The 60,948-nt window shown below is 32.1% G+C and overlaps 6 protein-coding genes, 1 long non-coding RNA gene and 1 pseudogene across 13 annotated transcripts; 6 read left to right on the top strand and 2 right to left on the bottom strand.

Moving 5' to 3' along the window:
* The first annotated feature begins 28,174 nt into the window (after nucleotides 1-28,174).
* LOC111301132 (wall-associated receptor kinase-like 20) lies at nucleotides 28,175-30,574 on the top strand. The gene is given in 4 exon segments (XM_022896602.2): nucleotides 28,175-28,798; nucleotides 28,800-28,950; nucleotides 29,123-29,185; nucleotides 29,412-30,574. Coding segments are annotated over 4 exon segments (2,001 nt in total).
* A 546-nt stretch (nucleotides 30,575-31,120) lies between these two features.
* On the bottom strand, nucleotides 31,121-32,754 carry LOC111301131 (uncharacterized). Its single transcript, XM_022896600.2, has 2 exons — nucleotides 32,377-32,754; nucleotides 31,121-31,659 (listed from the first exon to the last, which is right to left on the bottom strand). Exons 1-2 carry the CDS (start codon nucleotides 32,717-32,719, stop codon nucleotides 31,121-31,123), a joined length of 882 nt encoding a protein of 293 aa, XP_022752335.2. The 5' UTR covers nucleotides 32,720-32,754.
* Nucleotides 32,755-35,593: 2,839 nt separating this feature from the next.
* On the top strand, nucleotides 35,594-37,994 carry LOC111310629 (mannose-1-phosphate guanylyltransferase 1-like; annotated as a pseudogene). The gene is made up of 4 exons (XR_016342711.1): nucleotides 35,594-36,099; nucleotides 36,437-36,499; nucleotides 36,624-36,863; nucleotides 36,954-37,994. The product of XR_016342711.1 is annotated as a mannose-1-phosphate guanylyltransferase 1-like (transcript).
* A 739-nt stretch (nucleotides 37,995-38,733) lies between these two features.
* Nucleotides 38,734-41,850, bottom strand: LOC111311095 (CASP-like protein 5B2). Its single transcript, XM_022910469.2, has 3 exons — nucleotides 41,344-41,850; nucleotides 39,662-39,794; nucleotides 38,734-39,104 (listed from the first exon to the last, which is right to left on the bottom strand). Exons 1-3 carry the CDS (start codon nucleotides 41,472-41,474, stop codon nucleotides 38,904-38,906), a joined length of 465 nt encoding a protein of 154 aa, XP_022766204.2. The 5' UTR covers nucleotides 41,475-41,850; the 3' UTR covers nucleotides 38,734-38,903.
* Nucleotides 41,851-43,550: 1,700 nt separating this feature from the next.
* LOC111301135 (aldo-keto reductase family 4 member C8-like) lies at nucleotides 43,551-45,341 on the top strand. 6 transcript variants are annotated; one of them, XM_089761050.1, is made up of 8 exons: nucleotides 43,551-43,670; nucleotides 43,769-43,819; nucleotides 44,036-44,112; nucleotides 44,205-44,292; nucleotides 44,414-44,689; nucleotides 44,892-45,109; nucleotides 45,146-45,152; nucleotides 45,255-45,341. In XM_089761050.1, exons 1-8 carry the CDS (start codon nucleotides 43,551-43,553, stop codon nucleotides 45,339-45,341), a joined length of 924 nt encoding a protein of 307 aa, XP_089617176.1. The 6 variants fall into 6 exon arrangements, with proteins under 6 accessions (XP_089617176.1, XP_022752339.1, XP_089617113.1 ...); XM_022896604.1 differs by having other exon boundaries at nucleotides 44,892-45,160; nucleotides 45,269-45,341; XM_089760987.1 differs by lacking the exon at nucleotides 45,146-45,152 and having other exon boundaries at nucleotides 44,892-45,144; nucleotides 45,265-45,341.
* A 1,113-nt stretch (nucleotides 45,342-46,454) lies between these two features.
* Nucleotides 46,455-47,154, top strand: LOC111301134 (uncharacterized). Its single transcript, XR_016342721.1, has 3 exons — nucleotides 46,455-46,662; nucleotides 46,836-46,923; nucleotides 47,037-47,154. It is a non-coding gene; the product is annotated as an uncharacterized LOC111301134 (long non-coding RNA).
* A 4,438-nt stretch (nucleotides 47,155-51,592) lies between these two features.
* On the top strand, nucleotides 51,593-54,618 carry LOC111311973 (NADPH-dependent aldo-keto reductase, chloroplastic-like). Its single transcript, XM_089742563.1, has 5 exons — nucleotides 51,593-51,615; nucleotides 51,735-51,853; nucleotides 52,834-52,985; nucleotides 53,231-53,479; nucleotides 53,960-54,618. Exons 1-5 carry the CDS (start codon nucleotides 51,593-51,595, stop codon nucleotides 54,071-54,073), a joined length of 657 nt encoding a protein of 218 aa, XP_089598689.1. The 3' UTR covers nucleotides 54,074-54,618.
* Nucleotides 54,619-56,080: 1,462 nt separating this feature from the next.
* On the top strand, nucleotides 56,081-58,643 carry LOC111301133 (aldo-keto reductase family 4 member C8-like). Its single transcript, XM_022896603.2, has 7 exons — nucleotides 56,081-56,387; nucleotides 56,481-56,531; nucleotides 56,640-56,716; nucleotides 56,918-57,005; nucleotides 57,209-57,484; nucleotides 57,687-57,935; nucleotides 58,318-58,643. Exons 1-7 carry the CDS (start codon nucleotides 56,280-56,282, stop codon nucleotides 58,402-58,404), a joined length of 936 nt encoding a protein of 311 aa, XP_022752338.2. The 5' UTR covers nucleotides 56,081-56,279; the 3' UTR covers nucleotides 58,405-58,643.
* Nucleotides 58,644-60,948: the final 2,305 nt, after the last annotated feature.

Genomic DNA, 60,948 nt, shown 5'->3' on the forward strand with positions numbered 1-60,948 from the left:
CCAGAATCCGACAAAAATTCCACCGGTGTTCTTCAGCCTTTTTAGAGAGAAGGGAGAGGAAAAAAGAAGAAGAGAGAGAGAGGAGAAGAGCGTTCTGTCAAAAAATAGAAGGAAGTACTTTTTATACCATCTCAAAACGACGTCATTTTGGCCTTAAGTAACCCAGAGGATCCGTGCGTTTTGTCGAGATCCGACCCGACCCGAGCGTCGACCCGCTTCCTGACCTGCGCGTGCCTCCCCCCTCCGAGCCAAGCCGAGCCGAGCCGAGCTCCCAAGCCACTTCTCCGAGCCATTTTTCTTCCTTGAGTCGAGCCGAGCCGAGCCGCGATCCGAGCCGCTCCAGTTTTTTTTTTTTCTTTGAATTTTTTTCATTTCTTTGTTTAGTTGTTTTTTTTTTATTTATTAGATTAGGTTTATTTAATATTCTTTTTATCTTTATTTTATTTTTATTTTTTTTACTTTTCTTTATTTTTTTATTTTATTTTTATTTTATTTTTATTATTCTATTTTCTTTAAATAAAAATAAAAAATTCCAAAAAAAAATATTTTTAGGGAAAAATTGAAAGTATCAATTTTCCTTAAAAATAAATTTCAAAAAGGGTTTTTGAGAAAAAGTTGAAAGTATCAATTTTCCTTAAAAATCAAAATTTCCAAAAAATATTTTCGGGAAAAAGTTAAAAGTATCAATTTTCCTTAAAAATAAATTTTCAAAAAAAGGATTTTTGAGGAAAAGTTGAAAGTATCAATTTTCCTTGAAAATCGAAATTTTCAAAAAAATATTTTTTTTTGGAAAAAGTTGAAAGTATCAATTTTTTCTAAAAATAAATTTTCAAAAAAATATTTTTGGGGAAAAGTTGAAAGTATCAATTTTCCCTACACAAGAACAACCATCTCTCCTTCCTTTCTATTTTGATTTTGGTCTTGATTTTTTTTCTTTAACCAATCCGACGACGGAGCCTCTGCAAGTGAAACAGTAGTTTTTCTTGCATACTCTTGAGGTGAGAGAATTTTCTCAATTTTCTGCTAAAAGTATTAGAGTCAATTGAGAATAATTTTCAATAATTAATTACTTGGTAAAATTTTAAGGCTTTTTGGATAATATAAATTTAAGCTGGTACCATCTTTTGATGGGCGTTGTGAGGGTGCTATAACCTTCCTCACACGTAACCGAACTCTCGAACCCTGTTTTGGTTTGTAGACCTGAACCTATTTTTTTAGGAACCCTTAAACTTAGATGTTCCCTGAAAGGACAGATTCCTTAGGTGGCCAATCGCACCTAGATAAAAAAGATTGGTGACGACTCCTTTAAGTCAATGTCTAGCGATAGATCATTGGATCTAGACGTTATGACAGCTTGGGGGGTGCTGCGAGATCCCTGAATCTAGACGTTATGACAGCTTTTTCTTAAATCTACTAAAAATTTAAAGGCAATTATGGATACTACATCTACTATTATCCCTACTACTGTTATGGATTTGAAATCAAGCATGAAGGTTCATTTTTAAAATCAAGATGTAATCAGACTTGATCATTTTAATGGATCAAACTATACTAGGTGGAAGGACAAAATGGTTTTTCTATTGACAGCATTGAAGATGTTTTATGTACTTGATCTAAATTTGCAACCAATTTCAAAATCAATTCGTGAAGATTCTGATACTATTAAAGCAACAAAAAGCAAATGTGAAAAAAATGAACTAGTCTATCGAGGTTATATTCTGAATTCATTATCTGACCGTCTATATAACCTATACAGAAATATGAAAACATCAAAAGAGATATGAACTGCTTTTGAACACAAATACATGAATGAAAAGAAAGGTACGAATAAATTTTTTGCTTTGAAATACTTTGAATTTTCAATAACTGATGATAAACCAATCATTGACCAAGTGCACGAGTTGCAAATTCTGGTCTCTAAGTTAAGTGAGTTGAAAATTAAGGTTCCTGATTCACTTCAAGTTGGAAAAATTTTGTCAAAACTTCCTCTTTCATGAAATAAATATAGGAAGAAAGTTCTGCATTTAATAGATACTTTCACTATTGAAAAATTTCAAACTCACATACAGATTGAAGCAAAAAATCATGCAAGAGATGCACTCTTCCTTAGAGGTTCCAATGTGAATTACATGAGTGGACAAAATTCTAAAAAAAATCACAAGTCTTTTGGTAGATTTCAAAACAATTTTAAAGTCAAGAAGAATGGATTTAAGAAGTCTAAATTTAACAAGAACAAAATGTGTTTCCATTGTGGAAAGAAAGGACATTTGATTAAAGATTACAGATTTAAAAATGCTGAAATTAAGATTGGTTCTAGTTCTGAAAGCAAGGCAAATTTGGTTGAGCAAAAAATTAAAAAACTTGTTGCAATGGTGACTAACATGCAAATTGGAATGATCACTGAAGTTCATATGGCTACTACAAATAAGTCATCTGATTGGTGGCTAGATTTTGGTTCAACAATTCATGTTTGCAACAACAAAAAGCAATTCAAGACTTATGAAAAATGCAAGAAACCAAAAAACATCCTTATGGGAAATCATGTTCCTGCCAAAGTGATTGAAAAAGGAACGGTTGAATTGAAATTCACCTTAGGGCAGAAACTAACTCTAATTAATGTTTTTCATGTTCCTGAGATTAGAAAAAATCTTGTATCTGTAAATCTATTATGTAAAAAAGGCTTTAAAATTGTACTAGAGTCTGATAAAGTTATAGTCTCCAAAAATGGTGTATTCATTGGAAAAAGATATTCTAATGATGGTATGTTTAAACTAAGCATTGATGAAATAAATAATGTTTCTGCTTATATTGTTGAGCATTCTTCTTCTTTATGGCATGCTAGATTAGGACATTTAAATTATCATTATATGAATCATATGACTAAGCATGGTTATATAACATACCAGAAAAATCATGACATTAAATGTAAAATCTGTGTCAAAGCAAAAATGACTAAGAAACCTTTTCCTAAAGCTGAAAGAAATACAGAATTATTAGAACTTATACATTATGATATTTGTGAGCTAAATGGTTTATTAACAAGGGGAGGAAAAAGGTATTTTATAACATTTATAGATGATAGTTCTCATTATACTTTTATGTATCTAATGAAAACAAAAGATGAAGCATTTGATAAATTCAAAGAATATAAATCAGTTGTTGAAAATCAAAAGGAGAAGAAAATTAAAATTCTTCGAACAGATAAGGGTGACGAATATTTTTCAGATTCATTTTCTCTTTTTTATGAACATAATGGAATTATTCATCAAAGGATAGCCCCTTATGCATCCCAACAAAATGGTTTAGCCGAAAGAAAAAATAGAACCTTGGTTGATATGGTAAATAATATGTTGTTAAATGCTAAATTACCTCTAAATCTTTGGGGAGAGGCACTTTTAACAGCATGCCACATACATAATAGAATTCTTTCAAAGAAATTCTTAAAGACACCATATGAACTTTGGAATCATGACAGAAAATCAAATTTGGATTATTTTAAAGTGTGGGGGTGCATTGCCTTTTATAAAATACTTCATCCTCATAAATCAAAATTAAGACCTAGAGGTATTAAAAGTATTTTTGTTGGTTATGATAAAATTCAAAAGCATATAGACTTCTTGATTTAAATACTAATGTTATTGTTGAATTTATTCATGTAGAATTTTTTGAAAATAAGTTTATATGTGATACCAAAATTGATATGGAGAAACAAATTGAAATGATTCCTACGAAAAGAAATAAAAGAAAAGAAAGTAATGATTCTGTTGAAATTAGAAGGAGCAAAAGAGTTAGAAAAGATAATATTTTGCTTTCTGATTTTGTTTCTCCAAATTTTATAGTATTCCTAGTAGAAGGGGATAGAACCAAAGTGCTTAAGAAAATACCAATTCTACTAAATGTAGATAAAGACCCTAAAACATTTAATGAAGCTATGACTTCAAGAGATGTTGCTTTTTGAAAAGAAGCTATTAATGATGAAATGGACTCAATCATGTCCAATAATACATGGGTCTTGGTAGATTTACCTCAAGGTTCTAAACCTATAGGATGTAAATGGGTGTTTAGAAAGAAATATAATACAAATGGTTCTATACAAACCTTTAAAGCAAGATTAGTTGCAAAAAGTTTTAAACAAAAGGAAGGCATAGATTATTTTGATACATATGCTCCAGTAACTAGAATAACATCCATTAGAGTTCTTATAGCTTTGGATTCCATTCATAAATTGCATGTGCATCAAATGGATGTTAAAACAGCCTTTTTAAATAATGACTTAAAGGAAGAAATGTACATGGAACAACCAGAAGTTTTTATTCTTCCAGGTAATGAGAATAAAGTTTGTAAATTAATTAAGTCACTTTATAATCTAAAGCAAGCTCCTAAACAATGGCATGAAAAGTTTGATTCAGTCATAGTAGCCAACGGTTTTAAACATAATGGAACAGATAAGTGCATTTACTCAAAATTTACTAAAGAATATAGAGTTATAATATGTCTCTATGTGGATGATATGCTAATTTTTGGTACTAATATGATTGGCATGAATGAAACCAAAAGGTAGCTGATTTCTAATTTCAAAATGAAAGATTTAAATGAAGTTGATACCATTTTGAGAATTAAAGTTAAGAGATATAATAAAGGTTTCATTCTTAATCAAAGTTATTATATTGAGAAACTGCTTAATAAGTTTAAGTATCTCAATATAAAAGAAACCAATACTCTATATGATATTCAGATGCAAGTTGGATCACTAGTATAAGTGACAATAAATCCACTTCAAGATGGATGTTTACCCTTGGAGGTGGTGCAATTAGTTGGGCATCCAAGAAACAAACTTGCATTTCACATTCAACTATGAAATCTGAATTTATAGCTTTAGCTGCAGCAGGCAAGGAAGCTGAATGGCTAAAAAATTTATTAATGGATATAGAGTTGTGGCCATAATCAATGACAGCCATTTTCTTGTACTGTGATAGTGAAGCTACTATGTCTAGAGCTTATAGTGAAATTTATAATGGAAAATCTAGACATATTAGTCTAAGACATGATTATATCAGAGAATTGATAAAAAATGGGGTAATTACCATTATATATGTTAAATCTGCTAAAAACTTAGTAGATCCTCTTACCAAGACGCTATCTAGAAATTTGGTAAGAAGCACCACAAGTGGAATGGGTTTAAAATTCCTTTTAGACACCAATAATGGGAACCTAACTTTGAATTAGTAACCTTTAATTGCAAAGTTTAATAGGTAATAACAAATTATTGTTATGTGTCTGTAAACACTAGTCAACCCATTCTATATATTTGGAATACTAGTGTAAGCCATTGTGTAAATAGAGGATGAGATTGAACTCTTAATGGAGTTAATAATTAAATATCTATAGCAATGGAGACATAAATAAAAAACTCTACCGATATAAACATAGAAGTGGTGCCGCTTCAACAAGAAAATTGAAAACTTTTTTGTAAATGTTTATGAATAAGGATAAGCATATGGCCATAATAGTGCTAAAGCGATTATAAACCTCTGACAGAATATTAAATAAATATTATGTGTGTTATATCTTCAATTTTAACATTAAGAGTTGAGGTTTAATCTGTGGACACCATCAACTTTGTTAGAATTCTAAGATATATACGCTAATTGAAGGTTTAAATCGAAAGATACCTTCTTGTATTCATAATATTTATTTGTGTGAAAGGTTAAAGATTAAGCACCAACATTCCAAACTAGTGGGAGATTGTTGGTAGTTTAGAATGTGGTGCATCCCACATTGGATAGAAAGATTTAATTATTGATAAATAAAATTAATTTTTGTATTAATTTTATTCATATTTTAAATAATTATGATTGAACAGAAATAATTATCATATGATAAATGGTCATAACTATTTAAATATAAATAGATTGTTATTCATAAAAGTCATGATTATATAGAAAACACAATTAAAAACTTTGATAGGAACATTCACTTTTATTTTTTTCAATAAAAATTAAAAAATAAATCGAAAACAAAAGACAAATAGCAAAAATAAATACAAAAGTACCAACTAAATGATTAAGTAGATAAAATAGATAAAATGTAAAAGTGAATTTAAACGATTGTGGATAAAATGTAAAACGGTTTATAAATTAAGTTTTTAAAAATTTTAAATAAGGATAAATATTAATTTTGCGGATATGTTCTAAAAGGTAAAAATATCATTAAAGCTTTTTTCGATAAATTTTATTTGTTTATATATGATATTTATAAGATTAAAAAAATAATTTATTATTTCTAAAGATAGAGAAGTATTTCAATGAATTAAGGGATTTCCAACAAAAGCTTTGGTTTAAAAGATTAAATTTAATAATAATGATTGAGAAAGACATTTGTCTTCGGAAGAAATAACGTGAAAAATACCTTCTGTGGAAAAAGTTGTACAAATTGGAATAAGTATGCTAGAATTTGTCATCTGTATGTAGTAAATTTTTCATTCATTTCATTTTGGAAAAGTGAAATTTCTAGTTTTGTAAATAAATTTGCATCTGGCTTGAGAGAAATATAATGATTTCTTTATTCTTTTTAACGGAATTTTCTTCATACCTATGGATAAAACGTGTTGAATAATCGTATCAATTGCATGTTGTATTCTATATTATGATTTTTTTTTTCAGACTTATTTAGATTGACTAGAAACAATGTCTAGAGGGTCAACAACCGATCAAATTGATACATAAAAAAAAATGATTGGTCTTGGTTTTAGGTTAAAGGGCTTGAAGCAGTATAAGGGAAAAATAAGGGTTTAGGGTTGCTATTGGCGGGTCCAATTTCTTTAATGCATATTCCAGGTTGACTAACGATCCATTCGGATTCCCGGTCTACGTCAGTACAACGAGTTTGATATTTTTAACCGCACTGATAATTCATTGTAGTGAAAATTTTCAGTCTTTCATCGCAACATCTTTTCTTATTATATCCATCTTTTTTTTTTTTTTCATAATTTTTGTCCTTAGAAATATAGTGTAAGGATAAAAATACTTATACTACTTAACCTTTTTGTTTTCTATATCTATATTTTAATTAAATGACGAAATTAATTCATTTATTTTAATGTGTTCAAATTGAATCTTTATACTTCATTTAATTATAGAATTTAATCAAATTTTTAACGGTTTAAATCTTTTTTATCATAATTGATGACATGGCATGTTGATTTTTTTGACATGGTATTTTTACTTACGTGATCGTTGATTTTACCGACATGTAAAGTTCACGTAATAAAAAATGATGATGTGACAAAATCTTTTCTAAACCAGCTTTCCTCTAATTATACGGCATATTCCTATACTTTTTTAAATGGTAAAATTAGTCATTTTATCTTAATGTATGTTCAAATTTGATCCTTATATATCAATTAATTATCTAATTTTAAGATTTGACCTACAATAAGTGTAGACACCCACTTTTTGGATAAGTTTAATATATTTAAAAGAAATAATAAATAACTAAAAGTGAAATTTCAATCCTAGTAAAACTCTACGATTAAGAGTTCAATTTTTAAAAAACAAGATCAAGGATTTGGTTTTTGAACGCGGATAAACAAATTAGATGAGAGGGAATTTGATTTTCAAAACCCTCGTTTAACTTGGTACCCAACCCTATATAAACTACAAGTGATCATAAAAAAGAACAGAGAGAAAAAAGGGAGAATAAGGGGCAATCAGAAAAATTTCGAAGCTATAGTTGGTAGTAGGAAGTTTCTGGAAAGATTGGAGGATTAATTTCTTTTTTTGGTGATTTTTTTAAATTTTTTAAAAATTTTTTGGAAATTTTCAGAATCCGGTGAATTTTCTGACGAAAATTCAAGTTTTCTAGTGACTTTCCAACGAAAACTCTAATTTCCAACTATAAAACCCAAAAATCGATGATTTTTTCAGTGATATTCAACGAAAAATGACGATCGAAAATCGTCTAGAGAGAGAAATAGAAGAAAAGAGAGAGAGAGGGCGTAGCATCTGAAGGAAAGAGAAATTTTTTGCCTTTTATACCTGAGCGAAATGGTGTCGTTTTGAGACGTCAAAAGTGATAGGATCCGTGGTTGCCCCAGGTCCGACCTGACCCACAGTGCGTCAACCTGTTTACCTGCTTTACTCAATCCTTGGCGAGCCGCTAAGCTGTGCCGGCCACTAAGCCGTTCCAATCGTGTTTGTCTTTGCAGCCACATCTCTGTTGAGCCGCTCAACCGAGAGTCCCCAAAGGTTTTTTATTCATTAGTTTTATTACTTATTTATTTATTTATTTTATTGATTAAATTGAAATAATTTATTCATTTAATTAAACATTCTTTAATTTTCAATGATCTCTTTAAAATAAAAATTTTAAAAAATATAATTTTGAAGGAAAGTTGAAGGTATCAATTTCCTTTGAACATAAAAATTAAAAATATATATATTTAAAGAAAAGTTGAAAGTATCAATTTCCATTGAAATAAAAATGTACAAAAAAATATTTTTGAGGAAAAGTTAAAAATATTAATTTTTCTTGAAAATAAAATTTTCAAAAAAATATTTTTTGAGGAAAAGTGAGAAGTATCAATTTTTCTTAAAAATAAAATTTTCAAAAAAATATTTTTAAGAAAAGGTTGCAAGTATCAATTTTTCTTGAAAATAAAGATTTCAAAAAAATATTTTTTGAGAAAAAGTTGGAAAGTGCCAATTTTCCTTGAAAATAAAATTTTCAAAAAAGTATTTTTGAGAAAAAGTTAAAAATATCAATTTTTCTCAAAAATAAAGATTTCAAGAAAAACATTTTTAAGGAAAAGTTGAAAGTATCAATTTTTCTTGAAAATAAAATTTTCAAAAAATTATTTTTGAAAAAAAGTTGGAAGTACCAATTTTCCTTGAAAATAAAATTCTTAAGAAAAGCATTTTTAAGGAAAAGTTGAAAGTATCAATTTTTCTTGAACAAAAACATGAGTTTTTCTTATAAAGCAACAAAAAAGATCTATATCAAAAGTCAAATCATTATTCTTTTTTTTATTTTTTTTCTTTGAAAAATTTTTAATGTTAAATAATCCGATGACAAAGCCTCTAAAGAAAAACAGTAGTTACCTTGTATACTCTTTAGGTGAGAGAATTTTCTCAATTTTTTGTGAACAGTAGTAGAGTCAATTAAAAATCATTTTCAATAATTAATTACTTGGTAAAATTTTTAAAGCTTAATGTATAACACGAAATTGAGTTGGTACCATCTTTCGATGGGCGTTGTGAAAGTGCTATAACCTTTCTCATACGTAATCATACTCTCAGACCTAGTTCTGATTTCATAGACATTGAATCTACCTTTAAAAGATAACTAAGTCAGACTTAGGATTTCACTTAGGATTTCTCTTTAAAAAGAGATAGATTCAGTCAGGTGACCAATCGCACCTAAATAAAAAAAGATTGGTGGCGACTCCTTAGGTCAATGTCTAGTAATAAGTCCACGGATCTAGACATTATGACAGTTTGGCCACTCCACTGGGGACAAGCCTAGAGTCAAGCCAACAAATAAATTTGTGTTATCCAAAAGCCTGATAAAATTGGTTTTTGCAAAGATTTTTTATTCATTCATTCTATTCCTTTACTTTGCTAAATATGTCATTCATATGCATGAGCATAACATAAGCTCTATACCCGAGCTCTGTCCCTCTATGAGGAAGTAAAGTACCTATGCTTTCGTAAGGTTTTAATGCCTTTGCAGTGGCTAGTGAAATAATCTCACTCAAATTAAACATTTTCTACTTGCAGCCTATAATAGGTGAGAATTGAGGTGCCTTACTAGTCTGTGATGGACGATGATGTAAGGAGCAATTTGAGAACCTTTAGATTTTTAACCTTAAAACCATATATAATGACCTTAGGCATGCCTAACCTTAGGATTTATTCTTTTATTATGTGATGTTCTACTTTAGTTATTTATATATTTTTTCTTATCTAGTGTACTAACCATCTTTCTTATTCATCTTTGCATGATTCATACTCATATCATGAAGTTGCATAAAAAATATTTGCTTGAAAAGATAGTCTTCAACAAAGAGTTTTTTATGGACTCCACAGAATGATTGGTTTACTCTTCATCTATATTAGCTCCTTGCAAGTTATCAAATGAGGTCAAGGTTTAGTAAAAAAAGATCCAATAAAAAGAGGGGGATTGTCTACCCATTGGTCACGCTTCTACCTTGTCTCAAGAAACATCCATCCTCCTCAAACAAAATAATTTAAAGGTTTTGGTCGATATATAGAAAAAGATGAATCCATTAAGACAAGAGGAGTTTTGCTAGAGACATGGACATATAGCACACTTTCTAGCAATGAATGTTGAGAATCAACTAATTAGAGCTACAGTGCAATTTTGGGATCCTTTATACAAGTGTTTCATCTTCAATGAAGTTGATATGACACCAACCATCAAAGAATATTCAACTATGTTGGGTCTGCACCTTAAAACCCCTAACAAGATATATGTCAAGAAACACAAATCAAGATTCTGTAAGAATTTGGCCTATCTGATGGGGATAAACAAGGATATTGTGGATTCTCATACAAAGAAAAAACAAGAACAAGTTTGCTTACCTTGAAAGTTTTTTCACAATTTTTTAGTACAACATGCTGACAAAGAGTAGGGGTTAGATGTGTTTGCCTTGGCCATATACGAAATGGTGATTTTTTTGAAGGTTTTGGGTTATATTGAAATAGCAATAGTTGACTTCTTTAAAAGTGTGATTAATGGCTACAACCTTTTAAAGGTGATACTGGTAGAAACTATCAGATAGTTAAGTTATTGTCACTAGAATGGAGGGCATTTTACAGGCTGTATACAGCTATTGTATTTATAAATAAAAAACCATTTTAAGTGTAAAAAAAATGCATTCTCAAAGTTTTATTTTTGCAATTGAGCTCCAATTAAATAATTCTGTGAAAGCGAGTGGCCAGAATAAAAGTCTAAAAAAGAGTGGGTAGTATTCTTACAAAAGCTGATTGGCATTGAAGTAAAATGGTTGGTCCCATGGATAAATAGGGAACTCATGCTATATCAGTGTGGAGACAACACTGTGGTTTCACTTTTGGGTTTATGAAGAGTAACAAGTTATGCACCGCTTCTAGTAAAAAGATAATTTGGGGCAGAACAGTTCATTCCTATGACACATAAGCTTTATTAGATAGATTTTTCTTACACTGAGCCAAAAACATTTCTGAAGATGAACGATGTGATTAAAGAAGCATGAAAAAATCCTCACAGGGTGAATCCTGGACCATTCACTGATAAGGTCACCCATGGGTACTTGGTTTAGAGAGAGAGATGAAGACAGGAAGTGGTATCGACTCTTGAAGGTTTTCAACAACCAACATGAGAAAAACTTAAAGAAATACTATCAGAAGTGGAGCTTACGAAGAAAAAATTTGATACTGAAAAGGATAGGCTAAAGCAAAAAACTCAGAAGCTTTAAAAGAAGAAAGATCAATGGAAAAATAAAGCTAAAAAACATGAAGCTAAGGTTTGTAAGATTGCTAGATAATGCGATATGGCTATTAAAGACCTAGTAGAGCTGCACCAAAAACATAAAAGGTTGTGTATGAAGGTGAAAGCTAAAGAGATAACAATTATTGAGCTGATTGACAAAAACGAGTGACTGAAGCAAGAATATGCTGAATTAAAAGAAGAAAATACCCAGGTACAGATAAAAAATAACATGTTGAATAGCTACCTAAGCAGGTTGAGACAAAGGTTGAATGAACAAGAAAACTATATTGCTGTATTGGTTAGAGAGCATAGAGAATATCATACCAAGTATGGTATGGTAAAAGGGAAAACTTAGAAAGATAGAGGTATATCGAGCATTTAACAACCTAAATTTGTAAAAGGGTATGTAAGGTAAGAGAAATGGTTAAAGAGGTAGAAACATTGAAGTAAGTGGTAGCCCCAGTAGGGAAACATGGATAGCGTCTGTTGAATTTCATTGAAGAAGTAAGAGACCAGTATTAGTAGATCAAACGATTATATGATTATAACTCTAAAATGATAAATTCTATGTAAATAAAAGTCTTTAGAATAAATGAAATCTTTTGGTTGAACATTATATTAAGACAAATGTTCTTTGCATGCAATCATTTTCATTCATTGCATTCTCATTCATTCCATTTAACAAAATAATCATCTTAGGTTTTCATGATATAGTCATATAAACTTGCTAATTCTAAGATATGGTATTAAAGGTATAAGGATAGCTCGACCATCGATAAATTCAAGCTAATTTACACGTCACCCATTAATACTCAATCACAAGCAAGACAAATGGAACAAGAACAAAATACCCGTATGGACAAGATCGAGAAAGCTCAATAAGAGATAAAGGAGGAGTTGACAAAGTTGATAAAAATGTTCAAAAAATTGGATAAGTGTAAAACAGTAGAAGAGACCCATAATCTGAATTAAAGACAAGATATTGTGGATCCTTTATACCCTCTTGGGTTTGGTTCAAAGTAAGGTCAATCTTCTCAAGAGACACATGCCCCACATATACCATTTTCGGGGGCATATGCTTACACTTACCTGAAATACCATATCACAGTTACACTAATCCCATATTTGGGGTAAAGATAGCAGACCTAGTTGAAGTCCTTGATTTTGATGACCTTAAGAAAAAAGATAGGTTGAAAGCAAAACCTCTAAGGTAATAGAAGAGTGAAGCTCCCAACAAAAAATGAATATTTTGGAGGAGAAAGTTCGAGCCATTGAGGGAATGGATTATTTTGGCTCTATAGATGTAGCTCAATTATGTTTAGTCCTAGATGTGATCATCCCACTGAAGTTTAAAGTCCCTGAATTTGAAATTTATGATGGGACTAAATACTCGTTAACCCACGTTACCATGTATTATCGTAAAATGGATGCCCATGCTCATGATGAGAAATTATTGATGTATGTCTTTCAAGATAACCTTACAGGCTCTGTGGTGAGATGGTATGTGTAGTTGGATCAAGCTCGTATCCGATCTTAGAATAATTTGGCAAAAGCATTTGTAACTCAATATAGACATATAATGGACTTAACACCAAATTGCCTCTCCCTACAAAGTATGGAAAAAAAAATTACAGAAAGTTTCAAGCAATACGCTCAAAGATGGAGAGATGTTGCCTTTCAAGTCCAACCCTCTTCACAAAAAAAGAGGTAATAGTGCTTTTTGTCAGTTTTCTTAAGTCTCTTTATTATGAAAGACTAATAGGAAATACTACAAAGAACTTTGCTGATATGGTTACATCAGGTGAAATGATTGAAAACACCATTAAGAATGACAAATTAGATGAAGAAGAGACAACCAATGTAAAGAAGAGTGGCCTATCTAAGAAGAAAGAATGAGAAACTCATGCTGTGAGTTATGAAGGCCAACAATTTAGGGGTTATGTTCCTTTTTATAACCAACCTATGTATCCAGCCCAAGTTGCTGCTACCCACTACCTATATCAATCATCATACCAACAAGTCTACCGACTAACTCTTCAACCACAACCACCCACACACATATATAATTTATCTGCCATACCTCAAGTAAGATTTACCCTTAAATAGAATATCCAATCAAGTAATTCAAAAAGATCGTGAATGTTACATTTAACCTAATCCCTATGTCTTATGTAGACCTACTCCCACAACTCGTGGAGAAAAATTTAGTAGCTTGTGTCCCTATAGATCCCATAAAATCACATTTTCCCAAATGGTATAACCCAAATGCTTATTGTGATTATCACTATGGGGTTGCAGGCCATTCTACGAAGAATTGCATTTCTTTGAAGCCCAAGGTGCAAAACTTGATAAAAAAAGGGTCTGATAAGCTTTGAAGAAAAATGGGCACCTAATGTCAATGGTAAACCTCTACCAACCTATACTAGGGCAATGATTAATGTCATACATAAAGATCAAACTAGCAAGATCAAAAGGAGAGTAGATGAGAGTATGATCCCTTTAGATAAGGTGTTTGATGCCTTGGTGGGAGTAGAGATATTGTACCTAATAGACCTACATACTTAACATGAAGAATACAATTTGACCCAAAAGTGTAAATACCATAAGGGAGCTATAGGGCATTCGATCAAAAATTGTGATCAATTTTGCAATAATTTATGGATTCATTCCAAATCAAGTTTTATGAATATGAAAGAAGCTAAAAAAATGTAGAGATATCCACCAACGAGCAGGTTACAAAGCTTGCCCCGAAACCAGTGACAATATATTACAAGAGGCCAAAGCCAATAGAGAGTCAACCCACTTTTAAATCGAATATAACTTTCAAAATCCCTAGTCCTTTCTCGTACCAGAATAACAAGGCGATACCATAGAAATACAACTATAAGGTTGTAATGACGGGGTCAAATGAAAGAGATATATCAAGTAATTCTAACACGATAAATATAACTGGAGTGGGTGGCATGACGAGAAGTTGAAAGTGTTACCTTTTAGAAATGTTAGAGAAAACTAGTAAGAAAAAAGTAAAAGTTAAAGAAAAAAATAGAAAAAATTCTGTGGCAGTACCAAGTCAGGAGTACCAAAAACCCATTTCTGAAAAAAAGAGCTTGTGAGTTCCTGAAGTTAATCAAACATAGCAAGTACAATGTGGTGGAATAGCTAAACAAAATACCAACTAAGATCTCACTTTTATCACTATTGCTGAATTTAAAACCTCATCGTAATGCTTTATTCAATGTTTTAAATCAAGCATACGTATCCTATAATATATCTATGGAATACATAGATAACCTTGTGGGGAATTTGGTGGCCTCAAACTACATTACCTTTAATGATGATGAGTTCCCCCTAGAAGGGAGAAGAAGTACTAAAGCTCTGCATATTACGATTAGATATAAAAGCCATACAATGTCAAAAGTTCTTATTGACAACGATTTCGTAATTAATATGATGCCTATGTCCATCATGGCTAGGTTACCTATTGACATGTCTCATATGAGAACTAGCCACATGATTGTCAGGGTTGTTAATGGAGCTAGACGAAAGATAATAGATGACATTGAAATACAGCTACAAATCAGGCCATGTAATTTCAACGTCAAGTTTCAAGTGATGGATATTTCACCATCATATAGCTATTTGTTAGGGAGGCCATGGATCCACATAACGAGTGCTATCCTATCCTTGCTGCACTATAAGATAAAGTTCATTGTCGAGGGAAAATTGATGAGTGTGTCAGGAGAAGAAAATCTACTAGTGACCCAGCCAACAAATACCTTATAAGTAAAAGCTGCATATAAGGCTGTAAAGTGTTCTTATAGATCCTTTAAGCTGGTTAATGTAACTTATGTCAGTAAAAGATCTAGGCTGTATATGCCACAATTGTCAACTGTCACCAAGATGGTTGTTAAGCAAATAATTAAAAAATGGTGGCATCTTGAAAGAAGACTAAGAAAAAAATAATAAGAAATTCAGAAGCTACCAGCTGTGATCAACAACCAAAAGAGATTTGGCTTAGGGTATAAGCCTACCAAGGTGGATAAAAAGAAACTGATGAAAAGTAAGAAAGAGAAGATGATGGCCAAATTTAAAAGACAAGAGCTAGAATAAAAAAAATGATTATTTCTTATCTTTATGCTACCTTCTAATTAGAGGGATGTATTTATCCTGGAGATGATAACTGGGATGTGGGGCTAAAAGAACCTTTTTTTGAACTTACCATTCAAATGATGAAAGGAAAGGCATTTGATGGGTAAGATAAAGAGTTACTGGTGCATCCAACCCTACAAGGTTCAGAGTTGAAGAATTGAGAGATCATTAAGCTGCCTATTATCCTTGAATCTTTTCAAAAATAATGTAGTGAATAAAATTCCTATACTTATGCTTAAAAGTACTAGGATTGTTTTATTTTGTATGGGCTATTCATTCATTTCAATAAAAAGATCGATGTGATGCATTTTCATTTCTTCTGTCCATTCTTTAATTTTTATTCCACACATCTTGTCGACATTTCTCCTTTCTTACTTACTCTCAAGTACCCAAATAATAAATATGAAGATAATCATGATAGTAACCCAGGGTTTGACTTTAAAAATCTAATCTATACTAGTGAACTTGATCATGAAGAGAACACAGATGATGACATTTTACCTCCTGACATAGTGAAATTGGTAGAACAAAAGAAAAAACCAATTAAACCTCATAAAAAAATAAAATTAATAAATTTGAGAGATGATATTAATAAAAAAAAAAGTTAAAATAGGCATGTCATTACCACTGAATGATAGCAAAGATTAAAAAAGTTACTTTGTGAATATGTGAACGTCTTTGCATGGTCCTACCAAGATATGCCTAGACTTAACACTAAAATAGTAAAGCATAAGCTACCTTTAAAGCTAGAGTATAAGCCGATGCAACAAAAATTAAGATGGATGAAGCCTGAAATGTTATTGAAGATGAAAAAAGATGTGAAGAAATAGTTTGATGCATGTTTTTTAGAGGTGGCTAAATATCTAGAATGGGTAGCAAACATAGTTTCAGTACCCAAAAAAGATGAAAAGTCTGAATGTGTGTTGATTATCGAGATTTGAATAGGGCAAGCCCAAATAATAACTTTTTTTTACCTCATATTGACACTTTAGTAGATAATACAGTCAAACACTCTATATTTTCTTTTATGGATGGATTTTCGAGATATAATCAAATTAGGATGACTAAGGATGACATGGAGAAAACTACATTTGTCACTATGTGAAAAACTTTTTGCTATAAAGTAATGTTTTTTGGGTTGAAAAATGCTGGGGTCACTTACTAAAGAGCTATGGTAACTCTCTTCCATGACATGATGCATAAAGAAATAAAAGTGTATGTGGATGACATTATTGCAAAGTCTAGAGAAAGAAAAGATCACGTTGCCAACCTCAAAAAATTATTCGAGAGGTTAAAAAAATTTTAGCTAAAATTGAACCCATCAAAATGCACATTTAGGGCTAAGTTAGTGAAACTATTGAGTTTTATAGTTAGTGAAAAAAGAATAGAGGTAGATCCTGATAAGATCCGGGCCATCTAAGACTTGTCACCTTTATACATACCAAAAAAGGTACGAGATTTTTTGGAAAGATTGAATTATATATCTCGATTTATTTCTCAACTCACTCTTAAATGTAATCCTATTTTTAAACTCCTCTGTAAACATAACTCTGACAAATAGGATGATGAATTTTAGAAAGCTTTTGATAAGGTCAAAGATTTCTGTCAAATCCACTTGTACTAGTACCACTTATCCAAGAAAATAATTGATTTTATATTTAACTGTGAATAAAAACTCAATGGGATGCGTACTAGGGCAACGGGATAAGACTAGTAAGAAAAAGCGAGCCATCTACTATTTACGTAAAAAATTCACTGACTATGAGTCAAAGTATTTCTCATTGAAAAAAATGTGTTGCGCCTTAACCTAGGTAACTCGTCGGCTTATGCAATATATGCTATACCATACCACTTGGCTTAAAGCAAAGTTGGATCCTCTCAACTACATTTTTGAAAAGTCTTCTTTATCTGAAAGAATCGCTCGATGGTAGGTAATACTTTTCGAATACGACATTGTCTACGTAACTCAAAAAGTAATAAAAAAAAATGCCATAGTTGAATTTCTAGTAAAACGGGCAGTTAATGATTATAAGCCAATAAAGCTTAATTTTTTTAAAGAAGACCTGATAGTTGTTTCCCAAGTTGATGAGGAAGAGTTTATAGAGCAGTCTTAGAAAATGTACTTTGATGGAGCTGTAAATGTTTTAGGACATGGAATTATGGAAGTCTTGATATCTTTATAAGGGAATTATATCCCTATCACAGCAAGATTAAACTTCAATTGTACTAATAATGTAACAGAATACGAAACTTATGTTATGAGCTTACAAGCTACAATTGAAAAAAAAAATTAAAGTACTAGAAGTCTATAAAGACTCAGCCTTGGTTATTTACTAGTTAAGAGGAGAATGGGAGACAAGGGATGCAAAGCTGATAAAATATCACAAGTATGTCACTGACTTGGTCAAACAGTTTGATAAGGTTCAATTTGAACATCTACCTATGAAAGATAATCAAATTACTGATGCCCTAGCCACATTGGCAACTAAGATCAAAGTGAAAACATATATTAAAATTTAACCTATAAAGCTTGATGTGAGAGAATTTCCAACACATTATTTAAATGTCGAATAGAAAATTGATGGGAAGCCTTAGTATCATGACATTTTATAGTATCTGAAGAATCAACAATACCCAGAGCATGCTACTGAAAATGATAAGAGGATCATTAAAAGATTAACCATGGGTTTTTTCCTTGATGGGGATACTTTGTATAAAAAGAATTGAGATCTAGTTCTCTTGAGATGTGTGAATACAACAAAAGCACGAAAAATCATGGAAGAAATTCATGATGGGAATTGTGGAGCTCATGCAAGTGGCCATATGATGGTAAGACAAATTATAAGAGCAGGGTATTTTTGGTCGACCATAAAAAGTAACTGTATAGATTATTCTAAAAAATGCCATAAGTGCTAAATCTACGTAGATAAAATACATGCCTCTCCAAACGTTCTACAAGTCATAGCACCCCCATGGCCATTTTTGATGTAGGGCATGGATGTTATCGGACCCATCGCATCGAATGCTTCAAATGGACATAGGTTCATTTTTGTGATGATTGATTATTTCACCAAATGGGTTGAAGTTGCATCGTATGTCAGTGTGACATGATCAGTGGTGTGTAAGTTTATTAAGAAAGAAGTGATATGCAGATATGGACTTTCGAAAAAAATTATCTTAGATAATACCAAGAATCTTAATAGTAAGATGATGAAAGAGATATATGCCCAGTTTAAGATCAAGCATCATAACTCGATACCCTACCGTCTAAAAATGAATGGAGTAGTAAAAGCAGCAAACAAGAATATTAAAAAGATTCTTGAAAAAATAACTGAGACCTATAAAGATTGGCATGAGAAGTTGCATTTTACTTTGCATGCTTATAAGACATTAGTACATACCTTTACTGGGGTAACCCTATTTTCTTTGGTCTATGAGATAAAAGCAGTGCTACCAGTAGAAGTATAAATTTTCTCTTTGAGAATCTTAAGAAAAGTTGATTTGGAAGAAGCTGAATGGATCCAAAAGTGTTACAAGCAATGAAATTTTATTGAGGAGAAAAGATTTACAGCATTGTGTCATAGACAGTTATACCAAAAGAGAATGATACGGGCACATGACAAGAAAATTCAGCCCTCCAATGTTTTCATGAAGGATAGTTAGTTCTAAAAAGGATTCTCTCAAGTTAACATGATAATAGAGAAAAAAGGACTCCAAATTGGAAAAGTACGTATGTTGTCAAGAAGGTATTCTCAAGAGGAGCTTTAATCCTGATAAAAATTTATGGAGAAGACTTACCCAATCCAATAAATTCAGATGCTATGAAGAAATACTTTTCTTAGCAAAAAAAAAAAAAAAAGAAGCTCAAATTGAAAACCAGTAAAAGGTGATTTGAGTTCAAAAAAATAAAAAAAATAAAAATGACTCAAATTAAAAATCCGTAAAAGGCGTTTGAGTTCCAAAAAGGGAGATCTCGAATTGAAAACCTATAAAAAGTAGTTTGAGGATATTTAAATTGAAAGCCTAAAAAGGCAACACAGAGGTTCAAGACATTACTTTCGTAAGGGGCAAGTGTCATTTGATGAACTCGACAAGATCAAGGATTTCAATTAGATGGTTTTAGAAGAGAATTCTAGGTTACTTTGATCATGATTATTTGACAACCCACCTTAGCCCATCTTTGTAACTCAATCCCATTCAATCAATAAAATCTATTTCTTTTTTGATGTCAACACTGACTTCTTTTATTGTTTTCATTTCTTTTTTATTTACCCTTTACCCAAGTCAAAAGAAATGTGTATTTACTTTACATTTATCATTAAATTGAAATAATAATGAATGAATAAATAATGATATGAAAATTCTCTTCATTACTCTGGAAAGCTAAGAGTGGCATGGGTAAGCGAAATAAGAGCAATGGAAACTTAGTGAAATGGTGATCTCAGTTTAGTTGAAACTAAAAGACAACAATAGTTTGATTCTTTAATCGAATATGTTCAGAAATTAAAAGATCCATAACTAATGGGTAAATGAAAACAAAAAAGAGCATGAGAATCTTTTTTCCATAATCAGATAAGCCAACATCTTATAACATTTCATGCATTCCAAGGAAATTGGCATTTCATAGTATTTCATGTATGCATATAATGACATTTGCTCTTACAAGAAGGTGTTCAATATCACAAATGATTAGAGTTGTCAAGAATGAAGTGGTAGTTGTTTCAAATACAACTTGTACTAATATATTTTGGCTTAGTCCAAATTATTCAGACTGTGGTTCAGTCTAAGTCATTTTGTTTTAGATTTTGACTTATGTTAGATCTTTCGTTAGCTTAGTCTAAGTCATTTATTTCAAACTTCGGTTCCATCCAGGTTATTTCATTTTGGATTTCAGCTTATGCCAAATCTTTCTTCGGTTCAGTCTAAATCATTCATTTTAGACTTTGATTCAATCTAGGTCATTTCATTTTTTCTTTTGGCCTATGCCAGATCTTTCTTCGGCTCAGTCTAAATAATTCCCTTTAGATTTTGGTTTAATCTAAGTCATTCTATTTTTGGATTTTGGCATATACCAAATCTTTCTTTGGCTTAGTCCAAGTCATTCATTTCAAACTTCAATTCAATACAGGTCATTATGTTTTTGAATTTTAAATTATGTCAGATCTTTCTCTGGTTTAGTCCAAGTTATTCATTTTAGACTTCGGTTCAGTCTCAAGTCATTTTGTTTTCGAATTTTGACTTATGTCAAATTTTTCTTTGGCTCAGTCTAAGTTATTTCATTTCAGACTTCGATTCAATCCAGATCATTTTATTTTTGGATTTTGGCCTATGCCAAATCTCTTTTTAGCTCAGTCTAAGTTATTTATTTCAGACTTTGGTTCAATCCAGGTCATTCTATTTTTAGATTTCGACCTATGCCAGATCCTTTTTCAACTCAGTCTAGATTATTCATTTTAGGCTTCGGTTCAGTCCAAGTCATTTTATTTTTAGATTTTGATTTATGTCAAATCCTTCTTCAGCTTAGTCCAAGGTATTCATTTTAGACTTCGATTCCATCCAAGTCATTTTGTTTTTGAATTTCAACTTATGTCAAATATTTCTTCTATTTAGTCCAAGTATTCATTTTATACTTCTGTTTCATCCAAGTTATTTTATTTGATTTTGGCTTATGCCAAACTTCGACTAAGACCAAGTCATTTTGCTTTTGGATTTCGGCCTATGCCAGATCTTTTTTTAGCTTAGTCCAAGTTGTTTATTTCAGACTTCGATTCAGTCCATGTCATTGTGTTTTAGATCTTGGCTTATGCCAGATCCTTCTTTGAGTTATTCTATTTTCAAACTCGATTCAATCTACACCAAAGTATTTTTTTTCTCAAACAAGGTCATGATAGGTGTCTACATTTTTACATAATCTCTGTTTCACAGAGAATATGAAAAGAAGGGATAACTGTAGACACTCACTTTTTGGATAAGCTTAATATGTTTAAAAGAAATAATAAATAAATAAAAGTGGAATTTTAATCCTGGTAAAACTCTAAGATTAAGAGTTTAATTTTAAAAAAATAAGATCAAGGATTTGGTTTTTGAACGGGGATAAACAGATTGGATGAGAGGGAATTTGATTTTCAAAACCCTCATTTAACCTGGTACCTAACCCTATATAAACTACCAGTGATCGCAGAAATAAAAAGACAGAAAGAAGGGAGAATTAGAAAATTTTTGAAGCTATAGTTGGTAGTAGAAAGTTTTTAGAAAGATTGGAGGATTGATTTTTTTCTGATGATTTTTCTAAATTTTTTGGAAATTTTCCAAAAATTTCCAAAATCTGGTGAATTTTTTAATGAAAATTCAAGTTTTTCGATGACTTTTCGATGAAAACCCCAGTTTTCAGCAATAAAACCCAAAAATTAATGATTTTTTCGATGACATTCAACGAAAAACAGTGATAAAAAATCACCTAGAGAGAGAAACAAAAAAAGATAGAGAAAGAATACGTAGCATCTGAAGGAAAGAAGAATTTTTTGCCTTTTATACCTGAGTGAAATGATGCTGTTTTGAAACGTCAAAAGTGATAGGATCCGCACATCGCCCCAGGTCCGACCCGACCCGCAGCGCGTCAACCCATTTACCCGTTTCACTCAGCCTTTGGAGAGCTGCTAAGCCTTGCCGCCCACTGAGCCGTTCCAGTCATGTTTGTCTCTACAGCCACGTCCTTATTAAGCTGCTCAGTCGAGCCACGCCAAAGGTTTTTTATTCATTTAGTTTTATTATTTATTTATTGATTAAATTGAAATAATTTATTCATTTAATTAAACATTCTTTAATTTTCAATGATCTTTTTAAAATAAAAATTTGAAAAAAAAAATATTTTTGAAAGAAAGTTAAAGGTAATAATTTCTTTTGAACATAAACATTAAAAAAATATATATTTTTGAGTAAAAGTTGAAAGTATCAATTTTCATTGAAAATAACAATTTTCATTGAAAATAACAATTTTCAAAAAAATCTTTTTGAGGAAAAGTAGAAAATATCAATTTTTTTTTAAAATAAAATTTTCAAAAAAATATTTTTTGAGGAAAGGTTGAAAATATCAATATTTCTTGAAAATAAAGATTTCAAAAAAATATTTTTTGAGGAAAAGTTAAAAATGTCAATTTTTCTTGAAAATAAAATTTTAAAAAAGCATTTTTGAGGAAAAGTTGAAAGTATCAATTTTTCTCAAAAATAAAGATTTCAAGAAAAACATTTTTAAGAAAAAGTTAAAAGTATCACTTTTTCTTGAAAATAAAATTTTTAAAAAAATATTTTTGAGGAAAAGTTAGAAGTACCAATTTTTCTTGAAAATAAAATTCTTAAGAAAAATATTTTTAAGGAAAAGTTGAAAGTATCAATTTTTCTTGAATAAAAGCATGAGTTTTTTCTTATAAAACAACAAAAAAGATCTATATCAAAAGTCGAATCATTATTTTTTTTTTCTTTCTTTGAAAAATTTTTAATATTAAATAATCCGATGATGGAGCCTCTACAAGAAAAACAGTAGTTTTCTTATATACTCTTGAGGTGAGGGAATTTTTTTAATTTTCTATCAAAAGTATTGGAGTCAATTAAGAATCATTTTCAATAATTAATTACTTGGTAAAATTTTAAGGCTTAATGAATAACATGAAATTGAGTTGGTACCATCTTTCGATAGGCGTTATGAGGGTGTTATAACCTCCTTACATGTAACCATACTCCTAGACATAGTTCTGATTTTGTAGACATTGAATCTACCTTTAAAATATACCTAAGTCAGATTTAAGATTTTTTTTTAAAAAGGGACAGATTCAGTCAGGTGACCAATCGCACCTAAACAAAAAAATATTGGTGACGACTCCTTAGGTCAATGTCTAGTAATAGGTCCATGGATCTAGACGTTATGATAATAAGTAAAAGAAAACTAAAATAAAAGGCAAAAAAACTTTTCAATGCAAATAGGTCGAGTCGCAAATAGAGACAATATATAGATCAATATGCAAGTTACGCCACCCTTATCTTCTAAAACAGCTTCATTTCAACTTGTTATAGAAATAAAAAATATTTTTTTTTAATTTCTTTTTTTCTCCTCTCTCATTCTCATTTTTCTTGTATTTCTCTTCACAAGTCTCATTCAACAAACTTATATTTCAACGGGATTTCTAAAAATTAATTATTGAAAAATTCAACGATCATAAAAAAAATTTATCAAAAAAATATAAAAACCGTTAATACCCAAAAATTGATTACAGTTGAATTCTTAAAATTTTTCCAAATTTCGAAAAAATAGAATGTTTATAATTGCTTTTATTGTCGATTGTGTATTTGGGTTTGTTAATTTTGGGTTTCTTGATCTAACTTTTACATTTATGTCATTTTAAAAGTTTTTTTTATCTTTTATCTATTTTTTATATTTCAAAAATATTAGAAATAAAAAATAAATAAATGAAAATTTCAAAATAAATAAATAAATAAATAAAAGATAAAGAAAAAGACATAATTTAGTTTATGTTGGGTTTATAATCTAATTTGATATTAACCCAATTTGTCAAATTAAGTCCAATTAAATATTCAAAAAATTATTATCTAAATATGAAAAATAATGTCACGATTGAATTAATAATTTATGTTTTTTATATGTTATTTTAGGTCAAATCTTAAATTTGATAATTAATTGATGTATAGGAATCAAATTTGAATATACATTAAGGTAAAATGACTAATTTCACAATTTAACAAAATTATAGGGACAAACCGTATAATTTAAAAAAAGCTAACGTGGAAAAATGATGAAGTATTAAAGAATTTTGCCACATTGAGATAGAGTAACTAATTCCATTATTTAACTAAAGTACAAATATCTGTTGTATAATTTGACCTAAATAAATACATAAAAGGCTAAAGGGCCAAAAATGCCCTTGAATTATAATTTAATAATTATTTAAACTCTTAAAATTTTATTGCAATCAATCAAATTTTTAATTTTCTATTTCGACTCAATTGAACTCTTAAATAAATGAAATCTAATCATGTGACAAATTTAATCAATCAATCCTCAAAATATAGTCAATTGAATCCTTAAAGGGATCTTAAAAAGAAAGATAAAGAAAATATAGAGAAAAAAAAAACAAAAAAAAAGTAGAAAAGCTTATTTTATTTAATTTTCATATATATATATGTGTTATATATATATATTACTTCACGCGACAAAGTTTCATTGATTTTGTTGATCTCACATGAAATTTTATCTGAGTTGGTAAAAAATTTAATGATGTTAACTTTTTCATTCAAATAAAGGTTTAGTTGGATGCAAACAAATGTTAAAAAGGTTGATTGATTGCAATTAAAACAAAAAGTTTGGCTAATCTTTTAATTATAATTCAAAATCTTTTTATACCCTTTAAACTACATAAAAATAATAATTTTAATAATTTTCAGTTACTTATTAATTTCAAAATGTCTAATAATTTAAATTTTCTGTTATATATAAAGTTTAATATAATATCCTTAATAATCATTTTCTTTTTTCATTATATTTTACCGTTACTGCTACATTTGTATTCAAACATATATTTCACCATTGATTTTAATCTCACTTTTACAATAACTAATCTCACTGTCATTATTGGTTTCAATCTCATCGGAATAATCTCATCACCCATCCAAAAAGCCAATAGGCGATGAGATTGATTCCAATGAGATTGAAAACAATGATGGAGATGAGATTAGTTAATGTAATAGTAAGATTAAAATAAGTTGTGGGAATATGTGTTTAAATGCAAATGCAATAATACCAGTTAGATAAATTATAATAAGAAGAAAATGATCATTATGAACATTACATTAAAAATAACATGTAATAAAAAATTTAACTTATTTAATGCTTATAAAATTAATAAATTATTAAAAAATATTAAATTATTTTATGTCAAATAATAATTTATTACTAAATAATTAAAAATGAGTAATAATAATACATTAAATAATTTTTTTATTATATTAAATTAATAAAATTATTTCTTGACATAAACATCAACAAAATTATTTTAAAATTTTTAAATAAACAAAAGGAAAAGCTTGAAATGTAAAGATATTTTTATTTTTCTAGTACAATTGTAAAGATAAAGAAGTAACAAGAGAAAGAGGGAATGGTGCATTTACTAACTATACTAAAGAAGTTTAGTGAAAAAAAGCATTAAATAGTGCTAAATAGTGAAATCCAAATACAAATTCGGTGCATTTAGATAACTTTTTATGCAAAAAGCAACTCCACCGAGGATACGTTTACATCCAAATGGGCTCTAAGACCAAATAAATATTGGCATTCATGTGAATTTAAAAAAAAAAAAAAACATATCATAGGTTCAAATTTCAAATTTGTGAAATGTATATTAGGAAAAAAAAAAAAAACCTTGCAAATAATATATTTGTTTGGATCAGATACTCATTTGCTTTATGTATTACATATTTTTATTAGTTTAATACTTAAAAAATTTTATAATATAATTGTAAAGATAAAGAAGTGAAAAAAGAAAGAGGGAATGGTGCATTTATTATCTGTACCAAAGAAGTCCAGTGAAAAAAAGCACCAAATCGTGCAGAGCAATGAAATCCAAATACAAATTTGATGCGTTTAACACAATTTTTTTATGCAAAAAGCAATCCCCGATACGTTTACATCCAAACGGACTCTAAGACCAAATAAATATTGACATTCATGTGAATTTTGAGAAAAAATATATCATAAGTTCAAAAAAAAACCCTTGCAAATATATTTGTTCCGTTAAATACTTATTTGATTCTTGTATTATATATATTTTTTGTTAGTTTAATATTTTAAAAAATAAAATTATCAATTTGATATTTTATTTTTTTTTCATCATTTATTTTGATACTTTGAACTAACGTTATTAATCAACTTGTTAATGTAACATGAATAATCAATACGATGCTAACGCAGATAAAAAAATCCAATCAATGTTACATTATCAATACGTTAGAATTAAAAGAAATTTTTAAAAATTTATTAAAAATTTTTTAAAAATTTTTAAAAATATGAAATATTTTAAAAATTATAAAAATTTAAAAATTATGAAATTTAAAAATTTTCAAAAAAAATCTAAAAAAATTACTTAAAACACCAAAAATTATGAAAAATTCAACAAAAATAAAAATTCTTAAAATTCAGAAAAATTCACAAAACTTAAAAAAAAAAACTGAAAATTTAAATAAAATTTACAATTTTTTGAAAAAAATGTAAACATTAAAAAATAATTTTCCGTACAAGGACCAAATGTGTATTTATTTGTATTTGTTTCCTACTCGGCCAGTGAATAAAAATGCATCTTCCCATACTTAGTCAAGTTCTGATGCATCTTCCGGTCGCTGTTTTTTCAGTCATTCAACTACAGTCCATCCTTTTTTTTTTTCCCGGGAGAGCAACTAGATCATGTGCCATGGGATTCTGGAGAAAGGTAGCAATTGCTCATTTCCAATGGAACAAAAATCGGAGAGATCATTGTGCTTTCGGATATGATCGGAAGTTATTGGTACTGCGGAAGCATTAACTTCCATGCAACTTAAGGAGACAAATGTAAGTTGAAACCATGAAAATTGTCTAGGAAAACACACTTGAAATGGTAGATCAGGGAACATTGTTATGGGATGCTAAATGGATGTTCTGCGGCCTTGGATCTTGAGATTAATTCCCAGTGGACATTTGAACATATTCATGCATGGTACAAATGATGCATATATCAGCAGGGCAGATCCTTGTTGTTTCAACGATCGAGGGAATGAGATTGAGGTAGGACCACTACAACTAACTTGAAATTCAAAAACGTGGAGAATGAAGCTATACATTTTTCTTCCACAATTCCTCTTATCTATGACAGAGTTGCTAACTTGAAGAATCAATCTTAACATCTCAAATGTTTGATTATTTCATGTCAATTGCCGCTAATTAACATTTTGAAGTTAATTAAGTAACTTCATAGAGGCGTAGGGAGCCCGAGATCTAAGGAAAGTGTAATCATCACCACGGCGTGGAAGCATTGACATATCATTTCAGAGCAATGAACCTACATGTCTTCCCAAGAAAATCTCGACTGTACTGAAGAAACCTAAACTGGTTGCCTGCATTGGACGAAGTTGACGAATCTGCTGACTTGAATTAAGAGTTCAGCACTCCACCAACAGTATGCACTATCTTCTTATTTTTACACTCCATATAATAATGCTGAATGAACACTCTAGGATCAGTTTAAAAGACAAAACTGTACACTTCAAACTACATTAAGCATAAGTAAATTGACATCATATTCTTTGACTTACGCAAAATAGATTTCCTCGTTTAAAATCACAAACTCACTTTTGTATGTACAAGGAACCTGGCCAATCTTGTCATTTTAGAGTCCAAAGTAGTTATTTCTCTGATGTCATATAGACTGGTGCATAAACCAAATACTTTAAAAGCCGTACAGTTTAGTCCTTAACTGCAAAACCCACTAACTTTCCTCCAATGAAGAAATCTATATTCTCAATATTGATATTTATGGTCGTACTACTATTATTTGCAGGGTGTGCAGCTGCCATAGTGCGTTGTGGTAATTGTGGCCGCATTCCAGTGCCTTACCCGCTTAGCACTGGGCCTAATTGCGGTAATCAACCGTATAAGATTAGGTGCACGGCAGGGGAACTCTGGTTTGATGCTCTGAAAGGATCTTACATGATCATATCCATCAACCCCTTGACCCAGCGGATAATTCTTCGCCCCCCAAGTCTTTCTGCTAACACTTGCATTTCAAGCGATATCAGCACACAAGGAATCCAGCTTGATGATAATCTTCCCTTCAACATCACTAGTAGTAATACCTTTTTGTTGCTTAACTGTACGGACGCAATGTTGCACTTGCAAGCACCCATAAATTGTACATCAACAAGCATATGTCACAACTACATCAAGGATAATGCAGTCGCATGCATGAGGACTCCATTGTGTTGTATGTTCAAAACTGGTGGATCACATACTGCATATATAGTGAGGGTCCATGATGGAGGTTGTCTAGCATATCAGAGCTTTGTGAACTTTGACACTGTCAATCCTCCAAAGAAATGGCCTCAGCCTGGTTTGGAGATAGAGTGGGCAAATGCCACAGGAACCGGTTTGCAAGACACCAATAGATTGCAAGAACTTGATGCATTCGAGGTGCTTGGATGATCTTATGAATATGGGATCAATGAGGTGCTTGTGCAACAAAGGGTTTTGGTGGGATCCTATCAACGGATTATGTCAAAGTAAGTAACTATTTCCCCTTGATTGTGAATAAACCCAAAGTAGAATACAGCAACAAGCAAAAAAGGAATAAATTTCATCTCTTGAATGGGCACCAATGACTCAAAAACAGCTGTTAGTTCTTACTATTCCATGTGGCCACAAGTATTAAGATACTATCTTCTCTTTGTTTAGGTGCAAGATGCCGACCAGGGAAACGGTGCATAAACCAAAAGAAGCAGACAGTGCTAATTTGTGGTATGTGCCGGCATTCACATATAAACTCATGATATGGTAACCTCTGTTTCACATTTCCGAGTTTTACTGAATTTGCACAGCCCTTTTTTTTTTCTCCAGAATTAGAAAAAAAAAATTCATAAGGTAAAGGCAAGCAAATCAAATGAAAATGTGTTTAAATTCTACCAGACTCTACCAGGATATTTTGCCAAGTAGTGTTTGTGATGGTAACCGTATGTTTTTTCAGGCATGGCAGTTGCACTAGGAGGAGTTTCACTTGCTATAATGATTGGAATTCTAGTGTAAAAACAACGTCAGCGCGTAAAAAAAGAATTGCAGAAGAATCTAATTAAGGAGAGGGAAGAAATGCTAAATGCCAAAAACAACGGCAAATCAGCCAGGGTCTTCACTGGCAAAGAAATAACAAGAGCAACCAATAACTTCTCTCCAGCAAACCTCATAGGATCCGGAGGTTTTGGTGAGGTCTTCAAGGGCATTCTTGATGATGGAACTATAACAGCCATCAAACGTGCAAAGCTTGGGAACACTAAAGGAACTGATCAAGTCCTCAATGAGGTTCGAATTCTTTGCCAGGTGAATCATAGATGCCTGGTAAGACTCCTTGGTTGTTCTGTTGAGCTTGACCAACCTGTCATGATATACGAGTTCATCCCCAATGGAACCTTGTTTGATCACCTCCGTTGTCATCTTTCTGGTAAATATGCTCCCCTCACGTGGCGATGTAGGCTCCGCATTGCTCACCAGACTGCAGAAGGTCTTGCTTATCTCCACTTTGCAGCAGTGCCTCCCATTTACCATCGTGATGTGAAATCAAGTAACATTTTACTTGATGAAAAACTTAATGCCAAAGTTTCGGACTTTGGGCTGTCCAGGCTAGTTGAGAGAACAGAAGCCGGTGATAGTCACGTCAATACCTCTGCTCAAGGTACCCTTGGATATCTTGACCCAGAATATAATCGTAGCTTTCAGCTTACTGATAAAAGTGACGTTTATAGCTTTGGGGTTGTGCTTCTTGAGCTCTTGACTTCTAAGAAGGTTATAGATTTTAACAGAGAAGACGAGAACGTGAATTTGGTGGTTTACATGAAAAATATAATGGATGAAGAGAGACTAATGGATGTAGTTGATCCAGTGATCAAAGAAGGAGCTACAAAGTTAGAACTGGAAACAATTAAAGCATTGGGGCTACTTGCAGCATCATGTTTGGATGAAAAGAGACACAACCCACCTTCCATGAAGGAAGTTGCAGATGAGATTGAATATATTATGAGCATTGCCACCGGTGAGGTTCTCAGATGTAAATGTGATGATCCGCAAAGCCATGGTTTCTGGTTGACTTCTTGTTATAGTTCCCAATCAATTGTAAAAGTAAAAACATCACTACTTTGAATTACTTTAAGATGACAAGTAAAACTGAAAGCAATTTAATTTTACAAACAATTAGATGTGTAGTACCATGTGATCATACCGACACTAAGAATTGGGGCCACATCAACATAGCATTGGGTATCAACAAAACACTAAGAATTGTTCGCTCAATAATATATAACTAAAGCCAGAGTTTATCTATCAATTCATTTTTCCTAACTAATATACAACCCAAATTTGCAGTTTGCATTGTAAATCATATTTTGCAGAACATAAAAAAGTCGAACAATGACATTTCGATATTGGGGTTCAATCCCCACAATTATACACTATAGACTACTGCAACAAGATATCATACATTTTTAAGTAATCATAGACCCAAAGAGTTCAAAGAGCATGTTAATAAAATCAACATAAGACTAGCCAGAGGGGATTCAAGAAAGCAAAAGACTCTTGGTTTTTGCAGTACCATTCAAAAGAAACAGCATTCATGCTCATAGTTAGAATTGCTGCCCTAATAACTAGGATGATATAGACCTTCCCAGGATTTTAAGGAACAGCATAGATCTATTTTGATCTTGGTAAGGACCATTCAACTTTGAGGATCAGATTGTCATATCCATATCCATTTAGACTGTTAATGGCTCTCTCTGCATCTTCCTTCTTAACGAAACTGACAAAAGCAAAACCTCGGTTCAAACGAGTCCGGTAATCAGGCGCAACAAAGACACGAGCTATCGGTCCAAATGGGCGGAAAAGCTCATGTAAATCACTCTCTTGAGCATCCAGTGAGAGGTTGGTGACCCTGATTGAATTCTCTTCATTCCTGCGCCTCATATCTGTGCCAATAATCTTTTTGGCACCTTCTCTCGTACTCGGAGGAACATAGCTGTTTTTGCTGGTTTCAGAAAAAGCTGCAGCCCCATCTTCTGAAGAAGGCCTTCCATGTTTCAATGGTTCACTTTGTGGTGCAAGATCCTTATAAGGGCACCTGCAAGTAAAGTGGTCATATTTTTTGCCACAAGTCCTACACGACATAAGAAAACCTGCTCTCTTTCCCAGTCGGCCCAAAGCTCCCCTTGCTTTAGTTTCATCTACTTCTCTTCCTGTTAATAATTAAAATATTGAGAAAGGCAAGTAGAGAGGAAATTTAAACATCAATGGAGTAGAAATTCAAAAATCCGGTACCAATCTTTAGTCACTACTTACCACTCAATGTTCTTTGTCAAGTTTGCCAAAGAAATTTTTGTAATTAGAGAAATACTGAAGATGGCAATGAATCCGTGTATGGTTAGCCTAACTTGGAATCAAAGGTCATAACTTTTTTAATCATATAAAAGAAGTGTGGTATAGGACTTAATGATTCTTGCTAAATCTAAAATCCAAATCTTTGCCCAATTTCCCTTATAAAGCCCCAAAACTCAATAGAACTAGGCCTCGCTACTAGCTAGTCATTGCATTGATTGTTTCCCATGCATGCTAAGGTTTTCTGAAAAGCAAGATGCAGCAAAATTTTATAAGCCACAAAAGATAGCATTTAGATTTTTTTTTCCATTAAATTGTATGAATTAGAAACAAGCATTGAAAAACTCGTGGTTAGAGATTTTTTGTTAATAAAAACAAGAACAAGAATGCAATCTTGAGAGCAAACAACGATATATATTAACAAGGTAACATTTTTCATCCAGAAAAGAAAAGAATCCAACCGCACAACACATCTAAATCAATAAATAAACCAGAAAGGTCTCTGCTTTCTTGATAGTAAACCTTAAGGTTATAAAGAAGCAATAGAAATCAATAACAAGAACAAGAAAAGTTCCAACCTTTAACCATAGACCTTTCAAGGAAAATGTCCTCAGTAGAGACCATAGTAATCCTGCTACCAACTTCTTCATCCACTGCATCACCAAACTTAGCCCATGACTTTCTTTCAATTGCTCCCTTACGCATCTTGGTACCAACCTTGCGAACATGAAAGGTGGATGTGACCTTAACCATGTTACCAGCTTCATTGAACTTGTACTCTATGACTTTCTTTATTCCATTCTCGTCCGGGCCAATGACTTGGCGTGGAGGGAGAGGGAATAAGGTAAGGTCATCCGCGTTGTCTTCATTTTCCATCTGATCAGCCCAACTGAGCTTCTTCGGGTCTGCCTCAGTAGCCATGGTTTGACGGTTGACACATTCCTGTTGGTTGGTTTATTTTGTTTGACTGGTATTGGAAGGGTTTTAGGGTGGCAAGATTGCACGAAAAGTGGTTGTAAATACCCCACTTAAATTTCTTTGGGGAATTGGAATTCTATTTACATCTCATTACTTTATATATACACTCCTCTTTTTTATACATCTTAAATTCAAAATTAAATTTTCTATTTCTATTAAATACACCTCATCTCTTACTTTTTATTTTTTATTCCTACCATTTCTCTCTTCTTCTCTATTCACTTCCTGAAATTGAACTTGTTAGAAATAACTATCCGAAAAATTTTGAAACTTTTCAAAAATAGATATTAGAGAAACTTTAAGAATTATCAAATATTCATTTTCAATAGACCTTAAAACTTTTTAGATATATATTTTTGAAAAACCTCATAATTTCTTGAATATTTATTTTCGAGAAGCTTTGAGTCTTCTTAAAAATAGATATATGAGAGGATATGAGGTTTCTCAAATATTTATATTCAAGAAACTTCATTTTACTTTTAATAAAAAATCTTAATCATGTGCTTATAAACTCATTTACTTAATTATATATGTGAATGGAATTGAAATCGATGTTCTTAACATATATGGGATAAAACTATTCTTTTTCTTAAGCTTTAAAAAAATCGAGAACATCTTAATCATTTTTATCTCATGCATGCTTGAGATCTTGGTCTTTTTCATTTGCACATATGATCAAATAAGAATGGGCACATTAATGACTCTTATGTGTACTTGCATGCTAGTCCAAACTTGAATACCTTATAGAACATTGTCGCTAATAATATCATTAAGAGATTAACAAATTCGACAGTATCTAATCTTTCGGCCATCAATCCTTACTATTAAATTTATCAATCTATTGATAATATTTTTCAATAGCTTAAAGATTAGAAATCTCGATTTTTTGTTATCAAGAGTTTATAATTAAATATATATTTAAAAAATTTTATGCATTCTCAAAAATGGATTTTCAAGAATATAAAATGATTCTTGAAAATCCATTTTTGATAAAACAAATAATTCTCATAAATGGATTTTCCAACATATGTGTTTTGTTCTAGGTAATCTATTTTAGAAAATTATATTATTTTCTCGAAATTAAATTTTCAAAAACACAATATAACTCTAAAAAATCTAATTCCAAGAAATACGAGATAGTTTTTTGGTGTATAAGCTATTAAAAGTATTTTTGAAAAAAAAATTTAAGAGTGTATAGAGAAAATTTGGTGGTGTATTTAGAACACCCCAATTTCTTTTCACACTCTAAAATATTTCTTTCAAAAATACCTATTTATAAAATATCAATTCTATCATTTAATAAATTATAATTTTATCCTTTTTATACCTTGTGTTTAACTCTAAAAAATTCATTTCCAAGAGCTTTAAAATTTTCTTGAAAATGAATTTTCAAAAAAACTTCAAAACTCTCGAAAATGAATTTGTTAAATCTTTTTAAAGTTCTCAAAATTTTATTTTTGAGAAATACAATATTGACAAAAAAAAAAACTTTACACTTCATTCACATTTCATTCAACATTTAAGGTTCTCATAATTTCTTTTTTTCAATAAGCTTTCCAAACTTTAAGAAATAAAGTTTTAAAAGCCTTTTAAAATTTTCAAAAATTTATTTTCGAGAACAATGATTTAGACAAAAAAATTTCATAAAAACCTTAACTTTCATATTATTTTAGCTAAATTAATAAACAAAAATCTTGAAAATTTACCTACAATAAATGGAAAACAATAAAAAAAAAACTTATGATTTAAGGATTGATTTGATAGTTTTAGAATTAAGTTTAAATTGAATTTGAATCGAGAGTGAGAAAATAAAAAAAAAAAAGAATGAAAAGGGTAGAATGAAAAAATGTGATGTCGTTGGGATAAGATGTATTTTTAAAAAATAAAAAATTATATTTTAAATTTTTGGTATTTAATAATAAGGTGTAAAAAGTATTTATATAGGTGTAAATAGAATTTCCCTTGCAAGAAAACATGTTGGAATTTGTGGGGGTCGCTTTGCCTCTTTGTGGTCAGTTATATACCCATGGTTTGGCTAAGTATTTTCTGGAAGGAAAAGAACCTTCTTTTTTTCGTTGTTCACGTACGGCATAATCACATGGTTAAAGTGAAATTCATTTAGAAAACAAACTACAAAATATTGAATGAAACTAGTTCATGTCATTCAAAATGTATGGAGGACCATGCAACTTTTATTTTCTAATTTCCATTGAAAAATTATATCCCATGCTTGCTTTTCGTTTTTACTGTATTATTACACGATAAAATAATAATAATGATATATTAAATCTTAATCATAATTTTTAATATTACGAAATTTTGATGTTTGATATCAATAGCCATACTTTATCACAAGGTTGAGGAATAATTTTTCAAAGATTATGATATTATGTTACAAAATAACTATTCATCTAAAAGTAAAAATGAATTCAAACATCAATAGTCAGTAGTTAGTATGATTTGTTAATAGAATATTTGATTTATAATTTGAAAAAAAGGTTTATATGAATATGTTATTTCATATTAATATATATCACTTTTATTTAAATTATATCAAATAATTATATTATTGTAAAAATCAATCATTTATTATATATCATATGTAATGATTAAATAATAAAAATTATTTTATGCCATAAATAATTTCATACCATTCTTGCTTTAATCTTAAATATACAAATAAAAATAATCCAAACTTAGGAGTCTAATAAATAAATGATTAAATTCCTTTTCTCGAAAAAGAAAAAATAAAGGAAATTTTAAAGAGTTGAAAGGCCACTTAATTAAACACTGGAGCCCAAATGGACTCAGGTGACGAGGAGGGCATTGTTAATCATCGAAGAATCAAAAACATTGCTGGACTCGGACTTAGAGTCTCATTACAGCGCTATTTCCACCCAATTTCTTAACTATCAATAAACCGTATGCTTTCAGATTTGTTCAGAGTTCAAAGCCCGCAAAGGTCATTGACATCACTCTTACAACTAAACTCTGTTCAACCTCAGTTCTGCCATTAAACCAATTGGGAAACAATAGTCTGTACGTCTAGTACAAGCTCCCCACTTTTTCAATGTCTCTGCCACCTTCGTCCACCTGTGATCAATTTTTTTTCCCTTCTTTTTGGTTTACGATTATGGGAATTGTCAATTATATACACAAACGGCTCACTGTTTGAGATAATCTGTGTTATGGTCTGACTTTTATAGGAAATACAGATTTTTCATTCTCGTTGGTGGGTTCGGAACCCTATTGAGACCATTGACTCTTAACGTGCCAAAGCCTCCATGGTGGATTTTGCTAACAAACCCATGATATTGCATCAGGTTTTCTTTTCTTTTTCTTTTATTTCCGTGATTGTCTTTTAGTTTACTTTTGTTGGTGATTTTATATGCCTTATTGACTTGAAATTTTTTTTAGATTTTTCAACGACAGGTAATCCTGTTTACAATAGCTTTAAGATTTATTGAGACAGAGCTTTGTTTACAAGATATTTTTGATGATTTTATAACCTTGACCCTTTTTTTTTTCTTATCTCCAGGAAGCTATTACATAGGCAGTGAAAGACGACTTAAGTTCTATGCTAACAAAGTGTGAAGCTTTATGTTGATGTGTTAAACGTGTGAATCATGCCTAGTCTTTTTTTTTTTCTTTTCCTACCAGATTTAAGCTCTCAAAGCTATTGGAGTTACTGAAGTTTTTCTGGCCATCAATTACCAACCAGAGGTGACATAGAAGGGGCTCTTTTTATGGCTGAAAATTTCATGATGATAACAATATGTAATTGACTTTTTTTATTAAGCTTGTTTTTATAATCCTTGATAGGTTTTTCATCCTAATTTTGTAGCAGGTTATGTGGAATTTCCTGAAAGAATTTGAGAAAAAGCTGGACATTAAAATCACCTGCTGACAGGAGACTGAACCACCGGGCACAGCAGATCCCCTAGGTCTGGCTAGAGACAAGTTGATTGATGGATCTGGTGAGCCATTTTTTGTCCTCAATATTGATGTAATAAGTGAGTATCCGCTAAAAGAAATGATAAATTTTCACAAGGGTAATGGAGGAAAAGCTTCCATTATGGTGACGAAGGTAAAGTGGTAAACTGGGTTTAGAGTTCTTCGCCTTAGTCAAGGACTAAACCATTTTGACTTACTAAAAGGATCTTACTTTTGTTTCCAGGTGGATAAGCCATCAAAAAATGGTGTTGTGGTTATGGAAGAAACTACAGGCAAAGTTGAAAAGTTTGTTGAGAAACCAAAGATATTTTTGGAAACAAAATCAATGCTGAAATCTACTTGTTGAAGTCATCTGTTTTAGACCGAATTGAACTGAGACCCTCCTCATTTGAGAAAGAGGTCTTCCCGAAGGTTCTGGATGGACATAGGACAACCAAAGGATTACATTACTGAGATTGTACCAGGATTCCTTGCGTAAGAAATCCTTTGCACAATTGGCAGCTTGATCTTACATTCTTGGAAATGTTTTGGTGGACAAGAGTGCTACAATTGGCGATGGTTGCCTCATTGGACCTGATGTAGCCATTGGTCCAGGATGTATCATAGAGTCTGGGGTAAGGTTGTCCTGCTGTACTATAATGCAGTAGTTCGTATCGTGAAGCATGCTTGCATCTCCAGTAGCATTATTGGTTGGCATTCCACTGTTGGAAGGTGGGCTCGGGTGGAAAACATGACAATCTTAGGAGAAGATGTTCGTCTCGGAGATGAAGTTTACAGCAACGGGGGTAATGTCCTGCTTCACAAGGAGATAAAGTCTAGCATTTTGAAGCCAGAAATTGTCATGTGATCACAAGTTTGAATTTGGAATGAGCTTTTGAGAGTTCAATACTGCAATCTGGTTGTCTACCTTGTTCTTTTTTCTGCTTTCTTTCTTGTTCATTAGGCAAAATTCCAGTTGGAATAATTTTCAAGGGATGAGTGCTGATAGGTTTGTAGACTCAGAGAGCAGCAGGCATTTTGTTACCGGAGGACATGTTCTTTTTGGTGGATGACGGGATTTAGAGGCAACCTTACACATTTGTGAGGGAGAAATCTCATTTGTTTGGAATGCTATTCACCAAAAATCAAGAAAAAAAAAAGGAAGAAATATAAACACAAATATAGGACATTGTATACACACAAGTTATATGCTTGATTAGGTCTCAAGCTAATTGCATTTGTAATCGTTTTCGGTATTGTGGAGTGGCATGATACTGTTTTGACAGAGTTTGTTCATTCTTTAGATGCCACATCGGGCATTAGCGTTGGTACTTTGGGTCATGTTTGGTGCATTGAATAATGACTAGAATAAAATAATAATTATTTTATTTTATGTTTAATTTGTATCTAAATAAAAAAAATTATAAAAAAAAAATTAATCATCCTCTTGTATAAAATAATTTAATCATTCTAAAGTGAAAAAAATTATTTTTAATCCATGAGATTGAATTTATATCTTTTATTGTATCTCTTATTATATCTTTAAAAATTATATTAATAATTTAAATTATATAAATTTAAAAAAAATAATTTTGATCAATAAATAAATTATTTTATTTTAATTTTTGTATATATCAAACATAAAATAATATAAAATTATTTAATCTTATCCTACTTGTAATATCATCTTATTTTATCTTATCATAATTTTATGTATCAAACATAACCTTAATTGATTATTATATAACCTACCTCATCCATGTTTTCTTCAGGATGATCTCAACAGCTCAGGAAAATAGCAAGATTTCCTAGATGAAATCTAAACCAACTTCATATTTTTTAAGCGTATGACAAATTTTTATGTAGGAATAAGGTTTGATGGATGTTGCTGCTTATCTTTTGACAAAAAAATGACACTACTCCGGATTAAACGAAATGTGATGTCTGTTGGAAGATGAAAGAAAAGCAAGACCGATTTTAGATTTGTTTTGTTAATGATTGAAATAGGTTGAGAACAAGTAAGATTTGAATGAACTTGAAAACTAAAGCAAAAAATCCTTAATGTGCACAGGCCAAACTTCTCCAATTCTGCAACATTGTAAAAAATTAAGGGCATGGGGAAGAAAAGGAAAATGAAGCATTTACTATTATGTGCGTATATGTCCAATGTTATGCATGGGAACCCCCGAGTCCTTTAGAAAGAGGCTAAGATCCAGAACATGACATGAGATGAAATTGCGATCAGAACCCACGTGATAAATGCCAAAATTATCGATATTTCGAATTGCCTGCATGGGAGATGAATTTGAACCCTGCACAAGTCCAAGTCTCTTGCATACAGGACTATAACCCCTGCTGATGAACATGCAGCTGCCAGTGATAACATGGCTGTAACCTGCTGATTGAAGAAGGATTAGCCAGGTGATGTACAATTTCGTCCCAAGAGTTTCAAGGAGACAAAAAGATTCCCAAAAATTAAAGCAGCATGTAGGAAGAACTGATTGAAAACTAATAAGACTAAATTCTGATTACCTAACTAACAATTACTAGCAAGTAGCACCACTTTAAAAAAAAAAATTTTAAGCAAAATGAATAGAGAGTTCATATAATGATTATGAAGACAGTGATCTTGCATGGATGTAGGATTGTACTCTATCATTATTGAAAAATGAGAGCACATGGTCAATAAAACTTGCAATATAGCATATGGAAGAGCTGTATTTGATATGATAACAACTAATTTACACAGTCATGTAAACCACTAATTAAATCACAAAGATATAAACAGCCTGAACATGATGAAATATGGGGGAAGATAAGTGATAACTGATATGCAATATGACAAAATACCGCAAAAAGCAGGCAATTTATGGTCCTGATTTACATTAATGCCCATGCATCCATTTAGTGACAAAAGGAGATTAGAGATGATTCTTAGAGAAAGTTGCATACCAAATCACCTACAACAAATAGGCTCACTAGAACTGGATTCTGAAGATCTCTCTTTCTCCTCAAAGCATAAACATCAAGACAGGCAAGTCCAAAGCTCCATAGCAGTTGAAGCCCCATAGACGCAATCAAATAACTGAAACAGAGAACATTATAAACAAAAAATAACAATTATTACAGTGCATTTCTATTCTACTTTAACCCTCCTGCCCACTCCATCCAACCTAACCTCCCTTTCCCCTTTTTCCAAGGGATATAGTATGGTGAAAATAAGAATAGAAACTATAAGATCCACAACCAATTTATTTTGCAAAAAGCAATATGAGAGATAAGTGTAAATGCTACTTTACATCTAGTCAAAAGAACTGTGTTCAGCATTTTCACAAAAGAAAACCAAATTCAGTGAGACTACAAAAAAGGCCTAAGAAACAAATTACATCAAAGTTGCATGTTTAAAAGATCATACACGCATAAAAGAAGACTCACAAAGAGATTACATACTTTAAGTCAACTATGCATTCAAACTTATATTATACATGTGTCTTGAATGTCAGTGAGACAAATGAATGCCTCTGTTATAGACTCTATCACTATAAGCAGACACAAATCTTAAAATTAAGTGAATTGGGGAACAGCCACCACTGCACTACGCACAGTAGCAGAAAAGCTTCATAGAATTCTGTTCATTTTTCCTGCTGTTATGCCTAACACAGGCACTCGGTTCCAAAAAAAATTGCTATTACAAGAACAATAACACACTTTAAACAACCAACCTCCAAATATTGCACCTCAGACATGTCTATGCTTATGTTAGCTCAACTGTGGTAATATTATTAGAGGGGTAGATGAATCCTTCCGCTTAACCAAGTAAATTGGCAGTTGCTAATTTGCACAACTTCATACTCAGCTGAAAAACCAATTTTGGAAGAATTGGTTGTCCAAAGGTTTATGCAAGGAATCTGTACGCTTCTCTGAAGGTTTAAATCAAGGCTTCTAATTTCTCATCCAACTGCCATTACAAAATTGAAGGTAGCAAATGCTCATGCCTTTTCATTTTATAGTGCAAAAACACAAAACTCAGATTTGACATTAAACCCTCTTAGATCAAAGCTTCTCGACTGGCATATGGCAAATGAAAGCATAAAAACTTGGGCCCAAAATTGAGCTAAACTTAAAAATGAAAAGGTAGTTTTTTTTACCCACTCCTCATGCACATTCCCAAACTAGAAATCTAGAAAACTTAAACATCATCCAATAAATTCAAACCAGAACACTAGAATAGCAGAAATAGCTGCACAATTCATTTAACTGTTACTACTATCAAACATATTTGCATTAACAACACATACCACCTTATAACATGCAAAGATGTAATAATCCACATGTCCAAAATTCAGGTCCAACTTCACCTTTCACTTTTCCTATTCTTTCTACCTGTTAGGATTCATCCATAGTTTTGCCAAACAAGTTCTACTCCCAAGTTGACTGATCAATGTTACTCCGATCATTTAAACTAAAATTTTGTTAATGATTAAACCTGAGAATATTGAAACAATGGCAGCAAATAAAAGAAGATTAAATTTATAATATAACCCCAAACCAAAAAAAAAAAAAAAACCCATTAAATCTAAAACTGTAAAATTTGAGAGCAGAACCAAAAGTAGAAAAAGGAAAAATAAAAGTACCAGAAAGCAGTGTAGGTAGAGAAATTAGAGGCGGAGACCATGACTGCAATGGAAGCAGCAGCAAATGCACTTTGGGTTATCCTTAGGGTTAACCCACTCACCGTTCCTGGACTTCCTATCAAGTCCTTCATCCTCTTTCTTCAAGCAGAACGCCCGCACCCCTTCCGCCCTCTCCCCTAAAAATCAAAGAGCCCTCCTTTTTAGAAAAAGGAAAGAAATCCTAGAATCTTAAAGCGTTTTCCATTAATGGGAACTCAAATCCAGAGTCCAAATCAGCTTCTTTTTCGATGAAAAAAAATGATAATAAAAAAAGTGGGGATTTAGGAGATTTGGAGTTTGGACCACCTCTGATAAAATCAATAGCGTAGGGTATGAGAAATACCCTGAAATTATGATTAGCTTAACATATCATAATTTATGCATTTGGTGATATTGATGGTTTTGATTTGATGAAAAGAAAGGGAAAGACAGAGAAGAAGAGTTTTTCAGTTTAGTAGGTTGAACTTCAAGTTAATGAAAGTGACTAACAGTACTAAATACGTGGACGTCTTTTTTTAGTACTTTTTTCTTTCATTTTCCCTTTTTTTAAGACAAGGGGATTGAGAGGAGATCTTTGTCCTGACCTAAAAACAGTCATTTTCTCCCTTTTTTAAAATAATATATTATGAATTATCCTGTTTTTTTGAAGTTTGAACAAGTAGTTCATTCTTACTAGAATTTGACAACCTATTGTACGAGTGTTTGAAAAAATTTGTTTTCAAATATGAAAGGAAATTACTTTTAAAAAATGTTTAAGAAATGAGTAATTTTTTTTAAATGAGGTTTTTAAAGTAAAATGACATATTTATATCATTAATTTTATATTTATTATTATTATATTATAAATATATTAATACTCGTAAATTATTTTAATTTAATTTAAATAAAATTTAAATTTGACTTAATTATTGTTAAGTTAAACTTAAACTCAAATAATTATATTTGAATATCTTGTGAATTTAATTAAATTTTTATATTTTAATATATTTTTTATTTTTTAATTAAAAAATTATTATTTTATCTTTATATATATCAAGATTAAACTCAAATTTAAATTCAAATAATCAAATTTAAAGTCAACTTTCAAAATCGACCTTGTTTTTAATTTAATAAATAAATATACTCGAACGAGTTTAAGTAATTTTATATTTATTTTAGATTGAGTTTAAAAATTAAATCTTAAATGAGCTCGAGTCAAATTTTAAGTATCGAATTTTAAATTGAGTTTAAACTCGAATTGTATTGTATCAACTTGATTTAATTTAATTACATTTTTAATTATAATTATATTTAGATTTTTTATAATTTCCAACTAAATTGGTGATTGTTTAACTTTATTAAAAGTTAATTGTGATACTAATTCAATTGGATATTTTAATATTAATATAAACCAATGACTTTACTAAACGTTACTAATACTATTTAATCATTATTGAATCATTAATCTTTAAGAAAAATAGTTTGACAATTAGAATTTAAATTTCTTAAATAAGAGTCTTTCAAAAAGAAATTCTTAAATGAGAGAAGTCCCTCATTTAATCATTCAAACTTTAAAAATGAGAGAGTTTGATAACAAAAAAAAATATCTTTATATCAATTTATATATAGAGGACCTTTGAAAATTGTATAAATTTTTTTATACAAAAAGGAAAAATTAAAACTAAATTAAAAACTCTCTCCTCTTCATCACTTATTTGAAGTTTCTAGTAATGTGGTAATTCCTAAATTCACACCATGCGTTAGATTTTCGCCCTCCAATTTTGTATTTTGATATCATAGACTAATAGATTTAGTCTCTTCTTTGTTGTCCTGCAAGCCCAACAAAGAAGAAAAAAGCCACTATTGGGACTCCGATCTTAAATATTTTCATCAAAATTTCCATTTTTAAACATAAAAAGTACAAACCATGTACAGATTTGAAACAAACCAAGAAAGAAAAAACGTCCCTGGCACTTTGTAATTGCCACTTGGGGATAGTTTCCACTTTAAATCTAAAAATCTTAACAAACAACTAAAAAAACCAATGCTCTCCTGACAAATGTCAAATCTTCCAGGCATCAACCTAGAATAAGTAAAAAAACTATTAAAAGGGTTTTGTAGTTGAAAATCAGAATCATTTGAAGTTCTGTGTTTGTTTCATCTCTGTTCTTAACAACATTTGGAAGAGAATGGCAGATAAAATCAGATTCTTTGAACTGAACACAGGAGCTAAGATCCCATCTGTCGGATTAGGCACTTACGGTGCCAAACATGGTGTTCTCCAAAACACTGTCACTAATGCCATCAAGGTAACTTCTTTTTTTTCCCTCTCTCTAGGTGTGGTTTTTTTTTTTTATGATTTTCAATTGAATTACATCTGGGATTACTGTTATCTTTCTTGATCTAGGTTGGATATCGACATATTGATTGCGCTTCAATGTACAGCAATGAAAAGGAGGTGATCGTTTTTACAGAATCCATGATTATTTTCTAAGTTAACTTCGTCTTTGCTTTCTGTTGCATTTGTTTTTTTATATTATAATTATGGTAATAAGTGAACATTCATAAAATATATGGAGAACCCTGACTAGTGAATTGGGTTATGCCATCTCTTTTCTGATAGATTAATACACGCAATTTTTTGTCTAATAAACATGTTTTCTGGTTAATTCAGATTGGTTCTGCTCTAAAAAAATTGCTTAATGAAGGTTTAGTGAGGCGTGAGGATTTATGGATCACCTCCAAACTCTGGTTTGTTTGTTTGTATCTTTTTCTTCTCCCATATTTAAGTTTGGTTTTCAGCTCAGTTTTACTATCTGATCTATATCACATTGCACTTTCAGGTGTACTGATCACTTGCCTGAAGATGTACCAAAGGCATTGAATAAAACTCTGCAAGATTTGCAACTTGACTATGTGGATCTCTATCTGGTATGTGTTTACTGAATTGAAAAAACATAAGACATTTGCTTTAAAGTAAAATAGGTAAAGTCACAATACTTTTTGTACTTAAAAAGGGTCATATTGTTGCTAATTGTGATGAATTTTGAAGATACATTGGCCAGTCAGTGCAAAAAAGGGTTCAGTTGTTGTTAAGGGCGAAAACCTTACCAAACCTGACATACCTCGTACCTGGAGAGCAATGGAGGCACTCTATGATTCTGGTAGGGCTCGGGCTATTGGAGTGAGTAACTTCTCTTCTAAGAAGCTTGGTGATCTATTGGAAGTGGCACGTATAATTCCTGCTGTCAATCAAGTGGAACTTCACCCTGTATGGCAGCAGCCAAAGCTGCATGGATATTGTCAATCCAAGGGGATTCACTTGACGGTAAGTTTGTTGATTTAGCCATAAAAGCAGCATATTCTTCTCATTGGTGTGTTTAATTGGTTTGCGCAGAGGGAAACAAGCCGCCCAGGATTCATCTCATTTATATTTGAATTAGTTTTTTATCATCTTTTGAATCCACACATTTTACACAGCATTCCATCTTGATTATATTAGCCATAGGTATTAATTTCTTTGATCTCAGGGATATTCACCTTTGGGTTCTCAAGCGGGAGAAAATGTCAGGAAGAAGGTCCTAGACAATCCGGTTGTTAAAATGGTGGCAAATGAAGTAGGGAAATCCCCCGCGCAAGTGGCTCTTCGTTGGGGACTGCAAATGGGTCATAGCGTACTCCCTAAGAGCATAAGTGAAGCAAGGCTGAAGGAAAACCTTGATGTTTTTAATTGGTCTATACCTGAAGAGTTTCTTCCCAAGTTTTCTCTAATTGAACAGGCAAGTAACACTGTCATTTTGTTCTGAAAACGATCTTTTGATCAAGGCAACCTGTTTTAGGTGTTTCCTTTTATCTTCTTACCGGGTAAATTAAATATGTTGTTCTAAATGCAGGAGAAGCTAGCAAGAGGGGAAGGATATGTGCACAATACCTATGGCGTATACAGGACTATTGAAGAACTCTGGGATGGTGAAATCTGAAGCAGACATATTTTTGGAAGTGGTTAATCATGTACTACTATTTTCGGAGTTTACGTCTCTACCCATAATGCATAGCTGTTCAAAATTTCCTTCAAATTATTTGCAATTCATTTATGTCTTGGAAATGTGGAGAAGTTCCCCCCTCTAATTTTATCACAATAGATAATTCCTCTATGTTGTTAAAATTAATTTCATTTCCTCTGATTTCAAAACTATAAAACAGGAAACCTTTCATTACCTTTTCACATTTCAAGTTAAGGTTATAGTGTTAAAATTAATTTCTAAGGCACTAATAAGTGGGAACTGGGGACTGGTCGCTCTGAATTTCTGACAAACCAATAGTCTCTGAGTAAGTGGTCATCAGGAGCTTTCGGTATGGAATGTTGTCTCTGAACAATTCCTCTGGATAATCTTTCTTTCAAATTGTAAAGAGCATATCCCAGGGAATTGTTTCCCTGACATAAATTAACCACGAAAACGATATCCATCAGAAGTAAGATTTTCTTTGTCGGCACAAATGAGCAATCAAACTGCTGAGTACTCACACGTGTACGAAAGGAGCATTACCAAATTTACGTTTTACCAATCTCTTTTTTGTTTCTTGGTTAAAAACATGTTTTAACGCTTCTACGAGCCACTTTTGCTGCTGTCTCTATAAGCTATTCATCGGTTGTCTCCATTAAAAAAAAAAAAAAAGAAATGGGTCAGGCAATTCCATACTTCGAACTGAATACCGGAGCTAAGATCCCCTCTGTTGGACTGGGAACATGGCAGGCTGCTGCTGGAGTAGTTAGCAATGCTATTGCCGCTGCTATCAAGGTATTTCTCAATTCTCATATTTGGGTCTCTCTGGATAATTTTCTGGGAACCGAAAATCTGGGATGTTTACTTCACTCCTCTATTCAAAAAATCCAAGTAGCTAGCAGATCCTAATTAAATAAAATAAAAAGTTATTATGAAAAGTTGGGGAAATAAAGGAATGGCTGCTTATCATTCTGGGTTAATGCAGCTTGGATATCGGTATATTGATTGTGCTCAAGTCTATGGGAATGAAAAAGAGGTAATGACTTTTGCCTCAACTATTTTTCCTGGATGAATTTCATTTTTTTAAGCCAATTTTCCATTAAAGTAGTACTTCCTTTACTATTTTTTTAGTTGAATTTATATTTGAGGTGCCTTGATTTTGATGAATGATAATAATAGGAAATAAAATTTACTCATGTCCCATAATTTGGTTTACGTAGATTGGTTCTGTTCTGAAGAAGCTGTTTGAAGATGGTATTGTGAAGCTTAAAAATCTTTGGATCACATCCAAACTCTGGTTTTTCTCAATTTCAAAATCATTTCAAGTGTTTTACATATATCATATATGAAATTGCCATTTCAAAGTTGAATTTTTGAGTGTAAAGTTAAAAATCTTTTAGATGCCGTAAGTTATACCACGTATTTAAGGCTTGTCATGTGGACCGACGGATGAATTACAACTTTCTGCAGGTGCAATAATCATGCACCGGAAGATGTACCAGAGGCATTAGATAGTACCTTGCAAGACTTGCAGCTGAACTATCTAGATCTCTATCTAGTATGTAGAAATATTAACACAACCATGTTTCTTCTATTTTGGCCTCACTATCAGAAGCAAATTTTGTTCATCATTTCTTAATGAATGATAATTTGATTGTTTAATGTTTGAAGATTCATTGGCCTGCCAGCATGAAAAAGGGAACAGTTGGACTTAATCCTGAGAACCTAACCCAACCTGACATACCCAGCACATGGAGAGCAACGGAGGCAGTATATGACTCAGGCAAGGTGTCATGGACTAGGTTTTCTCTCAATAAGCAATAGCCTGTGCGGCACTTGAATGGACGTTCTCACTCAAGTCAGCCCTCAGTAATTCGATATCTGAACAAATAACTATAAGCTACGGTTAGTCCCTAGCATACGCAATAAGACACATTCATATCGAGATCAATCTCAAGTACATTCACATCGATAAAAAAAAAAAACACATTAAAGTAACAATCGGGACATTCAAATCGGAGGTGAATTTTATTAAAATCAAAGATATTACATCGGGATTTCTCACCATTGCCAGGGCCAGGGGGTAGCCTTTGGCGGATGGCCTAAGTTCGTATCGCGACAGGTGAGACAGCTCAACAGGACGCTGCCCGTTCACCCCCCCCAAATAGCCTTAGAGATTTTAGAGCTATGCTACCACTAACCATTACAATGTTTGAAATGGAGACATTTTTTCTAGCACAAGAGATCTACCCGGTCATGGCCCTATACATGGGTGGCTCATGACAACCTAAGCCCCGGTCATGGCCCTATACAAGGTTGGCTCATGACATCCTCCCTTACCTATTCTATCGACGTCCTCGTCAACTTGCTGGCTTGAAATTCTTCAATCTTTCTCTTGAATCTCCGAAGGTCGTGTTCCCTTTCCTAGCTGGTTTCTTCTAGTCCTAATCCCTCCCACTTCACTAAGTATTCACAAACTAGTCTTCGAGATACCTTGGTTTCCCTGTCGGCTAAAATCTCTTCGACTCGAAGCTCTAAGGGTGGCTTTATGGTAATGGCAACTTTGGTTGGCTCCCTTTGGCTAGCATCTATAGGATCTGCATGGAAAGGTTTCAAGTTGCTCACATAAAATACTGGGTGCACCTTCATCCATTTTGGTAGGTCGATTTTGTAAGAAGCATTCACCACCTTGGAAATGATCTTCACTAGACCCTCATATTTGCGCACTAGTATACAATCTCTCTTTCTCAAGAACCTGGTTTGTTCAGGGACTAGTCGAACAAGAACCAAATCACCAACTTGGAATTGTTGTGTCCTGCGATCTTTATCTGCCCATTTCTTCATTCGCTTTGATGCTTTCTCCAAGTAAGCTTGTGCAATCTCTGTGTTTTGTTTTCACTCCTTACCGAGGTTGAAGGCTCTTGAATTTTTTCCTTCATATTGCTCCAAGGAAGTATAAGGTAGCCTTGGTAATTATCCAGTGATCACCTCAAACGGGCTCGTATTAGTGGAAGAGCTTTTGTTGGAATTAAAGCAAAGCTGAGCAACGTCCAATAACGAAGGCCAGTTCTTCTGATTGGCTTGAACAAAGTACCTTAAGTATTCCTCTAGTAATCCATTGAATCATTCCGTTTGACCGTCGGTTTGAGGGTGGTAGCTTGAGGAAATGTTAAGTTGGGACCCCAATATCTTAAAAAGTTCTCTCCAAAAGGATCCCGTGAATCTCGGATCTCTATCACTTACAATGTTTTGAGAGAGGTCCCAGTATTTGACCACATGTTTAAACAATAGTCGAGCTGTGTCTTTCGCAGTACAATACTTGTGAGTGGGAATAAATGTGGCGTACTTAGAGAAACGGTCAATCACCACCAAAATAGCTCCAAGATCACCAACCTTGGGTAGGCTCGAAATGAAATCGAGAGAGATGCTTTGCCACGTTCTAACGGGCACCAGTAGTGGTTCAAGCATGCCTGTAAGTTTTTTCTTTCCAACTTTGTCTTGTTGGCAAATGAGGCAAGTCTTTGTATAATCCATCATGTCTTGTCGCATGTAAGGCCAATAATATCCTTGTTTTAATAGAGCCAAAGTGCGTTGCCAACCCGGATGTCCAACCCATGGTGTGTCATGACATTCCCTCATCAGCATCTATCTTAGACCTCCTACTCTTGGCATAAACAATCGGGGCCCCTTGGTCCACAAGACCCCAGTTTCTTGTCAGAAGTACTTGGACTTCCCTTCTTCAACTAGCTTCAGGATGGCACTGGCCTACGGGTCTTTCCCTAAATGATCTTCAATTAACTTGTGAATATCTGACGTGACTATACTAGCCGCCATTGGGGTAATTCTTCTAAGGGCTGTTAACTCTGTTCGTCTACTCAATGCATTGGCCACTTGATTGGTCTTTCCAATGATGTACTCAAAACAAAAGTCAAACTTTGTTAAAAATTCTTGCCATCTAGCTTGTTTCGCTGTAAGCCTTGGTTGGGTGAGAAAATGGCTAATGGTCGCATTATCTGTCTTCACGACAAAGTGTGAACCCAACAAATAATATCGTCAAGCCCTCAAGCAGTGAACTATCGCCAAGAGCTCTTTTTTCTAGGTCGCATGTTTCCTCTCAGCTTCGCTTAGCTTCCTACTTTCAAATGCTATTGGGTGATATTGTTGTAAAAGCACTCCCCCAATAGCAAAATCAGATGTATCCGTCTGAACTTTGAAAGGCTTTTCAATATCAGGGAGAGCTAAGATAGGATCTTTCATAATAGCATCCTTCAATCTCTCAAAGGTCTCTTAGCACTCACTTGTCCAACACCATTTATGCTTCTTTTTCAATAGCTCCATGAAGGCTGTGGTCTTACGAGAGTACCATTCTACAAACCTTCTATAATAGTTGGCTAGTCTCAAAAACAAGCGAAGTTCACTAACATTCTTCGATGTTGTCCACTCCTTGATGACCCTAACATTTTTTATGTCCATTCGAATATGGTCACATTCGACAATGTGACCGAAAAAGTGGATTTGGGTCTGAGCAAATACACATTTCTTCCTTTTCACATATAACTGGTAGTCTTATAATCTTCAAAACACCTGGCACCAGTATTTTTTATGTTCTTTCAGAGTGGAGTTATATACCATTATGTCGTCTAAATAGATGACTACAAATTTATCTAGATAGTCATGAAACACATGATTCATCAATGTACAAAATGTGGCAGGAGCATTGGTCAGTCCAAAGGGCATAACAAGAAATTCAAATGCATCATACCGTATTACACAAGTGGTCTTTGGCTCATCTCCCTCAGCGATTCTAACTTGATGGTAGCCAAATCTCAAGTCTAATTTGGAAAAGTACTTAGCCCGACTTAGTTGATCAAACAAATCTGCTATAAGAGGGATGGGATATTTGTTTCTCACGGTGACTTTGTTCAAGGCTCTGTAGTCAACACATAATCGTAAACTTTCATCATGCTTCTTCTGAAATAGCACTGACGCTTCGAAAAAAGCCTTTGATGGTATAATGAACCCAGCCTGTAGAAGCTCATCTAATTATTTCCTTAGTTCGACCAACTTTGGCGGGGTCATGCGGTAAAGGGCTTTAACAGAGGGTTTAACTTCTGGGAGGAGCTCAATTTCATGGTCCACGACTCGTCGAAGAGGTAGAACCTTAGGCAACATCCCTGGCATCACCTCTTCGAATTCTTCCAACATTTTTTTCACGCCATCAGGTATCGATTCCACTCTCAACCATTTTTTATAAATCGGCATGACCACAAAGAAGAGTTCCCCTCTCTTTACCCATTTCTTGAACTGTAAAGCTGAGATCATTTTCTTCCCATTCTTTGGTAAGATAGTGGTCGGCACCACACATAGGTGTTCTCTTAAGAACAACAAGTAGCTAGCAGCAGGGATAAGGATCACCTGAGCCAACATCATGAAGTCCAATCTGAAGATGACATCAAAGTCATCCATGGGAGAAACTGTAAAGTCTATCTTCCCTTTTCATGGCCCCAATTTGGTCGTCACACTCTTGGAGCTTCCACTGATTGTAAAAGCTGACGAATTGATCGTCTTCATTCGCCAACAATCCTTGCTAACCCGGAGACCACACCTTTTTGCTTCTTCAGGTGTGATGAAAGTATCGATTGCACCCGTGTCTACCATGGCCCTGGTGGTCTTCTCATTGATCATTAAGTTCACATACATCAGGCCTCTACCCTGCTCTTTCTTTATTGTGTTCAGTTGAGTGTGAAAGGCATTGAGGAACCTTATTAAACCCATCCTAGCTGGCTCTTCTTCAACTTCTTCAATGCTCTCTGACGCTTTTACGGACTCTTGAGACGAGACTCTTAAGGCATTAAGGGCTCTTCTGTGTAGGCATTCGGCCACCCGATGCGACCTCTTGCATAGGAAACAAGCTAGTGGTTGCCTAGGCTTAAAAGTCATTACGTTGTTTGTCTTGGGTTGAGTGCTATCTCGATTAAAAGACCTCATGCCTGATCCCCCACTGAAGGGCCGGTCCAACCTAGTCATCTTTTTCCCACTCCTAAAGTTGAAGCTACTGCCAGCTGATGGAAGATTTTTTTCATTTTAAGGAGCCATCATTATAATCGTTGAGACGTTCAGTTGCAGCCATAGCCATGGTCACGTCTTGCACTTTTTATCTTTGTAGTTCTGTCTTGGCCCAAGGCTTGAGGCCCTCAAGGAAATAAAACATCTTGTCCTTTTCGGACATGTCTCGAATATCCAACATAGGGTAGAAAAACTCCTTACAAACTCTCGCATTGTTCCTGTTTGCACCAATTCTCGAAGTTTCCTTCGGGCCATATACTCCACATTTTCAAGAAAAAATTGGTTTTTCAGTTCTTGTTTCAGGTCCGTTCAAGTCTTGATCGGACACTCGTCATTGACAAACTTGGAGCGCCACCATAGCTTGGCATCCCCTGTGAGGTACATCAACGCCATTGCTACATTGTCTTCCTCTGAATATGTGTGTACAGCTCGAAAGTACTGCTCCATGTCAAACATGAAGTTTTCAAGCTCCTTAGCATCTCTTGCCCTCTCATAGCATCGAGGCTCTGGCACCTTGGCCCTTTTTCCCCTTTCCGTCAAGCTCGAACTCAATCTGGCCACAGTCATTTGTATGATGCTCACTTGTGCTCTGAGCTCCTCAAACTCCTTTTAGAGAACATTCAAGGCATCTCTAGCCTCTTCGCTCACGTTGTGGAGAGTATCGAACAACTCTCGTTGGGTTGTCTCGATCTCCCTCAATCGATCTTTAGTCATCATGTAAGTTTTCACTGCGACCACCACGGCCTCAAGTTCCTCAAGTCTCTATTGATAATTGGGTCCACCACTTGTGGCCATCTCCTCCATTTTCTAACACTTCTCAACCGTGCTCTGATACCACGTATCACAAACTAGGCTTTCTCTCAACAAGCAATAGCCCGTGCGGCACTTGAATGGACGCTCCCACCCAAGTCAGCCCTCAATAGTTCGATATCTGAACAAATAACCATAAGCCACAGTTAGTCCCTAGCATATGCAATAAGACACATTCATATCGAGATTAATCTCAAGCACACACAAGAAGGCACATTCACATTGACAAAAAGAAAAACACATCAAGGCAACAATCAGGACATTCAAATCGGAGGTGGATTTTATTAAAATCGAGGATATTACATCGGGACTTCCCACCATCGCCAGGGCCAGGGGGCAGCGCTTGGCGGATAGCCTAGGTCCGTATCGCGACCAGTGAGACAGCCCAATAGGACGCTGCCCATTCACCCCCTTAAAGAGCCTTAGAGATTTTAGAGCTATACTACCATTAACCATTACAATGTTTGAAATGGGGACACTTTTCCTAGCACAAGAGATCTACCCGGTCATGGCCCTATACATGGGTGGCTCATGACAACCTAAACCCTGGTCATAACCCTATACAAGGTTGGCTCATGACACAAGGCTTGAGCTATTGGAGTAAGCAATTTCTCTACAAAGAAACTTGGAGATCTGTTGGAGGTAGCTCGCGTTACTCCTGCTGTACTGCAGGTGGAATGCCATCCTGTCTGGCAGCAGGCCAAGCTACATGCATACTGTGAATCCAAGGGAATTCATATAACTGTGAGTATACATATATATAGTATGAAAGTAAAAAAGCATGAGGTTGGAATTCACATTTATATTTATGATGCCTGCTTCTACTGGATAAGCTAACCTATTTAAAGAAATTTAGGATTCATTTAGATGACACGCTTTAAGGAGGTTCAGGATAGGCTATTATGTTGTAGTATGTGTTATTTCTTATTGTCTTCAAACACTCATTGTTTCTTATGTAATATATAGAGAATTACTTGTTGTGGTTTCAGGGGTATTCACCATTGGGTTCCCCAGGCACAGGAACTGTCAAGACACAGGTCCTTAAGAACACAGTTTTGAATATGGTTGCGGAGAAATTGAGCAAGTCCCCTGCTGAGGTAGCTCTCCGTTGGGGGTTGCAAATGGGTCACTGTATATTGCTTAAGAGTACAAATGAAGAGACGATCAGAGAAAACTTTGATGTTTTTGATTGGTCTATACCTGTGGACTTGTTTGTCAAGTTTTCTGAGATTGAGCAGGTAAGTTACTTATCCATTTTTCATGGCCGGTTTATTGTAGATCTATAGTGTATAAGCAAAATACGTGAGCTTTAGGTCTAGTTCAGTGTTGATGTAATTATTAGTCTAGTGAGAACCACGTTTGTCGGAGGCTAAATTGGTGGACCTGTTTGACCTGTCAAGGAGAAGAAAAAGGTCAGGAAGCATCGGCGTTAGGACTCCGGAATTCGACGCTTAAGTCAATATGTGCCTGATAAGAGAAGCAGTTAATAACAAAGAGGAGAAAGTGGAGATGGACTAGGCCGAATGAGGATCTCGGATCTCCCTTCAAGCCTTCACTGGTATCTTTCATATCTTTACCTCCATCCTCCTAGATGTGTTAGTGGTGTGATGTGGATTTGGTCAAGTGGCAGTCTGGATTATCTTACTCTTATGGGCGTCGTGGGCGTAGTTTGTTGGGCCTAACATTCAGATTATTTATTACCTGTTTTTGTCTTCCAGGAGAGGCTGATCAGGGCGGTGGACTTGTGCATGAAACATTTGGGGCATATTGGACCATGGAAGAACTATGGGATGGTGAGATCTGAACGTACGCCTAAAGCTTTGAGAGCCTAAACAATTTGTCCTTTACGTACGCGTTTGTTTCGGAAGAAATTACCTTAGCTCTGGTAAAAGAGATTCATGCTGCTGCTAAATTTTAAAATAAGGGAAGGAGCAGTGTGTACCATTTAAGCATACTAGTATCTTGGATACAGATATGGTGAACTATATCTTCCAATGTAATAATAATTATTACAAAACCCATTCTCGAAATCCAATCTTCTAAATTTTAAATATTACTTTTGTACGGATTACCAACAGCTAGTCACGTGTTGCACTCAAGTTGCTCGTTTTTTTTTTTTTTTACTTTTTTGGTTTTTATTTTTTTTTCTCTTTCTAATATTTAAAAACATTTTTAAAATTATAAAAATATATACTTTTTCAAATATTTTATTTTGTGTGTGTGAGATGTATTTATATCTTTTTTTATTATTTTTTCTTTCTCGTTAAAAAATATTTAATTTATTTTAAATGCAATCTACTTGATACCAATGATATGTCATATATTTTTATTATTTTTTATATATATTTTATGAATTTTTTTTAAATTTTAATATTTTTTAGACCCATTTGATATCGAAAATATACAATGTATCAAATCGTTTAACTTATTCTTTTGCTTTTTTTTTTTTCATTTTTAATATTTTATAAATTTCTTTCATATATAATCCATTTGATGATTTAAAAAAAGAAAGTGGAGGTGTCAGTATCACGTTGGGATTGCCTTTTTTATTTTTTGGTCTTTTTTAATTTTTATTTTTTTTTAAATTCATGAAATAAAATTTTTTAAAACTTTTATCATTGGTAATGAACTCAACTTTCTTCTATTTTTATTTTCATTTACTTTTATTTATTTTTTTAAATAAAATCATTTTTTTAAAAATAAACAAATAAATGCGTACATGTGGTTTTTATTTTTTAATTGAAACTCAACCTGACATGTGGTATCGTATTTTTTATTTTTTTAATTAATCAAATTATTATTTAATATTTTAATTTAAAAATTAGGATGTCTACATAATACTTTAATGAACTCTTTTTTTATATATTTTTTTATTAAATTAATTTATTAAAAAAATTAGGCCAATAGAGATGTCTATATAGCATCTCATTTGTTTTTTTTTTTTTCTTGTTTGCCGTTTTTATTTTTAATTAAATAAAATTTGTAGTTTTTATTTTTAATTAAATAAAATTTGTAACAAAATATGCTAATTGATAAAAATATCAAAATATTTTATATTTAAGAGTTTCAAGATGGCTTTTTAAATAGGAACCAAATTGACATAAGTTGAGTTTTTCATAAAATATGATATTGGGGTGAAAACATGTTTAGAATATATTGTCTTAACTCATTTAAAAGTATATATAAAAATATATATTTTATTATTAATTAAATTCTATATTTATATATAATATTAATAAAATTATTATTTGATATTTAAATTTAATAAATTAATATTTTAAACTTAATAGACATGTGATGCCTCCTATGAACTAATTTTTTTTAATTTTTGTTTTTGTTCTTTTTTACTTTTTACATTATCTTTCGTTTTAGATTTTTTTATTAGATATATTTTATGATAATAAAAGGTTAATTCAAATATTGATCTAATACTCTCAATAAGCTTTTTTTATTTTTTATATTTTTTTATTAAATAAATTTTATAATAAAAAATAATGATTAATAAAAATTATAAAATAATTCGTGCCCAACAAATTTTGATATATTCTTGCTAATTTTTTTTAATTGAAATCAAATCGGAACGAAACAAATCGTTTACAAAAAAACGAGATCGAAGCTAAACCGTATTTATGTCTCCGAAATGTGGAGAAATCCTCCCCCACCTCTAATTTATCACAATAGATAATTCCTCTATGTTGTTAAAATTAATTTCATTTCCTCTGATTTCAACGTTATAAAACAGGAAACCTTTCATTACCTTTTCGCATTTCTGAGTTAAGGTTAAAGTGTTAAAATTAATTTCTAAACCACTAATAATGGGAAATGGGGACAGTCAGGTCAGATTTTTTAACAAACTAATAGTCTCTGAACAAGTGATCATCAGGAGCTTTCGGTTCAAGCATTCTCAACCACGAAACGTTGAAAAAACAGTAATAAGACGTCAAACTGTGAAAACGAAACTGTTGAAGACCGAATCGTTTGTTAAGTGTTGTTTTTGTCTGCTCTCTTCTCTACGCAGTATGCAATAGTTGCAAAAAAATGGCTGATGAAATCAGGTTCTTTGAACTAAACACAGGAGCTAAGATCCCTTCGGTTGGGTTGGGCACTTACGCTGTTACTGGAAACACAGTCACTACTGCCGTCAAGGTATCTTCTTGTTTTTCTTTTTCTTTTCCTTTTTTTTTTTGGGTTTTTTGTTTGTGATTTTCAGTTGAATTGCATTATCTTTGTTGGATTCAGGTTGGGTATAGGCATATTGATTGCGCTTTTATGTATGGCAATGAGAAGGAGGTGATAAATTTGCAATTTCTCTTTAGTTTCTCAGTCATGATATAATAAATTTACCCAAAGTTAATTTACATTTTTTTCATATAATTAATTATTTTCTGGTATATGCAGATAGGCTTTGCATTGAAGGAGTTGTTTGATGATGGTGTAGTGAGGCGTGAGGACTTATGGATCACCTCCAAGCTCGGGTTTGTTCCTTTTCTCTTTTCTTTTGCCCCCATAATTTTTGTTCTTTTTTTTTTATTATTTTAAACTTGGTTTTAGGCTGTGAAAAGTTAATGAAATTCTACTTGAAAGTTCATATTTTGAAATAGTTGAACAAGTTAATTTTGTTTCTTTCCTTTCCCTGGATTCGTTTTATCATCAAAGCCTAATAAAATGATGATCAGGTGCACCCATCACTTGCCTGAAGATGTACCAGAGGCATTGAACAGAACTTTGCAAGATTTGCAGCTTGACTATGTGGATCTCTATCTAGTATGTATAGCACAAAACTCTTATTTTCTGTATACTTCATTCGAGAAATGAGTTATGTTCCAGAAGTTGCTTTTTGGTTTGTTTAATTTGATGTTCTTTGGAGTCAAGTGTCAAGTAGCTGAATTTATATATTTTGACATGGTTCATCATGATAATTTCTATGAAAGAGCTATATTTGTTGCTAATTGTGATGAATTGTGAAGATACACTGGCCAGCCAGTGTGAAAAAGGGTTCAATTGGTGTTACGCCTGAAAACCTCACACAACCAAACATATCCAGTACGTGGAGAGCAATGGAGGCACTTTATGATTCTGGCAAGGCTCGGGCTATTGGTGTGAGTAACTTCTCTTCTAAGAAGCTTGGAGATCTGTTGGAAGTAGCACGCGTAATTCCCGCTGTCAATCAAGTGGAACTTCACCCTGTATGGCAGCAGCCAAAGCTGCATGAATATTGTCAATCCAAGGGAATTCACTTGTCGGTGAGTTTGAAGATTTGAAGCTACAAAATTTTCTTGTGCTCTGTTTCATTGAAACAAACAGGCCATCACTTGATGAATTCCATTTTCCATTTTGTACCAGCTGGTCTGGCTGATAATTTTTGTTCGTTTCTCATCTTCCCTTACTCCATCTTGATTGTATAATTTTGTATTGGTAGTAGCTGTTAATTTCTTTTGATCTCAGGGATATTCACCGTTGGGTTCCCAACGTAGAGATAATGTCAGAAAAAAGGTTCAGGAGAATCCCGTTCTTAAAATGGTTTCAGAGCAACTGGGGAAATCTCCTGCGCAAGTGGCTCTCCGTTGGGGACTGCAAATGGGCCATAGTGTACTGCCTAAGAGCACAAATGAGGCCAGACTGAAGGAAAATCTTGATATTTTTAACTGGTCTATCCCCGGAGATTTGTTTGCCAAGTTTTCTGAAATTGAGCAGGCAAGTGTCAATTTCACTTTTTTTTTATCGTCGCTTCCTTCTCTTTCTCTGTCTCTCTCACATGTGCATGTTTACTGCTCACTAGCTTACTTGTTTATTTTGGTGCTTCCTGTAACTTCAATTTTCTGAGACTTGACATGATGGCATATGTTGTGTGTGTGTGTGTGTGTGTGTGCATATGTATAAGGGAATAAAAAAATTATGCAGCTTTTATCTTGAAGCCTATGGTATAATAGTATCTGAACAATCTTTAGATCAAGACATACCGTTTAGTCAGGATTCCATCTTTTTTTTTTGTTGTGGATTGTGTAATTGAATTGTTTTCAACCAAGGAAAGGTCTTCGGTTCTGCTAAGTATTGAATATTAGGATTTTCATTGCAGGAGAAGCTAATTAGAGGCAGTGTTTATGTACACCAGACTTTTGGTGCATACAGCACCATTGAAGAATTATGGGATGGTGAAATCTGAGCCGACAGATGTTCGAAATTGTTGTTGACATGCTACTAAATTTCAGTGTTTATGCCTACCTGCATGTAGCTAAATCCAAAAGATCATGAAATTTAGAGTAAAGTAACGAGAGCTATCAGGAATGCATTTTCGGAAGAAGGAAGCAGAGTTCTTTGCAGAAGGTGAGCTTAAATGCATGGAATATTTGTTGCAGACTCTTTTAAACGATATAAAAAAAGCAATAAAGGGTGTCTTCATCATTTTGTGCTGTGTAATTTTGCTGAATTTACGTAATTGCATGATAAATTGAGACTCATCCTGACATAGAAAACAGTATTCATAACCATATAATTGGGCAAAGCTACATCCTAATCACACAATCGGAATCCTGACAAGGATTGGACATGTAAAAGATTAAATATAATAAAAAAAAGTTAAAAAAAACGTAGTAAATTATTGCAAGTTTAAGATTTTGAATTTTTTTATTTTCAAAAGCACTATGTTGTTTACATATATAATTAGTTGATCAATTAAAATAATAATAAAATAAATTAAATATTTCAATATCAAGAACTTTTTTTACTATGAAAACATAGTAATAGATATAATATTTATAAAAAAATATTTATGATATTTTTAACTTCATTTTTTATGTAAAAAATGTAGTATTTGATAAATATATAATTTTCTCTATATCAATAATTATGTTTTTTGTTATAGAAATGTAATCGTTGATAAATCGTAATTTTTTTTTTTATAAGTATTACATTTTTTACATATAAAACATAATTGATCATTTAAAAAAAAATAAGTTTGATATTTTCAATATCAATGACATTTTTTAGTATGAAAATATAATAATAAATATAATATTTATAATATAATATTTAAGATATTTTTAACCACGTTTTTATATTAAAAAAGGTAGTGTTCGATAAATATAAATTTTTTTTATATCAATAAATTATAGTAATTGATCATTTGGAGTTGATAACGTTTCAAAAATTGAAAATGTAATTTTTGTTGAAAATATGAAAAAATATTTTTTATAATTTAATAAGGATGACATTTTTAAGATAGAAAATACAATATTTGTTGAATAGATGACGTTTTAAAGATAAAAACGTAATTTTTGTTAAAAACAAGGAAAAATATATTTTTTGGAATTTAATAAGGATAATGTTTCTAAGATAGAAAATGTAATTTTTATTGAAAAAATAAAAAATATATTTTTTAAAATTCAATAAAAATGATTTTCTAAAATAAAAAATATAATCTTTGTTGAAAATATAAAAATAAAATGTAAAATATCTTAATGTAATATTATTACATATATAATCTAAAATTTATTTATTTAATATTATTATATATAAAATTTGTTACCAGGCACGCGAAGGTCAATTCATGTCTTTTCTCTGCATAAGGATAATAACATGTTATTCATATATTAATATTATGAATGTTATGTGTTATTCATGTGTTTTCAAAGATAATATAATAAAAAATTTTATTAAGTAATCTTACATTTACATGAATTAAACACAAAAATTTTATATTTTTTAAATTTAAAAAAATTCAAAAATCATACATTTTTTTTAATATCACTTTTTTCTTAAATTATATATTTTTTTCAAAATTTAACGAATCAAACATAAATAAAAGTTATGGGGTCAATCTTCATTTATAAGTAAACTTTTTCCTTTGGGATAATCTTTCTCTCAAATTGTAAAGAGCATATCCAAAGGAATTGTTTCCATGGGGACTTTTATAATAAGTTTAAATGTTTTTACATTATTATATGGTTATTAAATAATAACTGTTAGATATAAAAAAAATTAATATAAATTATTGATTTTTTTAATTATAAAAATAATTGATTACCTGTTATTTTGTTAATCCAATTTTAATTAATTAATATAAAAAATTATTTATTAAATAAAAGAAAATAAATTTTAAAACTATTAAGAGTTCTTCTTCATTTTATTAAAGGAATTTTAAAATTGCTAGGGTTCTTTTTATTTTTATTATTTTTTTACTATTTTTTTCATAAGATTGATCAAGCACTTTGAAGTCTTATACATATTCATCTCTGCTTTGAAACTTCAGCATCGTTTTCATTAATGCATCAAAAGTTTCTTCTGTTGTAGCCAAATCTTCATTATTCATCTTAGGTAAATTTCAACGTCTTTCCATTCAAGAACAATATTATAACAAAGCTTTGGATTTAAAAGATTATTATCCTCGTGTCAGTTGTGCTGATTTTTTATTTATTTTATTGCTTTTTACTTTTAGTTGTTTTTGTAATTGGGTTTTATGCTCTAAGGATGAGGGAATTCTGTTTTTTTTTTTTTTTTTAACATAATCAATCGTTAACTGATAATCAACAACATATACAAAAGCTATGACCGCCCATACTCAACCTCAATACTACAAACAGATAGCTAGTCAAACCTAAATCAAGTTTTTTTTTTTTTTTTTTTTCAATTAGAAAGTTTAGCTAATTTGAAGATGAGAAAGGCTGGCCATAGGTTATATGTGATCCCAGGAACTCAGTTTCAACTTAAA

The sequence above is a fragment of the Durio zibethinus genome, chromosome 1, assembly GCF_047325235.1.
Source record: "Durio zibethinus cultivar Kanyao isolate XHJ-2024 chromosome 1, ASM4732523v1, whole genome shotgun sequence".
NCBI lineage: Eukaryota > Viridiplantae > Streptophyta > Magnoliopsida > Malvales > Malvaceae > Durio > Durio zibethinus.

Coding starts and splice junctions, on each gene's coding strand:
- LOC111301131 (XM_022896600.2), bottom strand. CDS start 32,719: ATGGCTACTGAGGCAGACCCGAAGAAGCTCAGTTGGGCTGATCAGATG. Junction 31,660..32,376: donor TGAAAGGTCTATGGTTAAAG/GTTGGAACTTTT, acceptor AATTATTAACAG/GAAGAGAAGTAGATGAAACT.
- LOC111311095 (XM_022910469.2), bottom strand. CDS start 41,474: ATGAAGGACTTGATAGGAAGTCCAGGAACGGTGAGTGGGTTAACCCTA. Junction 39,795..41,343: donor TCTACCTACACTGCTTTCTG/GTACTTTTATTT, acceptor TCTCTGTTTCAG/TTATTTGATTGCGTCTATGG. Junction 39,105..39,661: donor TATTTGTTGTAGGTGATTTG/GTATGCAACTTT, acceptor TTCAATCAGCAG/GTTACAGCCATGTTATCACT.
- LOC111301135 (XM_022896604.1), top strand. CDS start 43,551: ATGGCAGATAAAATCAGATTCTTTGAACTGAACACAGGAGCTAAGATC. Junction 43,820..44,035: donor TGTACAGCAATGAAAAGGAG/GTGATCGTTTTT, acceptor TGGTTAATTCAG/ATTGGTTCTGCTCTAAAAAA. Junction 44,690..44,891: donor CCAAGGGGATTCACTTGACG/GTAAGTTTGTTG, acceptor CTTTGATCTCAG/GGATATTCACCTTTGGGTTC.
- LOC111311973 (XM_089742563.1), top strand. CDS start 51,593: ATGTCTCGAATATCCAACATAGG. Junction 51,616..51,734: donor TCTCGAATATCCAACATAGG/GTAGAAAAACTC, acceptor TTCTTGTTTCAG/GTCCGTTCAAGTCTTGATCG. Junction 51,854..52,833: donor GTCTTCCTCTGAATATGTGT/GTACAGCTCGAA, acceptor ACAAGGCTTGAG/CTATTGGAGTAAGCAATTTC.
- LOC111301133 (XM_022896603.2), top strand. CDS start 56,280: ATGGCTGATGAAATCAGGTTCTTTGAACTAAACACAGGAGCTAAGATC. Junction 56,388..56,480: donor CAGTCACTACTGCCGTCAAG/GTATCTTCTTGT, acceptor TGTTGGATTCAG/GTTGGGTATAGGCATATTGA. Junction 57,006..57,208: donor ACTATGTGGATCTCTATCTA/GTATGTATAGCA, acceptor TGAATTGTGAAG/ATACACTGGCCAGCCAGTGT.